This window comes from Sorex fumeus, unplaced genomic scaffold, assembly GCF_029834395.1.
Source record: "Sorex fumeus unplaced genomic scaffold, SorFum_2.1 ptg000058l, whole genome shotgun sequence".
NCBI classification, from domain to species: domain Eukaryota; kingdom Metazoa; phylum Chordata; class Mammalia; order Eulipotyphla; family Soricidae; genus Sorex; species Sorex fumeus.
This window is the reverse complement of record NW_026606115.1, coordinates 6206474-6278562: the sequence shown is the minus strand read 5'-3', so window position 1 is coordinate 6278562 and position 72089 is coordinate 6206474. Positions and strand designations below refer to the sequence as shown.

Sequence of the window (72089 nt, the reverse complement as noted above, 5' to 3'; positions counted from 1 at the left end):
GGTGTCGAAAATCAGATGGGCTGGTCACGTAATGAGATTTAAAGACAACCGCTGGACTAGAGCTGTTACCGACTGGATTCCACGGGATGTCAAAAGACCGCGTGGCCGCCCACCTTCCAGATGGTTAGACTTCTTCGTCAAGATCATGACCGATCGGTTTGAGGCCCTTCATGTTCCCGAAGCGAACAGATGCCACTGGGCTACACTAGCACGCGACAGGGACAAATGGAGACGTTACTGGTGCCTGCTCGAGCAAATCGACGACTAACGGGAAGTTAAGTGATTAAGTGATTAAGTGACTAAATAGTGACCAAATGTGATGCTGAATATCCTATGAAAAATAAGAATCCTCCCAACCAAAAAGAAGCATGTCGCCCAAAATTCCAATAGTGTTGAGTCTTAGATTATGCTTGGATGGATAATCATAAATTACCTTACATGGATTTTAGCATTGATTTATCTAGAACAATACTAGTTCTGTAACTAGGTACCTATCTTGTAAATTCCAGCAGCTTTAGTGTATTCAAATTGGCTCCTGTGAACAAAAAGGTCTGTTTCAAAGATAATTTTTCAAATGTTTATGAGATTCTCTTGCAAGTGATTAATATTTTTTCAAAGAAACAAGAACACAATAGAAAAATAAACCACCATTTGCATGAAAGATGTTCTGAAAGAAGTTGATTCATACATTAGATTTATTAACAACTTATATTTAGCAACATGCACCTTACCCTACATATGGTTGAATTCTGTCTTGGTATTGGCATAAAACTCTTATAAGTCAGCAAAAGTGTGATAAGGTGTCTGAGGATAAATTCTTGCTACCAGTATTCTAGACATTTAAGTGCATAGGTATAAATAAACTAATATGTAACATTAAAACTGGAGCTACTAGATAAGTCATTCTCTTATAGTACTTTAATACTATATACTTTATATAAGTTTGTTATGTCATTGGATTGATGGATTTAGTTTTCTAAGGTGCTATATAATCATTAATTGATTCATCTCAGAATATCCCTGAGGAAAAAATCATTCAAGGTAGAAAGTTTTATGTAAAGAGAACCCAATATACTAATATGAGATATCAAGGCAAAGTTAAACATTTATATTTTATGTTAATGCTTTTAAGATATTTCAAGATCAATGTGGAAACTGTTGAACTTTTAAATATGGGACTTGCATCATTATATTTAATTTAATGCTACAGAAATAATATTAATGCAAAAATATTTGACAACATAGTCTCATCATTATTTCAGAAAAACAAAATGATTTTTGATATCTTTTCCACTGGTCTATATTTTATACATTGTTTTCATTTGTTGAGGTAAACTTGGCTAATAAGAGTGTTTTAGAGGTATATCATGCCCTCTACTCTATCATATCCCTACACAACAATTCCTTGCACTCTTCTTTCCCCAGGTAACCTCGATTCTTTTGTCATAGTTCAGGGTTGTCTTTTACTGTATTGGACATTGTCTGGTCCATTTAATTGCTTCTTTAGATAATAACTATGAGTGAGATCATCTGGTATTTGTCTTTATCATTGTGTCGCACATCTTAGCATATTAGTTTCTAGTTTCATTCACATTGCAAAAAAACTCATACTTTATCTTTTCTTATAGATAGTGTTCACTCATGTACAATTTCTTTATCTAGCAATTTTCCATTAGGAGCATATTTTTTAAGTTTTGAATACTTATGCTTTTTGTCAACTGCCTGAATCCCATCTGCTTCTATGGTATGGCCTCTAAATTATTTACTAGCAGCCCCCATAGGAAAAATATGTTCCCCATCCTTGCTCTAAAATGTGTAACAATGAGAATAGATTGTATGTATATTTTCTAGGTTAATGATTTTTATTTTCATCTGGAAAATGCCTAATAAAAAGAGCTCCAACCAAGCATAATATATTCAGCTTGATTGTCACTCAGTTGAAATTTATATCCATTATATTAGCTCTCCAAGAAATACTGAATAATACTTAAGAAATGGTAAAGAAACCACATGTAAGTGTAAAAATGCTTAAATAACATAAGATTTGAGAGAGATGGAGAACAACAGTGGAATCACTTGGAATAGTCACTTGGAATAAATTAAAAAGTTATTGACCTTAAAGATACAAATTTCATGGTATTCCAGAGGCAAAAATATTTAGAAGAAACAAAAACAAAGGCAACTAGAAGTTGCTCATTACACAGTAGGCTGATATCAATGTACACAGGGAGAAAATACGAAAAGGTCAAAGAAACAAAGAAAAACTTCACAAATACCTAGAATTCATATAGAAAGAAAGACAACAGATTATTTCATATGAATAATTTTACTAAAAGTCACTGCTATAAACAATCAAAAGGCACAAAGTTGTTGGATAGATAAGGAAACAAATCTCAATCCTCCTTCTGCTGCTTATGGGATATACTCTTGAACTTCAATGATAAATGCAGGTTCACACTAAAAAGTAGGAATGCAATCATACAGGCAAATGTCAAGGAAGGTCTTCCATCTAACAAATTATTTCTAACTAAAAAGGGTGATAAGACATATGAATTGACATCATATATTGCTAAGGGGTTAGTACATCAAGAAGATTTAAGATTTATTAGTATACATGTACCAAATAAAGACATATCAAAATATATAAACAACTACAAACAGGCCTGCAGATAGTTACTGACAGAAATACAATGAGCCATTGGTTTTCTACTCTCAACATGAAATAGATGAAATGACATAAAATCAACAAGGATACATACAACAGCCTTAAAACAAGTTGATAGAGTTCAACCTAATAAACATTTCAGACTCTTCATCCTCCATATGTTGGATATATATTCATCTCCATTGCACATACGATATTATGTGCAGATGAGAATATAATTAATGTTATTGATCATAATAATATTTTCAGAAATTCATTTGACAGGCTTTAAAGAACTCTATTTGCATTGCCAGATAGATCTGAATTTCATCTGTGACAGTCATTTTTCTCATGCTTGGAAAAGTTTCTAAACCTCTCTATACCTGTTTCCTCAATACCACACTGACAACTGCACCTAAATGCTATGAAGATTAAATGGTATTATGAATAAAAAAGGCTGGAGCGATAGCACAGTGGGTAAGGCGTTTGCCTTGCACGCAGCCGACATGATCAACCCAGGTTCGATTCCTCCGCCTCTCTCGGAGAGCCCAGCAAGCTACCGAGAGTATCTTTCCCACCCAGCAAAGCCTGGCAAGCTCCCCGTGAAGTATTCAATATGCCAAAAACAGTAACAACAAGTGTCACAATTTGTTGTGAGACATTACTGGTGCTCGCTCTAGCAAATCGATGAACAATGGGAGGACAGTAACAGTGACAGTGACGAATAAAAACCAGGAAATGCAGTCGCTACCAAATGTTTTTACTTAAGAAATGTTTGCCACAGAGGCGGGGTTGGGGGTGGAGGATGGGGTGGGGGTGGTGGGAGGGATACTGGAAACATTGGTGGTGGAGAATGGGCACTGGTAGAGGGATGGGTATTCAATCATCCTATGACTGAAATGTAAGCATGAAATTTGTAAGTCTGTAACTGTACCTCCTGGTGATTCATTTAATTAAAAAAAAAATAAAATTCAATTCAGCTAAAAAATAAATATGTGTATTCCTCTTTTTAGCTGCATAAAAAAGAAGAAATGTTACTTTGAAATCCTGAGAGATAGTACTGGATGTAAGACTCTTGCTTTGAAAGCAGCTGACCAGGTTTGAACCCCTGCATCACATATGGCAGAGTCTCCTGCCCCAGTGCCTGGCTGTCCTCACCAGGGCCCCTTGGAGGGAGGGGGTTGAGTTTCCTCCCCCCCACCCCCGAGCAGAGCCCCAGCAGCCGAAGACCTCCAGAACTAGCCACAACCATGATGAGACCACTCTCGACACGTCCGGACAAGCCTCATGCCTGAAGGAACTGGCAGAGGAACCCAGGCATGCGGGTCCCAGGGCTAAGATGTCCAAGCCTGCTCGGATCGGTGCTGAGCATCCTCCACCCAGATCCTTCATCTTCCAGTAGGCAGGGGTCACACCCACCAACTGAACTGGTCCCCTGGCACCATGTAATCCCATCAACAACCAAGACCCAGAGACTATAAAACCCAGCTCCAGGAAGCGCGCACGACATTTTATTATCTCATTTTTCCTTTGGAGAACCGGGCAGGCTACCGAAAGTATCCTGCCCGCACGGCAGAGTCTGGCAAACTCCCCGTGTAGTACTCAATATGCCAAATACCAGTAACAATGATGGGTCTCATTCTCCTAACCCTGAAAGAGCATTGAATATGGCTCTAATAAAATCTCAGGGCTAGGAAGGAGAGGTTACTGGTGTCTGCTTGAGGCAATCGATGAACAACAGGATAATCATAATCATGATCATGATCATGATCACATATGGACCCCGAGTACAGTGAGTAGTAAGAACTGATCATCACCAGGTGTGACCCCAAAACAAACAAACCAAAAATATGTTAGTTTTCTTCTGTATAATTTCACAGATATTACTTGAAGTCAAAAAAATAATGCACACTACATTAGGGAATAGAATTTGACATATAGTGCTGGTGATCTAATCGGCTAACTGAAATCACTTGCAGCTGGTAAAAAAATATCCCATGGACACATGACCTGTAATTTTCATTATAGTCTGTTGATATTTAAGATATAAGTAGAATTTAGTGGACAGAGAGAGCACAGATGTTCTCTCACAGATGTTTGCATACACCCAACTCTGCTTCTATCCCCTGGAAATGAGTATGGTCCCATAAGCTCTGCCATGAGTGATCTCTGAGCAGAGCCCTGTGCACTGCTGGATGTTGCCACAACCCAACCCCCCTATAGATATAAATGGTGTTTACAGACGTATGTAGTTAAGAGATACCAGATCATACATCTATTACGTTGACTTTATAGTCATATAATTTTTTTACAAATATTTATAGAAATACATAAAATATTTATTATTCCAGACAGTAAGTTGCAACAAATATAAGAATGGATAAGGCCTCCCAACCCACACTTAAAATATTATGTCATATTTACAATGTATTTCAAACTGTAAAGATTCTCATGCTGTGTGAGAGAGTTCATGTGAATTGATATAATATTAGATAATACTTCAGCAATATAACTTAAGTCTTTAAACAATCATTCCTTTTTATTTCTAGATACTAGACTGTATTCTGATTAAAGAATCCATAGAAATTTATATGTAAATATGCTTATCTAAACATTTATAATGATGAAACTTAAAAATTTTGAAGCCACCAAAAATAGGACAAGTTGTCAGACCCATATGATAGGATGCTATAAAGATATTAAAAAAATTCACATTTAAAAAACTCAAAATAAAATACTATATTAAAATAGGCCTGAAACATATTAGCAGCATAAACCAAATTTTATTTAATTTCTAGGTATATATGTTGTGTGCATTTACATATTTAAAATGTATTTCTGAAAATCTGTGGTTGTATCTGGGTGGGTGGAGAGATTGTTACAGTTTTTATTTTCATTCTGCACCTTTTTAATTTTTTGACATTTTAAAATAAAGTGTATATGCTCACAGTTTTAGAGTACTTAAAGTAAGTGAAGTTTTACTTAAGATGTGGGCTTTCTAATCTTTCAGTAAAAAGGAAGGCCAAGCAAGTGACCTGTCAAACCTTGAAAGAAAAATCTAGAGCAAGAGCTTCTTAAAGGGGCTAATTAACCAGTAAATTGTGCCTCGTTAATTTATATAACAAGCCTGTGTAACTGAAAATTGGCTACTCTCTATCTAGTTTATAATATGAAATTGCAATGCTGTGTAAATATTTGTACAACTGGCTGATCATAGGTCAGTAGTAGACATGACACCAAGGTTATGGAAGAAAAGAGAGAGAAAACACTGGATCATAGGGCATAGAGTTGAGAAAAAAAAGGTCCTCCCCTGTCCATTCTGCAGCATGGGCATTACTTTGGATGACATCAGCAGAAAGTTAGCCAGCAGGGAAATGCTTGTTTGAGGTTAGTAGCCCTATTTCCTAATACTCTTAATTACTGCAACTTTGGAGGAAGTAGAGTAAACACTGTTGAATTTTCAAGATTCCATTCGTTCATTTGTTGTTTTCAATTTTATACTGCTTTTTAGAACAAGGATAATTAAAGTTGAGACTAGAAATTCCGGTGTACACACATAAATTTATCCTCTCCAGAATAGCAGAAAATGGAGAACTACCTGAGTTGAGTATTTTTGGAACTTTTTTTCTGTCACTCTTTGGCATGTGTGGTAATATTGGGGAAAGAACATAAAGATAATGAAGGAATTTTGCAGAATTGGGTGGATTTATAATACCTTAATGTTTTTAATAAATTGTATAAGTTCTTCAATTAGATAGAATATATTATTTCATTCCTTCTGTTCCCCCTCATTTTTTTCTTTTCCAGAAGGGATGAGAGGGATAAAAAATAGACTCAAAAATAAACCTATAAATATATGTTTTATCTAATAATAAAACAACATTAATGATAAATTGAAATATAAATTTTTAATCACATTACTTAGAGAAACCAGTATCATTATTCTGACATGATTTTCTCAATTTATGTACATTTTTGTACTTTCATATGTAATTAAATACTCTACAACAAAAATATTCTTGGCTGAAAAAATATTTAAGTGTTCAAAAATGATTATTCAGAATGTTGTTAGTTTTACTGAATTGTGCTAAATTTGTATTCACATCTTCAGTTCCTTAGGGTACGTACACTCCTAGATCTGAAAATTCTCAGGTCAATGGACATGAACAGTATTCAGTTTTGAATTTCATGCTGTCAAACTGCCTTACAGATATTTAAGCCAATTTACTGTCTTATCCACTATACAAATTAATATAAAAATATTAATTTCAAATTCAAGAAATACCACAAAGAAAATAAATTAATTTTGATCACAAAGAAATAAATACAAATGCCATTATAATCATTTCTCCCCCTTTTACAATGGACAGAGCTATATTTCCCCCTCAACTACTTTGATATAACCCTAGGTAGACTAAGGATATAGAATGAAAACAGTATAAAAAATAAAATTTGAAAAAATTCTTAAGGCACTCTGGAAATTCTCAAGTGATTCTGTCCTTAATGATAACTCTGTGGTGTGAAATGATAACTCATTGTTGTTTTTATCTGCATCTCCCTGATGATTAATGATGTAGAGCATTTTCTCAAGTGCCTTTTAGCCATTCCGATTTCTTTGAGAAAGTTTCTGTTCATTTCTTCGCCCCATTTTTTGATGGGGTTGGATATTTTCTTCTTGTGGAGTTCAACCAGTACTTTGTATATCCTAGATATCAACCCCTTATCGGATGTGTATTGGGTGAATATCATTTCCCATTCTGTTGACTGTCTTTGTTTTTTGGTCACTGTTTCTTTTGAGGTGCAGAAGCTTCTTAGTTTAAGATAGTCCCATTTGTCTATCTCTGTTTTCACTTGCTTGGCCAGTGGAGTGACACCTTTGAAGATACTATTAGCTTCAATGTCATGAAGGATTTTGCCAACTTTGTCTTCAATGTACCTTATGGATTCCGGTCTGATTTTTAGGTCTTTAATCTACTTTGATCTTACTTTTGTACATGGTGCTAGACAGAGATTTGAGCCCATTTTTTTTTTGCATGTAGCTGTCCAGTTTTGCCAGCACAATTTGTTAAAGAGGCTTTCCTTGCTCCAGTTCACATTTCTTGCTCCCTTATCAAAGATTAGATGATCATATGTTTGGGGGGGGGGGAGATGTAAGTATATTCAACCCTGTTCCATTGGTCTGAAGCTCTGCCTTTGTCCCAGTACCAAAAACAAACAAACACTGTCCTCCCTTTGTTCATCGATTTGCTCTAGTGGGCCCAGTAACATCTTCATTTTGAGACTTGTTGTTACTGTGTTTGGCATATTGAATACATCACGGGTAGCTTGCTGTGCTTGCTGTATGGGCGAGATACTCTCGGTAGCTTGCCGGGTTCTCTGAGAAGGATAGTGGAATCGAACCCAGCTCAGCCGGGCTGGCTCCATGTAAGGCAAACGCCCTACTGCTGTGCTATCACTCCACCGTTCCAGTACCATGCTGTTTTAATTATTACTGCTTTGTAGTAGAGATTGAAGTTAGGGAGGTTGATTCCTCCCATTTTCTTTTTCCCAAGAATTGTTTTAGCTATTCATGGGGAATTATTGTTCCATATGAATTTCAGGAGTGTTTGCTCCATTTCTTTGATGATAACTTTGAAGTCTCCCTCTTACCTACAGAATGGAATTCAGATTGAAGTTATTATTATCAGATTTGGTAAGCAACAAATATTTTTGAGCTTGTTATGCTCTGATCCTCCTTCAAGGCACTGGGGAAACAGTGGAGAAAATATAAGACTACTTCTTCATAAATACTTTAGTATGTAATCCCAGTTCAGTGCTGCAAAAAAAACTACTTCTATTCTTTTCCCCTAACACAAAATTCTATGCTCTTATTACATCTGTCTTTTGTTGTCCAGTGAGTGATATCACACCGGTAAGACATTTGCCTTGCAAGAAGCCAGCCTGGCCGAGACATGTTCGACTTTTCTGCCCCTCTCGGAGAGCCTGGCAAGCTACCAAGAGTATCTTGCCCATATGCAAAGCCTGACAAGCTACCCGTGATGTATTCAATATGCCAGACACAGTAACAACATCTCTCATAGTTTGTTGTGAGCTGTTACTGGGCCCGCTCGAGCAAATTGATGAACAACAGGAGGGCAGTATTACAGTGCTACAGTGCCAATTCTTAACCTGGTTCCAATTATCTGGTCCCACAATCCCCAAGACGTTCAGCCAAGGCTTATCCCAAGTATTCTACCAAATTATTCCCTGCTTTTCCAATAATCTGTTCACTTAAATCTGTGTTTATAATTTACCAATTAATTTGGCATTGTATTCTTCAGTCCTCAATTACACTTCTGAAAGACTGAAGACATTTTATGTACTTCACCCCACACCACCTAGTGTGGATTATGTACCAATTAGCTCTTTATTTACCAGAGCCCTACTTTACTACAGTAGAATAAGAAATTCTGGATATGCTTAATGATCTCTTCTCTATCTCAGCTGCCTTCTTCCCCAGCTCATGAGGCAAGCTTTCAACCATGGAGCAAACTTCCTGGCCCTTGTCTCTACTGTCCTTGGATCTTAGTCTCATATTATGTGGTTTTATATTCCACAAATGAGTTTGTCTGTCCCTCTCTTTCTCACTCATTTCACTTAGCATGATACTCTCCATGTCCATCCATTTATAAGCAAATTTCATGACTTTGTCTTTCCTAACAGCTGCATAGTATTCCATTGTGTAGATGGACCATACATTTTTCAACAGTCGTCTATTCTCGGCCACTCAGGGTGTTTCCAGATTCTGGCTTTTGTGAACAGTGCTGCAATGATGGTTGGGTGGATTGCTCAGGATCAGAAATATGTGCTGAAAGTAGATAAATTACCAATCATGATGGCTTCCCAGTGCCTGTATTGCAAATCATAATATCCAAAACTAGAGAGAGAGTAAAATGGAAATTGTCTGCCATAGAGGCAGGGGGTTGGGTGGAATAGGGGTTGCGGGAGGGGTACAAGGGATATTGATTGTGGAAAATGTATACCGGTGGAGGGATGGGTGTTGGATCATTTTATAAATGAAACCCATTCATGAAAGCTTTGTAACTGTATCTCATTGTGATTCAATAATAAAAATAGGAGATTCTGAATTTGGTCCTTTCTTTCTTGGATCAAACCTATTAAGCAATACTTTAATATGGTTTTCCAAAATGTTTTCATATTGGTCTAGATGCAAATATAAGTGCTTTAATGAGACTCCAGCAAAGTGAATAGGCCTACAAGTTACGAAATCAGACTTTGTTCCTGGCTCTACCACTCTTATTTGGGGACCTCTTAAGGCACAAAATCTTGATAGAATTTTATACTTCTTAAGTTTATATTTTTTGTAAAATGAAGACAATTTTTAATTTGCTTCATAGCATTGCTAAGAGGATCATACAAGAAGTTAAATGTAATAAGTTGAATGTACGAAGTGTTAAAAGTTAAATATGTAAAACATTAAATATAAGTGTAAAATGTTTGTTTCTTCTCTTCTTAAAAGAGAGGAGGAGGAGCATGCTGGGGGGAAAGTGAAGAATTGTGATCCAATATGGAGAGAATTCCAGAATAATTATTAGTTCAGGATTTCAGAGTTTGACAGATAGATGACTACATATACACATTTTATATTTGTTTTAACCTCTGCTTACCTAGTGGGCTGTATTTTCTGTCCCTTGTTACTCTATTAACTACAGGAGAAACTAATAAATATGATGATGATGTAACATATCAAAGAGATGTGATGTTAGTGTAATTGCTGAACCCCTAATATGTCATAGAAAGTACGAGTTTAAAATTGGTCAAGTGGATACAAGAAAAGGTAGCATGATCTAAATCATCTTTCTTCTATGCTGTCTATGATATATATATATATATATATATATATATATATATATATTAGTTTAATTATTCCAGAAGTTAGAGGTTCAGTAGTGTACAGAAAACAGTTTGGAAAAAGTTGCAACTGAATGTCAGAAAATAATGTGGGAGAAAGTACACATCCACAGAGCTCCAAATGACCTCTTATGCAACACTGCTTCCAACACCTGCCTTGCACAGAGCATTAATGAGCAGTCATTTGAGTCAGGGAAGCAGTGATCTTTGAATATATATTACATATCAAATACACATCACTGCACTTTGCTTCTCCAACTCTGCAGCAGAGAAAGGGGGCTAAAGGGACTCTGAAAAGAGATGGGATGAATAGAATATTCAATTGTATTTGTACACTGCCCCAAGTCTCTTGAGCTTAAGCCTAGTTATTACTTTAGTGACAGAAAAGATACAGAAAAAAATTGTAAGTGAATTAAAATTTTTAAATGTGTTGGTTTACAAACATGAACAACTTTGTAACTGTATCTCATGGTGATTCAGTAAAGCAATTAAAAATAAATTAAAAATAAAATGAGTTGGTTTAGTTTTAACTTTTGTATTCCTAAAAGCTATCTCCAAGTTATACAATTTTAAGAGTAAGAGAAAAAATGGAGCCTACAACTATGGTTAAAAACAACAGTTGGAGGCAAAGTTACATGTGTACTAACCACTCTACTACAAGCAAAATACCATCATATGTTTTATTTCCCCTATTTCATAATGGACTTAGTCATAATGGTTTATAGGATTCAAAACTGTATAGGAAACGTTGCTGTTTTTCAAACTTCACTGATTTTTTCTTGTCATGTGAAGATAAAATAAACTTTGTGCACTATATATACATGCTAATTCTCAATGATGCATATCTGAACCTTATATGCTTCTTACATAACATCACAATCCAATGTTACATCAAAAATACCCCAAGTTCTATGATAGCTTTCTTCAGATATCTAGAAAAATAGAACTAAGACACATAATACATATTTTACCTGGCATGCCTTGTTGGATGATAAATTCAAATTGAAAAATGATATAATGGAAAAGTATTGTAAAAGAATTGTATCTTAATTTTCCTGAAATTTTCCAGAATAGTTTCCACATAGTCTAATCGCATATCTCTCTTCATTTTTAGAGAAAAAAAGGCCTAAACAAATGAGTCAAGTTGTAACACACATTGAGGCATTAGCTGGTGTTAAGTAATTAAAAGACAGATGTATCACAACTCTTTAGCCTGAAAACAACAGTATCCCAATAACGAGGTCATGGGTAACCTGTAGTTCTAATTAGGAATGATTAATCTCTGCATCTCATTTAATAATCATAAATACATAGATTTGAAATCAACTTTATAATATTTATATTGATTTATTTGTGGGGGCACACCCTGCAGTGTCCTGATGTTATTCCCAGCTGAGTGCTTAGGGGAACATGCAATGCTAGACACTGGGTTTAATTCTTAATATTTTTATTGAAGCACCATGATTATTCATAGTTATTCATAGTTGAGTTTCAGGCACACATTTTTTTAACACTGATCATATCACCAATTTCAACTTTCCTCTACCAATGACACCAATTTTCCTTACAACCTTCAAGCCTGACTCCTTCACTAGCACATTTTTAAGTTTGATTGTTATTGTTGAGATATTGTACTTTCAGTATTTTTAATCCTATGGTTCACATATATAGATCAATTCTATATTTAGAGCTTCCATTCAATGGGTACTGATGGAGATCTTGGTATATTTTCATAAACTGATCTCTGACTGTAGGAAGTTTATTTCATTGAACCAGTTGACTTATATACAAAAAAAACCCCTCTACTTCAGTAGCTGAAGAGCTTAGAGACTTAATCTATATTGTCAGGTATTACAGTGCTATTTGTTCAGATAAATGCTATTTACCAATTACCTCTTGCTTGTGTTTTAACAAACGATAGATACTAATTATTCCTTGTTTTTGTTTAAAGAAGAGACCAACTGAAAGGGTAGAGAGAGAATTAGGGAAGACAGCCAATAAAGGGAAAACAAATTTTTTCAGAACTGGATTAGGCAGAATATGGTGTAAGGTGAAAGAATATAAACAACAAAAGGAAAATTGCTGAGAGGACGGTGAAAAGTTGTAGGTGAGACTGGAGTAGGAAAAAAATCCTACAGTATGATTACCATGAAAAACTCATGTTTTGTTTATAGAAGTAAATTTGAACATCAGCTTCTTCTTTGTACAGTCAGATGACCTTGGCAATATTCTTTCATTCTTCTGTTCCTGTTTGCTTATCTGTAAAAATGTCAATAATTATAGTTATTATACCTATTTTTAGAGTTGTAATAATTCAAAGTAGCATATACAAAGTGAATGTCTTATGGTAGCTACTCTAACAAGAAGAATATTATTACTGTCATAGTAGTTACTGTTATTATTAGAGACAGTAACTTTATTTTCAGTTACAGTATTGTTTGACAGTAATGAATCACAAATAAATAAAGTTTACATAATTCTCAGCAGTAAAAAGTACATAGATAAAGGAAGCCTCAGAAATGCTTACAGATGTCATTTTAGCAAAAGAATCTAGAACATTCCTGGGCATGGTAAAAGATAATAGAATTTTATTGTGTTATTTTATTATCAGATATTCTACAACATGCCACTCTTACAACAAAGAATTTCAGTCAAGAAATATATGTAAAAATGCCTTAATTTTACATATTTGCTTTTGTTTTTCCCCAAGATTTTTTAGTTTTATTTTGTCTTTTCTAGACATTCCTTGTTGTTCATAGTAATTTCTCTTCCGATTCTTTAAAATATAGAGTAATGTAAAATTTTAATTTTATGTTTACCAAGAATATTAAGACATTAAAATTTCTGCACATATTTATACATAGTATTAATAAAATTCTTTGATTTTATCCTTTTTTAGTTTCTGGTTGTTATTTTTTTAGTCACATTCAGTGGTGCTCAGCCAGAGCTAATTCCTAGTTCTGTGCTCAGGAATCACTCCTGGAAGGGCTCGGGGACCATATGGGGTGCTGGGGACTGAACCCATGTTGGCTTCAACCATGGCAAGTTTCATACTTCTTTAGTATCACTCCAGGTCTTAATTTATCTTCTTAAATGACTTCAGTAGATGCATTTACCTAGGCTTCATTATAAAATGTTTTTATGCTTGTTTGCTTTTTACTTATGTATTTATTTATTTATTTGGGTTTTGGACCGCACATGACTCTGTTTGGGTTTACTCATGGAAATGAGCTATTGGTTGTGCTCAGTGGCCCATAAGAGGTACAAAGGATCTAAGCTGGGCTGAGACTGTACAAGGCAAGTGCCTTCCCAGCTATACTATCTCTCCAGCCTTCTGCTTGCTTTAACTTAAATTTACAAAAGTAATATTTTCATAGAAACCTCTAAAGAGTTTCTGATGCTTAAGAGCTACAGCTTATAGTTCTGATAAAACTTTTTGTTGTAAGTGCAAGGTAGCAGTAAACATGCCTTATAGAGAAACACAATGTATCAAGGGTGAAGGTTAAATATTCTCCCCTTCAATTCATCATTATAATAATATTAGATAACTAGGTCAAATCAAAATGTTAATTTACTGTTGCTAACAACTTAAAGCATATTTTTAAAAACTATAAGCAGGATAGAAAGAATAAATATTTATGTAGCAAAAAGATCTTCTCTCCTTGGGAAAGAAAATTCTTGTTTTGCTTACCAAAAACCCATATTAATGCTATTGCTACATGTGATTCAGGAATGTCTTATATTAGGAATTTGTTTCATAAATATATTTCTACAATTAAAAAGCTGCCTTGCATGAAATGTTTAATAAAACATCTAACTTTCTGTAAACTCCAAATTCTGTTATTTTTTGCAGCTCAAAAAAAGTTTTTGTTTCTAAGCTGTAGCTACTGAAATCTAGCCTTGACTCTGAATACCCAGTTCTGACTGTCCTCATTATGAATCAGTTGTATCCAAATCATTAGTCTGTGAAACTTTCAAAATGACAATGTGAGACAATGTTAGATTCAGCTATAAAGAAAGCACAAATGTTGTCAAAGTTAGGACTCCTTCAAGGAATTAAAAAAAAAAACCTAATTAAATCTTAGTAAAGATGTGATTAAACAGTTTCATCTATTCTACTGAATACTTGGGATCAAATGTTGCCTAATTATTACATATAACCATTAATAAATGATGAGGTTTTTAGATCTTAAGAAGCAACATCAACATAGAAAAAAGCCTTGTTGGGGGTTAGCATGATAGTACAGTGGGCAAGGAGCTTGCCTTGCATGCGACCAACCCAGGTTCCGTCCCTGGCATCCTGTATGATGCCCTGATCAATGCCGGAAGTGATTCTTGAGTTTAGAGCCAGGAATAAATCCTGAGAATTGATGGGTGTGCCCCCAAAACCAAAATCAAAGGAAAAAGGAAAAAAGCCACTTTCTAACATCTTTTTCTAATGCACTTGAAGTAATGCAGTATGAAAGGACGGATTTCAAATATCAGCCCCCATGCATATTTGTTGTGTAACTTTAAGCAAAGTTAACTTCTCTAAGTCTCTATTTGTTTGTAAAATGAAGATGTAAAGTCTACTATGTCAAATGTATTCTGTGAAATAAGAGGTCGTAAATAGATACCACTTGATAGCATAGCAAATAGTTATTTATTTTCACGTAGGAACACCTTTCTTCATGAAATTCCTTCTTTTACTTCCACAGTCCATTCTATTTCCTGTGGTTTTTAAAAATTGAAGCACCCACATCACAGCTCCTTTCTTGCCTTCTGCTTGTTGCCTCACCACTCCAGGTGTAGCTTGGCTCTAACTGACATCACTATGTCTTCTCCTAAATGGAAAGCAAGGCCTCTCTCTTCTGACTCGCTCCCTCCAGACTCAACCTGCACTCCATTAAGAGCCCATAAAATAGCTACTTCTCGACCTTTTTGCTCTCTTCCACTCCAGCTGACATGACTGGGACTACTCTGTAACAGGAGGCAGAATCCCTCCTTTCAAGCTAGGTCCCAACAGTTTCCGCACCTGATCTGTGAAAATATGTAGAAGCCCACAGAGTTCAATGAGAGAAACAATACCAGAAAGGGCATAAATAACACCAAACATTTCAGTAAATTCTCAGACCGTGGTCTTCAATGACACCACAATGAGGATGTTCAATGAGCTCAAAGAAACAATGACACAGGTAGTCAGCAAAGCACAAGAAAATATAGGGCTGGAGCTGTACAGAGGGTAAAACATTTGCCTTGCACATAGCTCACACAGGTCCAATCATCAGCACTTCATACTGTTCCCCAAGACTTGCCAAAAGTGACCCTTAAACACAGAGTCAGGCATAAAGTTTGTGGTACCACTGATTATAGCCACTCCACAAAATAAGAGTCAAATGGAAAAAGTACTTCAATTAGAAATGAAAAAAACAAAGAACATGGTAGGTGATATTAAATAACTCAATAGAAACTCTGAATAACAGAATCACAGCAGCTGAGAAAAAGTTCAAGGAGCTCCAAGACAAGAAGGATGAAACCACCAAGAGACAGCAAAACTTGGAAAATAGTTTTACAAGATTTGAACAGCATGCCAGAGAACTGATACGAGTTTAAGAGGAACAATATAACAATCATCAGAGTTACTGAAAACAGGAGAGAAAGTGTGATACATAAAAATGATCAATTATCAATAAGAATTTCCCAGTTGAGGAATAGACACTGAGAGCCAAGGCTCCTGAAAGGCCCCAGTGAAAATAGACTCAAAGAGGAAAACTCCAACATGTATTAAACTCAAAATGGTAAGATTCAAAGGAGGAGACATAAATAATGGATGCAGCAAGATTCATAAAGAATTTACACATAAATAAAAGCCCATAAGATGTAATTTGTATTTTTTCTTACTAATATGGGAGTGTATGCACTAGAAGAATGTGGAAAGATATAGTACAAAACCTCCACAAATTGAACACCTCACAAAGAATAGTATATCCAGCTAATTATCATTCATAGTTGAACGAATAATGCAGAGCTTCATGGGCAGGAATTTATTAATGGAATTTATAGCCTTGAAACCAGTTTTGCAAGAAGCATTAAAAGAGCTCCTTTAAAGGACAGAAGAAACTTCTCCACATGTGGCATTAAATATGGCACTCAATAATGGTGCATATGGTTGCCCTCTACTGGATTGAGGTTAAAAAATAGCAATTAATCATCACAAACTGACTTTTATTTATTAATTTCCTGATAATTTTATTTTCCCTTCCTTCAAACAAATGTGTTGTATGTCTTCCAAGGGTGCAGGCTGGGGAGGGGGTGGGGTAGAAGGGAACCTAGGGTTATTGGTGGAGGGAAAGGGACATTGGTGGTGATAAAACAAAAAAAAACCTTCCACAATTATTTAAACTGTTATCAATGCTTTATGTTGGTTTTACATTATATATATTTGTTTATTTATAGACACAGAGACAACATATGATTACATAATTGTATGCATCTTAGTGGTACAATTACATATCTATCAAGCGTTATGTTTCCACATTACTCCTGTACCATTGAAGTATTGATATCTCTGGACCACAATCCTTTAAACACTGCCCCTACTTCACTTCCCCTCTGGTAATCTCAGTCAATGCATTTTGACAGTTAAGTAGAGAGACCAGAGTGATACCACAGCATATAGGGCACTTGGCTTTCACATAGCTGACCCACGTTTGAACCCCAAGATCCCACAGGTCCCTACCAGGATGCCTGAGTACAGAGCCAGGAGTAAGCCCTGAACACTCTTAGATGTGGCCACCAAACAAGCAAAAAAACTAAAATATAAAAATAAACGCTATTTATTTATTTGAGAACGCTATTCAGGTCTCCCAAATAAGAATTGAAAGAGCTATGCTTGGAATATCATGTTTCACTCAAATGAGAGAAAGAATCCGGAGTTCCGACATCCGTCGGCGATCAAGAATCAGGGACGCTGTCTTGTTTGCCAAGGTGTCAAAAATCAGATGGGCTGGTCACGTAATGAGATTTAAAGACGACCGCTGGACTAGAGCTGTTACCGACTGGATTCCACGGGATGTCAAAAGACCGCGTGGCCGCCCACCTACCAGATGGTCAGACTTCTTCGTCAAGATCATGAACGGTTGGGTTGAAGCTCTTCATGTTCCCAGAGCGAACAGATGCCATTGGGCTACACTAGCACGCGACAGGGACAAATGGAGATGTTACTGGCACTTGCTCGAGCAAATCGACGACTAACGGGAAGTTAAGTTAAGTTATAAAAATAAAATTTAGATAGATAAATAGCTTTGATATTTGTGTGTTCTGGAAGAGATGCACCAAGTACAGCATAGAACAACTTATAGCATAAATGCTACTAATTATAATTTTGTGATGTCTTTAGACAACCAATGTAGTGAACTAACATGTTATTCTGAATTAAACAGTTACTTTACTTTTGCCAGTAATACTATGAGGTACATGAATGATCACACTTCCTCCAACGTTTTCTTCTTACCCTTATAATTGAGTCTTCATATGTTCTTTTACACTTTGATCATTCATACCCTTGTGCCTGAGTTTCTTTCTATGGATAACCTCTCAGAGTCCGTATTGCAAACTATAATGGCCAAAAGTAGAGAGTATGGGGACTATTGTCTGCCATGGAGGCAGGGGAAGGGTGGGAAAGGGGGGTATACCGGGGATATTGGTGGTGGGAAATGTGCACTGGTGGAGGAATGGGTGTTTGATCATTGTGTGATTGTAACCCAAACATGAAAGCTTGTAACTATCTCATGGTGATTCAATAAAATAAAAAAGGAAACAATTCACAAACACTCTTCATCAATTAATAAATCAGGCCTTAAAGAAGAGAAAATACAATGGTAATTTTTTTATAAGTTAATCATTGTTTCTAGACAAGTTGTCCTTTCCCTTTTTGGACAACATGATTATTAAATGGACTGAGTCAAATATTCTAATAAACATTTTCTGAATGTTTGCTTGGTGACAAGTTTTGTTCTGGGTGCTGAGAATGCAGGAATGATTAAGAGAATGATTAATATAGTATACTTGCCTTCAAAGAACTTTCAGGAAACTCTCAGCACATATTTCCATAAAATAAATATCATGTTCTGGGTAACATAGTAATAAAGAGAAATGTAAACCCAATCTGCTATAATAGAACAACCATTGTGGAAAGACTGGAGGAGGTTATACCTAAGCAGAGTATTAAATGATGAGAATGAATAATACTTAGGTAAATAAAGAGGGCCTGAATTTCCTGGAAGATAAATAGCATGAATTAAAACAGACATGAGAAAAAACACATATGTTGTTTATATACAGGGATAGACACAAGCTTAGGATTTTGGGATAGAGACTGTCAGGCAATGACACTAAAAAGGTAAGCAGGAGTCAGTTACAAAATGATAGTCATGTCCATGGAAATATATTTTCCAAACAAAGAAGCAATCAAGACAAAATATTTCTTTAAAAAATGAAGCCATATGACTCCCATCACATCCCAAGGGGGAAACAGTTAAAAATTGTTTCACTCAGGGCCTACAGCATGCGATAAAGGGGGTCAACCAGGAGGGCAGAGGTTTACAGGGAGGAAGCAAGGTTGGAAGGGGGCCACAGTCAGAAAAAGGTTCAGAACAATGTTCAGTCAGAACAATGCTCTAAAATAATTTCTATATTGTACTTTATGCTTCTGAAGTTCTAAATTCTTCAGCGTGTGAGCCACTTCACTCCATGTAATAGGCAGGCACAATACGTGGTGTTTCTTCGTTATACCACCTACCCTACCTTATAAGACCATTTATCTATCCTTAAGATTCCTGTTCTCTTGCCATCACTCCCCTCCAGTTACCATTTTATTGCAGTGCCTCCTGGTAAGTTCCTTCAATTTCTAGAAGGCTTGATCCTTTGTTAAATGCCATTAGATTTGCTTCTCAGCTCATTCCTTATGAATTAGTTTTTAATTACACACTTGTTCTTCCCTTCTGTGTCTAACAAAGACAAATAATTTTTTAATTTTATCCTCTAGACTAACTTTTGGGTTATACCAGATGTATTAATACTTAAAGAAACAGGCATTATTCTCTCTCTCTCTCTCTCTCTCTCTCTCACACACACACACACACACACACAAAACACATACACATACACCAGTCTAAGTTACATTCAAGAAAAATGTATCTGTTATAAATAAAACTTTTCTCTTAGTTAATGGAGAACATAGGAACTGCACATAATGTACAGGATCTGACTCTTTGCTAGTCCTCTTTATACGCTGACTTATTCTGTGTTTCTTGGAATTTTCACCTGCCATTATCTTTTGCAAAGGCAGTTTTGGCTAAAATCCTTTGAGCTTTCTTGTGATAAGGTGCTACATTGGTAAATAACATTATACTATATTTTTTCTCTCCTGACCAAACAAGGATGCTACCTCATAGTTTAATTTTGCGGCCTCACTCCTCTTGAGTAGCAAAATCCTTTGCTAGGTTTAGAATTTCTCATAAACCTGCTCAATAATTTGTTTTGTTTGGCTTCTTTGAAATACTACACAAAGCAATCCCTGTAAAGGGCTATGTTGTCCTGAAGGCTGAAAAAGGTGCCTGAGACATAGGCTCAAAGTTGCTCTTTTCAGGCAGAGCCAGCTGAGTAATCTTATCTGAGCTGGCTGCTTTTCAAGGTGCCCAATTCAGCATTCCCTGTGGAAATAAATTTGCTGCAGGGGATCAAGTGCTTTCTAGTGAGGGGCAGAAGCTTTGGGAAATCGGAGGGCTCAGGAAGGTAGAATCTTGGTGAGCAAAATAAGATCTCCTCTAGCACCAATAGAAATCAGCACTTGGACTCGGGACAGAGGAGACTTAGACAAGGGGTGAGGAGGAAGCAGGGACCTGGGAAAGAAGGCGTGATTGCGAAGGCACCACTGCAGGAGTCTGAGTCAAAAGCTGTCAGTCATCTCAGCTCAGGCTTCTCTTCTCTCTCACAGCCCAGCCCTTTCCTGGGGCTGGGTCAGTGGATTGCTACACGTTGGCTTACCCGGGGAAAAACCAGAGTCTCACTTTGGCCCTTTCCGGTAATTGACACGATAGAGCTGCTGGGAGGGGGAGGAGAGAGCTTCCCTCCATAAATGGTCCCACCCCTAGGCAAGGTGGCTCACTCTGGGAGGTAGGATCGGGGAGTGTGCACCTGCTACCAGTCAAGTTCTGCCAGACTGCGAGACAAGGCGGAGCGAACAAGCAGAGAAAACAAGCAGAGGGAGTGAGTGAGTGAACCATGGACAAGTTGAAGTGTCCCAGCTTCTTCAAGTGCAGAGGGAAGGAGGTATGGGTTTGGGAACTGCGGGATGTGTGGAGGGCCTGGAAAGGGAAAACTCAAGCGTGGGGGGCGAGTCTTCATTTTTACTTTCCAGAATAGTTATTCAGATTTCTGCTCAAATGCCTTCAAGTGTGCCTGAACTGTCACCATACAGTAATAGTAAAATAGGACAAGAAAACCTAGGATCTTAGGGACATGAGGGTCGCATCATCCTTTACCTTAGTGCTCTTAGCAAATCCTGTTATTTGTCCCTCTCTATGTGCTGTTTGTGTCCATATGCTGGAAGGCAATGCACAAATGCACACACTGTCCTTATCTGATCAGAAGAACCTTCCAGACTCAAGAGCAGTTAACAGGTTAAGAGAGACACTCTGTCCTCTTAAGTGAAGAGAGAGCTGCTCCACCTGGTGGGACAGGAGAATTTGTCTCCAGAATTGATTATTTTGCAGCTTTCATAAAATTACTGATTTTACATTGAGATAAGATATCAGAATTTATATACTTGTAGGGAATGGGGTCTTTTTCAAAAGAGGAGCTACTTTAGATTCTTCTCCAAAATTTCCCACAATTTAAAGACTGCTGATTTTCTCTAATTCATCTTTAAGACATATGAGCTTGAGATGTTATTTATCCAATTTATCGGTAAACTTTATCATTTCCTTCATGCTTCTTGCCCCAGATGTAACTTTTCACTAAATTTTAGATAAACCTTCCTGTAATAAGTATATCCTCCTATAGAGCTTTATTAAAGGGGCAAATATGAAGTAAAAGCAGCCATGGCAGAAATATTCCTAACTTTGGAAAGTCTTGTTATTAAAATTTGAAGGGCCCTCTCTCTCTGTCTCTGTATCTCTCTCTCACACACACATATCTCTGTCTCTGTGTGTGATTTTATTTTTAATAGTAGAAATATGAGCTTTTCATTTTTCTATTCTGCAGAAGGTGACAGCTTCATCGGAGAATTTCCATGTTGGTGAAAATGATGAGAATCAGGACCGTGGTAACTGGTCCAAAAAGTCAGATTATCTTCTCTCCATGGTTGGATATGCAGTGGGACTGGGAAATGTCTGGAGATTCCCATATTTGACCTACAACAATGGTGGAGGTATTTTCCCCCAGGCCTTTGAAATTCTTTTCCTCCAGTTTTAAATGGGCCTCTGAGAATATTTTGAATGTTAAGGAAATGATACTTTGATACTTTGGGTTAGTAGGAAGATGGTGAAACCAACTCTCTACATTTATTATTAGACAGTGGGTTCCAACTCCCAATTAAGACACTGGCTTTACAAAAGCCTCAACTATAAACTCATAAAAGTTTTAGTATTTATCATTTCTGAGTTTATGATTTATGATCACGTTACCTCTAACTCTGACTACTTACTCTTCTTAATTTATTTGCGTGACTATAATAATCTGTTTAGATTAAGGTTTAGTTTTCCTTAGTTTATAGCTGAATCTAAGTAAATGAAATAGGAATTTCTAGTGCTATTAAAGAATCTCTAATAAATTGTCATTTACACAGAAAAAGGCATTCTGTTTGGGAAATACAAGTGGAAAAAGAGTTAATTAAAAAGTAATTAAAGGTTTAGTATTTTAAACTGAAATATTTAGTTACATGTGTTCCAAATTGGATCAACCATGTAGAAATCCTCTGAAATGCAGAGATTAGTTCAAGGCCAGGTGTTTAATTTCTACAAAATAATACTGTTCATACCTTATAGATCATTAAGGAAGACTCAATTAAAACAAAGAAAAAGGAGCTCTCAGGTGACACACAAAGAGAAACAAAATGAATTACCTAATGCTCTAATAATGTTGAAACAACTTTTCACTTACACCATATTTTATTTACTTATAATTACAGGTTCTATTAGAAGTGTAGAGATGACTTGTCCTATTTCATAACTGGGTACCAGTAAAACTGTGCCACTAAAATTATTTTTCTTGGTATATTAAAATGTTCTATGGTTATATTTCTTCACGTTTCTTATTTATTGATTGCATTAAAATAATCATATTGCTTTCAAAGATTAATGAAAAAACTCTGCTCATCAGACACTTTGAGTTCATGCTATCTTAAATTCCCCTACTTAGACACTCCATTGTTGTCATAGGTTTGGTATATATTTTAGCTAGAAGAGGCATTAGGAATTATAATATTTCTCTAGCTTGTGACCTAAAACCCATAGTTGGGAAGAAAAGCATTCAGGCTAGACTTGGGCTCAGGTTCAAAGCAAGAAATTACCTGTGACTTAATACAATAGATATACCTATGCATATGGCTCTAAATAGGGTTCCTGTTCATGGAAACCTAGTAGTTTCCATTAATTTCCAGAAGCAACATTAATCTGTTTAAATAGTTTCAAAATATTACAGAAACAGACTTAGCTTTATTTATTATAACTTTTATCTTTCATATTTCTTCTAAAAGTTAAGGTCATGCTAGTCCTCATTTTTGTAGGTCATATTTTTGTACAAGAGATGATCTAGGCTCTCTCTCTTACTTTTATATATTTCCCTAGGGTTGAAAATGAACAAGAAATTCAAAATTTTCAGATCTTTTAACAAATCTTCTTTAACATATGATTATTTTGGAAAAACTATTGCTAAAGTCTGAAACAATTTTTGTTAGAATCTTTTTAGTGGTTTATTAAAAAAGTATCCCACTATTTTAACTTCTAAATAAGCAGTATTAAGTTGTGATTGTTTTATTGTATGAACATTTTATGGGTCTTATTAATTATGATGATATAATTAATGAGCACTAAAAAATCCCTTTTTGATAAAAACTATTTAAAGTGAGCTGATAAAGCTTGGTATACTTTTGTATTTGAACAGGATACTTGTACTACTTTTTCTTATTGTTGATGAGATTTTTACTTCTCTTACTCACTGTAATGATGTTATGCAAATTGCAACATCAATAAAAACATGTTCATCCCTATGTTCTAGTGACCAGAGATCTGAATAGGACAATGCTTTATTGTTTTATTGCTTTTTAGGAGAGTATGTTTAAGGGTTGGGAAATATAATTCCTAGGTATGTTGTTAATATATTACAATATGAAAAATACATGAGGAAAAATGTACCATAGGCAAGTGAAACTTCCAAAATCCAAAATTGCCCTTTTAATCTGCTGATTCCCAGAGTTTTGTATTAAATTTCATTAAAAATTATAGAATACTTGATCAATAAGTTTTATATTCTGTTCCTGCTTCTACCTGTAATCTGGCAAAAGTTCTAAAGAGCAGCACAATGCCACAAAAGAAGGTAGAAAAATTGGAAATATTAAATTGTTCTTAAAGGGTATTGGATATTTTAACTGTAAAAGAACATAGCTAAAAAGTTCAAGTTGCTCTAATAAAATAATTAAGTTTCTATTAACATTGAATGAAGACCCTTATGACAATTTGGAGAATACTGACTTTAACTGTAACTACTTGCACCTAAGCCACATTAAGCATTTTCTCTCTCCTCAAAAAATATATTACTCATTTTTAAAGAAAGAAGAGTAGGGAGACTGGTTTTGAATATATACCACTGTGTGTTATTTCACCAAGTCTTTCCACATAGACTGTAATTGAACCTTTTAACCACAAACTGATGTGTTGATATTGTTCTACCATTTATGAGGAACCAAGGTTCAGGTGTTAAGTAAATTGCCCCAGGTCACATAACTAGTAAGTGGTGAAGCCAGAAATATAAATTTAGGTCTATCACCTCCAAAGTCTGAGATCATTCAATTCCTCTGGATTACATTTTACAGGCTGTTTATTTCTCTGTAATCATCACAATAACCTTGTTAGGTAACGTTAGCAGTCCCAGATGAGGAATTCAGATTTAGAGAATCTACTGCTTTTCTCAGAAAGCAGTGTATTTGGACCACTAATCCACTGACACCACTGAATCAGTATGTTTTCAAAATGTTATTATGGTTATCAAGTGCCGTCAAGACTTTGGAATGTAATTGTGATTGGTTATTTTTGCTTTTTTTAGGTGCTTTCTTGATTCCATATGCTATTATGCTGGCACTGGCTGGTTTACCTTTGTTCTTCCTGGAATGTTCACTGGGACAATTTGCTAGTTTAGGTCCAGTTTCAGTTTGGAAGATTCTTCCACTGTTTCAAGGTCTGTAATTCCCATTAGTTTATTGTATTTTGGATTATTTTCTCATAGAACTTGTTATTTTTTAATGTGGGCATCCTAAAGTCAAAAAAGCATAACTTATTTTTCTGAACACCTGCCACTGTATTTATTAAAATCAAATGTTCATTTTAATTTCTGTCCACTTTATGCAACAAAATTGGAGGGATTAGGCAGTATGTTAGAGATGTTTGTAAAGGTATTAATATGCTTCTATTTCCGTATATAAATTTTCTTGGCACATAGTCAGGTTGTGCATAAAGTTCATGGTTCTGACTCTTTTCTACTTAATGTGCAGTTTTTGTCTTTTGGTTCCTGCAGATCTTTCACAATGCTTCATTCAGAAAAGTTGAAGGGCAGGTCACCATTTTTTTCTTGGATGTTTCTAATAGAATAACTGGATACTTGTACAGTTTTTTTTAATGCCCTGATTGTTATTAAACATCAAACAACCTTTCAGTCTGAAGATTAGATGTCATTTGGCATGTGCTAGCTTGGGAAACATTGTTTAATTTTTGTTTCGGGGCCACACCAGGGTGTGTTCAAGGCTTACTCCTGGTTCTGTATCCAGTTGTCACTCCTGGAAGGTTTGGTGGACCATATGGATTGTGGGGGATTGAACCTGGATAGGCTGTACACAAGACTTTAGTGCCATACCCTCTACACTATCACTCTGGCCCTTGGAAACTATTTGTAAAAGACTCAATTCAGCATAAAATTTATGGAGTTGGACATCCATGAAAAGTGGTCATTATCTCTTTTCCAATATTTACCTACAGTAAAAAAAGTTATAATTCCAGGATAATTCAATGCAATATCATGTATAATTTTTCTAATTTATTTTTTGCACCACATCTATCAGAGCTCAGGGTTCATTCCTGATAGTGCTTGATGGACCATATACTATGCTCCAGATGAAAATGGAGTTGACCACAGCAAGGCAAGAGCCAAAACCCCTCTATTATCTCTCTGGTTTAATTTCATTTCAATATAATAGCCATCTCTGCTATACTATGAATAGCAAAATTAAAGGTTTCTCAAATATATTGAGTTAGAAAAGATAATTTCTTGAATTTTAAATTTCTTCACCATTTCTCTAAATTCCCATGTATGAATCACCAATCAGTGATAGAGTCATAAAAAAGCATAAGTGATTCAGTAATTCATTTTTGGCTTTAGAACACAAGCACAAAGAATTGGTTAAGTCTTTACTGTGTGTTTTGTCTCTTAAAATTGATATAAACTGCTATGCATTATATATTTTATAGTCATTATGAAAACAATTTGTGTTATTGTCATAATTTTTCAATAATACAAAAAATCTGAGGTAATAGGCTTTAATACTGATATATTAAGGTTACAAACTCTAAAGCAGATCTTAAGTATAAGAGTAATATTTAGTATGCTAATTTCATTTTGAAATCACTGAATTAGAGTCCACTGATACTTAGACTTTTACTAAGTTATTGAATTCCCTTTAGGTGTGCTTGCAAAAATATTATTGCTGTTCTTTCAGGGATTAAATTCAGATATTTTTATCTCCTATTTATCAAAACCCTGTTTCATGAATGAAGATGTAAATATTTCAGCGAGTAAATAGAATATATAGAATTTAAAATTATAAGTCTTTATCATGTTAAGTTAAATAAGTCAACGGGAGGACAAATACCAGGTGCTCTTACTCATTGGTAGAATATAGAGACAAGCAAGAGAATAGACAGTACTGAACAATGGCTAACTCTTGGCCTTGGAATATAAAACCAATCACCGAATAGTGGGAACAAAATAAGGGGGCAAGACCACCAGACTTGACGTGATATAGTGACTGGAAGAGTTGTGGATATTTTGGTGGTGGTTAGTTGTAGTAATTTTGTATATTAATACCATAAAGTTTTATGCTATTGTGACTAGCAAAACTATAATAAATAAAAATAAATTTAAAAATAAAATTAGAAGGTATAAATAAAGAAATAGTACTCTAATATGAAAGACTAGCCGGCATGGGTTTTCCTTATGTGGAATTTATGGCTTACTATAGATATCCCTTTAACAAAGAGTAGCATTTTCAAGTAAACTCTTCAAGTATGCCAGAAAGCCAATCATCAAAAAGTGTTATTTGTTGTGACACCAGGAATAAACATCAAAATGATTTAAATTTCTAGAAAAAAAAAACTACTTAGAGAGTAGTATTACCCTCCCTCCATGGGTGTAGTAATATGTTTGAAAATGTATGAAATTGTATCTCTAAACATATACAGTCTTGAAAACCAATGTTACTTCAATAAGGGTTAGTTTTGTTTTATTCAGGAAGTGAGGGATGGGCACAGTCTGTGGTACACAGTCTGAGTTTACTCCTGGCTCTATAGTCAGGAGATCATTCCTAATGTGCTCGATGACTATATGTAGTGTCAGAGATAGAACCTAGAGATAGAACCTGGGTTTGCCGCATGCAAGGCAAGTGCCATATCCACTGTACTATTACTCGTGCCCAATAAAGGCCCTCCCGTTGATCATCGATTTGCTCGAGGGGGCCCAGTAACGTCTCCATTGGAGACTTTGTTGTTACTGTGTTTGGCATATCGAATACGTCATGGGCAGCTTGCCAGATTCTGCCGTGCGGGCGAAATACTCTCGGTAGCTTGCTGGGTTCTCCGAGAGGGGCGGAGGAATCGAACTCGGGTCGGCCATGTTGGCTGAGTGCAAGGCAAACGCCCTACCGCTGTGCTATTGATCCAGCGAATTGGCCTCGCCCAATAAAAGTATTTTTATTTAATAAGATCTTATCATTTAAAAGATTTTGTAGAAATTGGAATGTGTATTTTTATGGAATGTCAAAATAAATTTCACTTGCTTTCTTCTAATCCTAACTGTTCTGTTTTTCAGGTGTGGGAATTACAATGGTCCTGATATCCATTTTTGTCACAATCTATTATAATGTCATAATTGCCTATAGTCTTTACTACATGTTTGCTTCTTTTCGAAGTGAATTACCATGGAAAAATTGTTCTGATTGGGCAGATAGTAACTGTAGCAGATCCCCTATAGGTAAAATTGATTTACTTATTATTACATAGCATTGTTTCTAAAACATCACTAACCACGCTATTCTTTCACATTTTCTGACTCAGCTTTGAGGGTAAAGTCATTTTCTAATCAATTTGGTGCAATTTAAATGAACTATGCTGATTTATGCAATATGCTTATTTCAAACAGACACCAAGAAAACTAAAGAGTTTCTAGGAATACTTCTTGAATGCCTAAGTTGTGGACAGAAAAGAAGTTAGAAAATGAGCTACCGATAGAGAAAAGTGCTATTCATGATATGTATTAGTGTGTTGACAAATACAATGAGTGCTGTTCATGACATATATTGCTAATCTTTGAGATAATTTAGCACCACTGTTATATACTGATTACAACTGGAACTGCTTTTGTATGCCGAAGGATAAAGATGGAATGCTTGTTAGATATTTAAAGGTATCATTTATCTATATAGGCTGAAGAGTTTACATACTGAGCATTCCTTAGAACACTGAAACACAACTGAAATGATAGTTACTCTTCAGTTGCTATATGTTTTGAAATGATAGATATTTGCATGCTCACCATAATTTAGGAGTAGATATTTAATATGATGAATGGTTTAACATGCTTTATTCCACTTTGATAATTTCTACTTGATTTTTTACCAAGTAGCATTTTAAGAAGTCTATTCATTTACACTGAATTTTTCAAAGAAAGTACTTCTACGAAACTAAGAATCTCTGTATTTATTCTTTTTAAAAATTATTTTAGTGGCATACTGCAATGTGAATACACAGTCAGGAATAATTTATGTGAATAAAAGCTGGGTTGATGACAACAATTTTAGCTGCATCAATGGAAGTGAAGTTTATCAGCCAGGGCAACTTCCCAGCGAACAATATTGGAAGTAAGTACACTAAATTATTATTTTTTTCCACAGATTTTGAAAGTTTTAATATAAAGATAATCATAACTTTCTTAACTGATATGTAAAAATGGTAATGTAGTAAATTATAATTCATTTGACTCAGATGTTTAAGTATTCTGTGTGAATAGTAGTAACATGCAAAATTTGCTATTAAAATAGTTTATTGCATATCAATTAGTAAATAGATATAACACTGTCATAATGACTTATTTGGTACATACTAGCTATAATGTAGGGGACTATGATAAAAATATTCACAAATATTAGTCTACAATGAGAATATTCTAATGATATACAATTGGATGATGAGTTTTGTTGAAAAACTGCCATTTAAGATAGAAAATTCTCATTATACATGTTTTTAAAATTATCATTAGATGGTAGGAATACAATGGGTTATATTTACCTTTATTAATTTCAAGTAATCTCTTTTTACTCTTATTGTATAGTCCTTTGCCCTTACCTAGTTTACTTTCTGCTGCTGTAATATGCATTTTCTTATGTACATGTTGATAATCTGTGAACCTTTTAAATTTTGGATTTTTAAAGGCTATGAACATCAAGTTTAGAGTTAAAATAGTAGACCTATGGATTTCCCTCTTGGAAATTGTTAGAACTGTATAGAAAGTAGTAGAAATGGGTTTAAATAATTGGGCCATTTTGTTTTACTAGAAACAAGTGTGCTAAATAAGAAAATATTTAACACAATTTAAAATGTTTATTTTTTTAGCCTCAGAAAAATACTGTTAATGACCAAAAGCAAACAAACTGATGGCAAGGTTATTTTTACATATACAAGTTCTGAATGATTAGGGGAAATCATAGCTAAGGAATCAGTAGATCCGTTTTTCTAATGTCTAGAACTTTGGACTGGCTGCAATTAATTCTACATTTCCGGATGTAGTGTTTTCCAATGAACTTTATTTGCCTCTCTACGTAATAGTATTAATAAAAAGCTAACAGGACTTTATGTATTAATAAAAGACCCACAAACTTCCCCATGCCAGATGACATATATTGCTAAACTCACTGTAATAAGATAAGTAATTCTGTGTTCATTAAAGGACTTATGTGTTTTCAGTAAAATGGCGCTCCAACGGTCAAGTGGAATAGATGAGACTGGAGTCATTGTGTGGTATTTAGCACTTTGTCTTCTTCTGGCTTGGCTCATAGTTGGAGCAGCATTATTTAAAGGAATCAAGTCTTCTGGCAAGGTAATTTGGAAAACACAGAAGTATTGTAACTGTTTTGCAATGTAATTGTAGCTCAGTGTAAAGCATTATCAAATACATGTTTTATTTTGTAATGAGAAGACTCAAGTCTGTAAAATCTTTTAAAGTATTTCTCTCACACTAAGAAAATATATAACTGCTATTGTTTTAAAAAGAAGACGCAAAAACTAATGCTAGAGAAGTGCAGGCATTTACTCCAAAATTGGACCTTTCTTGATAATACTGAAGCTTGAGAGGATGTTTCTAATTTTCTTTCCTACTATATAAGTGAGCATTTAAAAATGAATTATACATTGCTTGATTTATACGTGTTGAATTATACATGTTTGATTTAGAAAAGCTACACATATTTTTTACATACATTATAGTCAACCAGAACAGATAAGCATTTTATATAGGGTAATAGTGTCAAGATTCCCCTACTGGAAAGTGATAGTATAAAAAGTACAATTGGTCTCTTAAAGCTTCCCAAAATTGACTATAAAAATCCTTCTCGACAGAGCCATCTCTTGGAAAAATGTCATATTTTACCATATTATTGTTTATTTAATTTTTTAGAGTATCATGGAAATTTCAGAGAGCCACATGATGTATTACCAGTGAACAGTTGCACAGTTCCCAAAAAAGTGAATGTTTGGTAGATTTGCACTACTAGATTATAATTTTCTTAAAGATGGAGGACAAGAATAACTTTGGCAACTATCCTTGAATTACTTGAACAGTATCTAGAACATTTAGGTTTATTATAACAGTATCTAGAATATTTAGCTAATGTTGTTGTAATATGGTATCCTATTACTAAGATAACAAAAATAGTGTGAAAAGTTAGGTTTTGTATTTTATATTAAAAATTCAATTTAAGGCAATTTACTCAGGCAAATAATTTTATTGGTCTCTGGATGAATTATATAAAATTATCTCTTGGGCATATTATCAAATATAAGTGATTTATTGATCAAAGAATAGAATTATCCACATTAATAAAAAGCTTAGCCTCTTAAAGGCAATCTTCTTATCTTGACCATGTGTTACCTGGGATATAACAGTGTACGAGTGTATATATACAGTATATATGTACACACACGCTTATATATAGTTATATATAGTTAATATATATAATATATAATATATATAACTATATATAGCTTATATATAGTTATATATTATATATAGCTTATATATATAGTTATATATATAGTTAAATTTTCCTGGTAACTTTTAAGATATGACAAATGTACAGTACTCTCTTTAATCAGTTTTCATGGTAATTGGACATCTATACTAGAAGACTATTTTCCTTCTCCTTGGTAACTAAGCATATGTATGTGTGTGTGCGTGTGCGTGTGTGTGTGTTTCATATATAATGTTAAATGATTTACTTTCTACCTCAATTAAGTAAATACCGAGATTAAATACTCAGTCTGCTTAGACATTTATAAGGATATATTTTGGAAAAAATATATTCTTGTATTACTCAGTCTGCTTAGACATTTATAAGTATATATTTCAGAAATATATTCCTGTATTCAACTTTATCAATGCTGATGTATTCACAATATCTATATGGAAAATATTGCTTCAAATGTTTTGAAAATAAATTATTTAGTGGTCTTCAGTGTGGAAAGGGCAAATTTAAAGTTTAATTTAATAATTTAAAGTTATACTAACTTTAAATTATAACAATATTAGCACTGTCCTCCTGTTGTTCATTGATTTGCTTGAGCAGGCACCTGTAATGTCTCCATTGTGAGACTTGTTATTGTTTTTGGCATATCGAATATGCCATGGGGAGCTTGCCAGGCTCTGCTGTGTGGGCTGGATACTCTTGTTAGCTTCCCTGGCCCTCCGAGAGGGGCGGAGGAATCAAACCCGGGTCAGCCACATGCAAGGTAAATGCCCTACCCACTGTACTATTGTTCCAACCCGGTAAAAATATTAATAAGGATAAAATATGTAATACATTTTGCTCTTATCAACTTATAATTTTGTATAGAATTATGAGTTATGATGAAAATGTTAACTTGTAGTTGGTTTCCTTTGTAGGTGGTATATTTTACAGCTATTTTCCCCTATATTGTCCTACTCATCCTGTTAATTCGAGGTGCAACTCTGGAAGGAGCATCAAAAGGCATTTCATACTATATTGGATCACAGTCAAATTTTACAAAACTTATGGAAGCTGAGGTAAGATTTAATTTGACTTACAATTTTTAAAACTTTGTTATGAATCACTGTGAGATAGACCCTTACAAAACTTTTCATGACTGGATTTCAGTCCTACAGCATCCCAACACCCATGACTCCATCCTTCCAATTTCTGAGGAAAAATTTTAAAGCAAATACTGAAAATCGTTGTCTTCAGACATGTGATTAAATTTATTAGTATTTCTGTTCTTCAGGATGTATGATTTATCATTCTTTAAAAAGTTATTTTTTATTTTGGTTTTGGAGTCACACCAAATAGTGTTAAACAAGATAAAATATGCAGTGAACTTTTAAATTTATAAACTTATTTAACAATGCGATTTTAAAGATTTATTAATTACCTCTGTTGTATGATGTTACTATAGTTGTGACATTTTCTGAGTAGACGCTTCAATTTTCCTTAAACTTTATAGCTTTGAGTTTATTTAAAAAATGTTTTTAGGGGCTGGAGTGATAGCACAACGGGTAGGGCATTTGCCTTGCACACAGCCGACCCAGGTTCAATTCCCAGCATCCCATATGGTCCCCTGTGCACCACCAGGAGTAACTCCTGAGAGCATGAGCCAGAAGTAACCCCTGTGCATCACCGGGTGTGACCCAAAAATGATAAAAAGGAAATAAAAGGGAAAAAAGAATAAAAGCATTTTTATATTCTTTAAGTTGCTTCTCCAAGTCTTATCTTTAATCAAATCTCACAAATTTGTGTTCTTTCTGTGTTTGACATAAAAATGGGAATGCAGTAATAAGCATTAAGTTTACATTCAACACCCAAAGGAGAGAGAGAACAAAAGGGAATGCCCTACCACAGAGGCAGGGTGGGATGGGGGGGATGGGGGGTGGGAGGGATACTGGGATCCGTGGTGGTGGGAAATGGGCACTGGTGGAGGGATGGGTATTTGATCATTGTATAATTGAAACCCAAGCACAAAATTTGTAAGTCTATAACTGTACCTCATGGTGTCTCACTAATAAAAATTTTTTAAAAAGATAGGTTTTCTAAAAATTTCAAAAGATTCATAGCTAGATACATTCTAAAGTTTATTTAGTTATGTAGTGAAAAACTAAATGATTTCAAAGAAACAATAAATGCAAAAATCAGGAAAGCAGTTTCCACTGGATGGTTGAAGGGAAACTACAGGCTTAAACAACTGGTAATGTTTTATTTCTTAAGCTAATTGGTGTACTTGTGTGTTCATTTTGTTGTTATTTATATTAAAGTTTACACATATGAAATATTTTATACAGATTTTAAAAACCTATGTGCGGATATTTAAAATGTCTTCTCTTCACAGGTTTGGAAAGACGCTGCTACTCAAATATTTTACTCCCTCTCAGTGGCTTGGGGTGGCTTAGTTGCTCTGTCATCTTACAATAAGTTCAATAACAACTGCTTCTCAGATGCCATAGTAGTTTGCTTGACAAACTGCCTCACTAGTGTGTTTGCTGGATTTGCTATCTTTTCTATTTTGGGACACATGGCTCATATATCTGGAAAGGAAGTCTCTCAGGTTGTAAAATCAGGTATGTAATGACATATGATACTAAGTTTGATTAACTTATTGTAACTGATTAAAAAGTAATTTCTTTCATAGAATTTACTTAAAGAACTCAGAATTTAGGGTATTGCATTTTCTTCCTCATTTACTTCGACATACCTGTTTTAATGATGTAATAATTCTTAGGTGATCTTAAAAAATAAGACTATATTGATTGAAACTTGTTTAAGAAAGTATTTTACCTAAATTGCATTTAGTCCTAAATATAAACTACTTGTTATATATGTTCAAATATCAGGAATTTTGCTGAAAACTTTATATGAATTATTTTTATTTAATTCATATGTGTTTATTAGTGTATAGTCACAATACAAAGAAAGAGTGAATATGCATATATATGATATATATGCATACACATATATAAAAATTCCTTTGGTATAATTACTGTATGGAATATGTATTTATATCTGTTTATTAATATCATAGGCAAAGAGGTAACTTTATTTGAATATGTGGTTCTGTCCAGCTTTAAAGGAATCTGTCTTATGAGCTTCCTATAGTATCAAAAACATTATATCAGACTAAACAGTTTTAGGAAATAATTCTAGAGATCTTTTTATAGGAATTTCTTATTAATTTCAATCTTTGTCTAGGAATTAATGGTGAAACTAATGAATAAAAACAGATATTAAGGTAAAGGTAAAGGCCCTCCCGTTGATCGTCGATTTGCTCGAGCGGGCCCAGTAACGTCTCCATTGGAGACTTTGTTGTTACTGTGTCTGGCATATCGAATACTCTCGGTAGCTTGCCGGGCTCTCCGAGAGGGGCGGAGGAATCGAACTCGGGTTGGCCATGTTGGCCGCGTGTAAGGCGAACGCCCTACCCGCTGTGCTATCGCTCCAAAAAACAGATATTAAGAATAGAAAAAGGTCTTGGATATTTTCTACGGACCAGTCATCATTTGCATTTGAAGGATTAATACATAGACATGTTATATAATACCAAAGATCAAATAATTAGGAAGCCATAGAGTCTAGGTTATAAGTCAATTTTATTTAGCTCTACTTAATTAAGTCCTCTAGGAGTTTGAAGAAACTTAAACAACTTAAAAATTTTAAATGTAAAAACATTTAATGGTGTAATCAAGTTTAAAATATTGAATGCCAAGTTCATTACATACAGAATATTGCAAGTATTCATAAACCAATTAAAATCGAGCTGCACACAATGATTATGGTCGTACATGGAAGGACAGTCAAGAAAAAAATTACATAATTTAATTTTCTTTATAGTGTAATTATTATTTTTTTTAAATAATTTATTTATTTATTGAATCACCGTGGGAAAAGTTACAGAGCTTTCGGGTTTAGGTCTCAGTCATGTAGATATCAAACACATTTCCCTTTACCAATACTTATTTTTAACCCTGAACCCTAATAGACCCCCACCTCCCACCCCTCCCAATTCTTTTGAGGCAGATGAGTTCTAGTTAATACTCTATCTACTTTGACTAGACAGATTATTTCGATAGAAGATGCACAATTATTGTTTAGAGTTTGCGACCCACCCCCCACAATCAGACATGCTGAAACAGCATTGTGAAATGATTTGCTTTCTACAACTTGGTTTAAGAATAAAATGATGTCGTGGCCACGTGGTTTTGAATTTCTGCTATTTTACTTATTGACCCTGGAAGAATTTCTATTAAAAGTTAGCTAGTTAAGAGATTGGTTTCTGTGCCCTGGAGTCGTGGCCGTGCCGGAGAGCCGCTCGTGGGGGGCAGCTGGAGACCTCGGTGGGGCGTGGGGGACGGCCCACAAAGCCCCCCTTCCCATGAGGTCCCTGCCGCTCCCGCCAGCCCCGGCTCAAACCTGCTGTCCACAAGGCTCCCGTGCGGCCGCCATCTTTCTTTCCAGAGAGCTGTAATTATTTTTTAATGTCTCAGCTAATATAAAGGTAACCTAACTTACTGAAGTTTAAGATAATAGTTTTTCATTAATCTTTAAAAAATGAAAACAATTTTTAAAAAATCATTTAAATAGTTGATTTCTTGTAAGAACAGTCTTCGATTTAAAAAATGTATCTCATTTTTAAATGAAATAGTTTAATTTATCTTGTTACATGATTTAATTAGTAACATACATTATTGCATCATAAAACAACCAAGTCAAATATTTTGAAAAAGCAAAATGATGCTAAAATGCTAAGGAATATATGGGATAGATTGGGTCCCAAATTTAAAATGATTTTTCTAGTATCCTATTTTTTAAATACACACATAAATTTTGGTTTTTTTTCTTTTTCATATTTTATTTTTAATAAATCACCCTGAGATACAGTTACAAACTTACAAACTTTCATGATTACTTTCCAGTCATACAATGATCGAGCACCCATCCCACCACAAGTGCCCATTTTCTACCATCAATGTTCCCAGTATACCTCCTGCCACCACCTATACTTTCCTGCCTCTGTGCAGGCACAATCTCTTTTACTCTCTCTGTCCTTTTGGATGTTAATGGTTTGCAATACAGATACTAAGTTGTCATCATGTTCAGTCCATAGTCTACTTTCAGCAAAATTCTCCCTTCCTGAGTGAGCCCTTCAAGCATCATTTACTTGGTGGTACTTCTCTATCTCAGCTGTCTTTCTCACCAGCATTTAGGCCAGCTTCCAACCCATGGAGCCATTCTCCTGGCCCTCATCTCTACTATCCTTAGGTGTTAGTCTCCTATTCTGTTACTGTATATTTCACAAATGAGAGCAGTCATTCTATGTCTTTTCCTCTTTCTTCGACTCATTTCACTTTGCATGATACTCTCCATGACCATCCAATTATATGCAAATTTCATGTCTTTATCTTTTCTAACAGCTGCATAGTATTCCATCGTAGAGATCTACCAAAATTTCTTTAACCACTTGTCTGTTCTCAGGCATTTGGGTTTTTTCCAGATTCTGGCTATTATAAATATTGCTGCAATAAACATACAAGTGCAGATATCATTTCTACTGTACTTTTTTGCATCTCTAGGTTATATTCCCATAAGTGGTACTGCTGGGTCAAATGGGAGCTTAATTTATAATTTTTTGAGAAACATCCGTGTTGTTTTCCAAAAAAGCGGAACTAGTCAGAGTTCCCACCAGCAGTGAAGGAAGGTCTCTTTCTCGCCACATCTACGCCAATACCGGTTGCTTTTGTTCTTCTGGTGTGTGCCAGTCTCTGTGCTGTGAGATGATACCTCACTCTTGTTTAGATCTATATCTCCTTGATGATTAGTGATGAAGATCATTTTTATGTACCTTTTGGCCATTGGATTTCTACTTGAGAAAGTTTCTTTTCATTTCATCTCTCCGTTTTCAGATGGGATTGGATGCTTTCTTCTTGTAGAGTTCAACCAGTGACTTGTATAGCCTTTATATTAAACCCCTTAGGATATGGGTACTGGGTAAATATCCTTTCCCATTCTGTAGACTGTCTTTGTATTCTGGCCAGTGTTTATTTTCAGGTACAGAAGCTTCTTAGTTTAAGATAATTCCATATGTTTATATCTGTTTCCACTTGCTTGGTCAGTGGTGTTTCATCTTTTAAGACATTTAGCTTTAATGTCAATGGAGAATTTTGCCAACCTTTTATTCAATACACCTTATGGATTATTGATGTTGATTTCTTTAATCCATTTTTATCTGACTTTTGTGCATGGTGTTAGGTAGGGGTCTGAGCCCATTATTTTTGCATATAGCTGTCCAGTTCTGTGAGCACAATTTGTTAAAGAGGCTTTCCTTGTTCCAGTTCACATTTCTTGCTCCATTATCAAAGATCAGATGATCATATATTTGAGAGAGTGTGTAAGGATATTCAACCTGTTACATTGGTCTTCAGCTCTGCCTTTGTCCTAATAGCATGCTGTTTTAATTATTACCACTTAGTAGTAGAGTTTGAGGTTGAGGAAGGTGATGCTTTCCATTTTATTTTTCCCAAGAATTGCTTTAGCTATTCGTGGTCACTTGTTCTTCCATATAAATTTCAGGAGTGTTTGATCAAGTTCTTTGAAGAATGTCGTGAGTATCCTTATAGGGATCACATTAAATCTGTATAATGCTTTGGGGAGTATTGCCATTTTGACAATGTTAATTCTCCCAACCCATAAGCAGGGAATATGTTTCCATTTCCTCATGTCCTGTTCATTTCTTTTTTATCACCTATTTATTTATTCATTTATTTATTTTTATTAATTTTATTAGTGAAACACCATGAGGCACAGTTGTAGACTTACAAATTTTTGTGCTTGGGTTTCGATTATACAATGATCAAATACCCATCCCTCCACCAGTGCCCATTTTCCACCACCATTAATCCCAGTATCCCTCCCACCCCTATCCCCCCCCATCACACCTTACCTCCGTGGAAGGGTATTCCCTTTTGTTCTCTCTCTCCTTTTGGGTGTTGTGGTCTGCAAAAGAGGCATTGAGTGGCAATCATGTTCACTCCATAGTCTACTTTCAACATGCATGTCCTGTTCATTTCTTAAAGTAGCATTTTGTAGTTTTCTTTGTACATGTTTTACTTCCTTAAGTCAAACTTATTCTGAGGTATTTGATTTTCTAAGTCATAATTGTAAACGTGATTGCTTTTTTCATATCGCTTTCTTCTCTCTCATTATTTGTGTATAGGAAAGCCATGGAATTTTAAATGTTGATTTTATAGACTGAGACTTTACTATACAAGTATATTGTTTCTAGGAGCTTCTTGATAGAGGCTTTAAGGTTCTCTAAGTATAGTATCATATCATCTGCAAATAGTGAACGTCTGATATCTTCCTTTCCTGTATGAAAGCACTTAATATTTTTTTATTGCCTAACCGTTGTTGCAAGTACTTCCAGTATTATATTGAACAGAAGTGGTGAGAGTAGGCATCCTTATCTTGTCCCTGATCTTAGAGGGAAGGCTCTTAGTTTTTCCCCATTGAGGATAATGCTTGGTTGACTTGCAAATGTTAAATCATCCTTGCATCCAGGGATAAATCCCACTTGGTCGTGGTGTATGATCTTTTTGATGAGTTGTTGTATTCTATTTGCTAACATTTTGTTGAGGATATTCACATCCATATTCATCAGGGATATCAGCCTGTAATTTTCTATTATTGTGGTGTCTTTGTTTGCTTTTTGTATTAGGGTGATATGTTCTTTATATGAAATGTTTGGGAGTGTTTCTGTTTCTTCAATTTACTGGAAAAGCTTGAAAAGGACTGGCAGTAGGTCATCTTTTTAATGTTTGGAAGATTTCGCTAGTGAATGGACCTGGGCTTTTGCTTTGGGGAGGATTTTTTGATTACAGTTTCAATTTCCTTGATAGTAATAGGTCTATTCAGGTATTCCACATCTTCTTGGTTCAGCCTTGAGAGATTATAGGAATCTAGGAATTTATCCATTTCTTCTAGGTTCTCTTGTTTCATTGCATACAGACTTTCAAAGTAATCTCTAATGATCTTTCCAATTTATTTGTTTTCTCTTGTGATGTACCCCTTTTCATTTCACATTCAGTTAATTAGGGTTCTCTTACTCTCTTTGTGAGTCATACTAGTGGTTTATCAATCTTGGTTATTTGCTCAAAGAACAAGCTCTTGGCTTCATTGATCTTTTGGATTGTTTTTGGGTTTCTCTGTCATTAATTTCTGCTCTAAGTTTCATTATGTCTTTCCTTCTGCCTGGTTTTGGTCCTTTTTGTTGCTCCTTTTCCAAGGTCTTGAGCTTGGAAGTCAAGTTGTTTACGTGGGCCCTTTAATCCTTCCTGAGAAATGCTTGCAAGGCTATAAATATTCCCCTTAACACTGCTTTAGCTGTGTCCCACAGTTCTGTATTTCGTGTCTTCATTCTCATTTGTTTCTAAGTTTATTTTGAGTTCTTCCTTGAGTTCCTTCCCGACCCACTCATTGTTCAATGTCGAGTTATTTAGTTTCCAGGTGTTTGATTTTATTCTCCCTGTCTGTGTGTGATTAATTTCTATCTGCAGTGCATCATGGTCTGAACAGATGATTGATACAATTTCTATCTTTCTGATTCTATTAAGGTATGTTTTGTAACCCAGCACGTTATCTATCTTAGAAAATATTTTGTGTCCACTGGGAAAAGAATGTGTATTTGGGGAGGGGGGCTGGAAGACTCTGTATACATCAGCCCTATCTCTTCTATTTCTTCCTTCAAAGCCAGTACTTCCTTGCTGAGTTTTAATCTTACTGATCTATTCATAGGTGATAAGGCAGTGTTGAAGTCTCCAACTACTATTGTGTTGCTACCAGTGTCCTCCTTGAAGTCTATTAGCAGTTGTTTTAAGTATTTAGCTGGTCCCTCATTGGGTCCATATAGGAGTGTGATTTCTTCCTGCTGTACATATCTCTTGATTATTAAAATAGCCTTCGCTGTCCCTTCTAATCTTTTTCAACCTAAAATCTATGTTGTTGGATATTACCATGGCCAGCCCGGCTTTTGAGTGAGTTGTTTGCTTGCAAGATTGTTTTCCGTCTTTTGACTTTAAGTCTGTGTTTGCTCTGACTGTTCAGATGTGTTTATTCTAGGCATCAGAATGTTGGGTTCAGCTTTTGGATTCCTTTTGCAACTCGGTCTCTCTTAATTGGTACATTTAGACAATTGACATTGAGAGAGATTATTGTCATGGGTTTTTGTGCCATCTTTCTTTAGAGGTTTGTTGTTTGTAGTTTTTTTTTCTTGTTTTACAGTAGCCCCTTTCGTCTTTCTTTTAAGGTTTGTTTTGAGTCTATGAAATTCCTGAGCTGTTGTTTATCCATGAAATAGTGTATCATTACTTCAAGTTTGAGTGAGAGTTTAGCTGGATAAATTATTCTTGGTGAGGCATTTATTTAATTGAAATTTTTCACTATATCCCACCATTGTATTCTGGCTTGGAAAGTTTCCTCTGATAAGTCAGCTGTAAATCTAAGGGGTGTTCCTTTTATCTGATTTCCTTCTTTGACCTTGCTACTTGCGGTATTGTGTGTCTATCCTTGGTATCCATCATTCTGATTATGATATGTCTTAGAGTCTTTTTATTTGGCTCTCTTTTTGTTGGCACCCTTCAGGTTACTTTGATCTGAATGCCTTCATTCTCCAGATCTGAGAACTTCTCAGCAATGATATCTTTAACTGTTAATTTACTGGGTGTCTGTTCCACCATTTCTTTGAGTTATTTGATTATCCTCAGCATTTCATCTCTGAATTATTTATAAGAGAGATCATATTTGTGGGTCATCCCTATTGAGGCTTCTGGACTCTTTTTTTAATCCTCTTCTCATGGTGGGGATTTACACTGTTTCTTCATATTGTTATGGTAATATAGAGGTGGGACTCTCCAGTTCACTATCAGTGTACCCCTCTCACTGTGAGAATGGATTCTGGATGAGCTTGGTCAATTTTGATCATCTTTTTTTTCCCCTTCCTATTTGGTCTCCTCTGTGATTTACATGACTCCTCTAGTGAAGCTTCAAGGGTGTATTCTTTTATATTAGGCTTGTTCAGTTTCTTGTTGTCACTATTATTTTGGAGAGATTGGAATAGTCTAGTAGACTATTGGCCTAATGTGATTGGGATCACCAGGATGTTCTCCTCAGAATAATATGATGAAGACTGAGGTGCGGGTCCAGAGCCCTGGGAAGGGGGAAAAGTAACTGCAGCCATGTGAGGTGCCACTGTCCCAGATACCACGTGGCCCCCCTCCCCCCGCTGATGCATGTTAACTGTGAGGAAGTTGGCCACTTTAGTATTAAAGTCCCACTTCTAATGCAGTCCTAATTCTTGTCGGGGAAGTCATCTGGCCAGAGTTCTGGGGGGCATCTTGGCCGAGGGGCCATATATTTTCTTGGTAGCCAATTTAAATTAAAATAGTACTCTTTTTCCATAGGTTTTGATCTGGCATTCATTGCTTATCCAGAAGCTCTAGCTCAACTCCCAGGTGGGCCATTCTGGTCCATATTATTTTTCTTCATGCTTTTGACTTTGGGACTTGACTCTCAATTTGCCTCAATTGGTAAGTAATAATTGCAGTGTTATCATATCTCCCTTATATTTTACTTGTGTCTTACTTAGAAATATTCATTTATTGTGGCCAAGGAAATGGTTGAGCATATGCTTAAAATATCCAAAACCCTGAGTTTGATTCTCCCTGCCCTCTGAGGAAAACACAACTGGTTGTGTCCCCTACAAAGCACTGTAGCAATGTCGTCCCGTTATTCAATTTGCTCGAGTGGGCACCAGTAACATTTCCATTCTTCCCTTTTGCATGCTACTGTAGCCAATGGCATCTGCTCACTCCAGAAACACTAAGTGAGACTTTTTGTTACATTTTTTGGCATATAGAATAAACCACAGGGAGCTTGTCAGGCTCTGCTGTGCCACATTAACTCTCGGTTAACTTGCGGGCTCTTTGAGAGGGATGGAGGAATCGAACCTGGGTCAGCCACGTGCAAGGAAAACGTCCCACCTGCTGTGCGCTATCACTCTAGCCCACCCTCTATAAAATGATTTAAAATTTTAAATCATTTCTTACCGCATTTCCCTTCTAGCTTGTACTCAGTGTTATTTCTAGAAATCCAATACTTTTAACTATTGAGGTCAGACAGATAGTACAGCATATAAGGTGCTTGCCTTGCTTGTGGTTGACCCCAGTTCGATCCCTGGCACTCCATATGATTCCCCAATCTCTGCCAGATCTGATCCCTGAGCACAGCACCAAGAATTGGTTTGCGGCCCCCAAACTAACACTCATCTAAATATAGAAAATTACATGGTACTCATGATCCCTTTCCTCCCCTCCGCTCCCCTGCTCTTCTCTCCCCTCTCATCCGCTTTCCTTCTCCCTTTATCTATACCTTCCCCTCCCCCATCTCTTTCATTCTCCTTTTCTCTTCACTTTGCCAAACCTGACTGTGTTCAGGGCTTACCATGGCTCTGTACTCAGGGATCACTCCTGGTGGGGCTTGGAACATATATAGAGTGCCTAGATTAAACCCGTGTTAGCCACATTCAAGGTAAGCACCTTATCAGTTTTCGCTCTGTCCTCTTATTCACATTATTTCATTTGGGGGGTGAGGCAAGTCACACCAATCAGTTTTCAAGAGCTATTCCTGACTTTGTGTAGCAGAGTCACCCCTGCTTGTATTTGGGTGACCACATGTGGTGCCAGTGATCAAAAGAAAGAAGGCCGAATGCAACTTAATTCTGTGTTATCTCTCGAGTCCAAATATTAACCTTATTTAATAGCTCTACTAGAATTATTCCTTCCATATAACCTCCTTTCAACTACTTTAGCACCCAGGGATCTATACTACATTACAATTGCTAGTTAAAAAGAAACCTTATTTAGAAAAACAAATAAATGGAATAATTTTATGATTTGAACAAGGACTACTTTCAGCAATGACTCTGAAATAAAACTTTCCCATCCCCCTATCCCAACACTGAAATACTGAAAACAAGAGATAAACTGCCTTTCCTTTTCATTCAAAGCAACAAGTTCCAAGCAAAATGTCCAGAGTTTAATAGAAATAAATTTATATGACTGAATTTCCTCGTAAATGAGTTGCTGTGTAAAATACTATTTTTCCCTTTCTGAAGAAACGATTACAACAACAATTCAAGATTTATTCCCCAAAGTTATGAAGAAAATGAGGATTCCTATTACCTTGGGTTGCTGCTTGGTCTTGTTTCTTCTTGGTCTCGTCTGTGTGACTCAGGTATACTATACTAATTTTTTTGGTAAAACATATAGTTGTTATACCCTCCATAATTTAAATGGCGAAACCAAGGTTTAAGAGAATTTTTAGAAACAAATTTAAATGTGATTTAGTTCAAGTTTGAGTTTTATCTGTGATTTTCTTCTCTATTTTAGCAGATTTTTAATCACGACAATCACGACCATCCTGTTGTTCATCGATTGCCTCGAGCAGGCCCCAGTAAAGTTTCCTTCTTCCTAGCCCTGAGATTTTTTAAAAAGTGCCATATTCAAGGCACTTTCAGGGTAGGGAGAATGAGACCCATCATTGTTACTGGTATTTGGCATATTGGATATGCCACGGGGAGTTTGCCAGACTCTGCTGTGTGGGCAGGTTACATTCAGTAGCCTGTTCGTTTGTCCAAAGTAAGAATGAGATAAGATGTCAATTTCCGGGAGCTGGGTTTTATAGTCTCTGGGTCTTGGCCGTTGATGAGATTACATGGTGCCAGGGGGTCAGTTGGTGGGTGTGACCCCTGCCTACTGGAATATGGAGGATCTAGGTGGAGGATGCTTAGCCCTGATCCGAGCAGGATTGGAGATCTCAGCCCCGGGACCCGCATGCCTTTGTTCCTTTGATGGTACCTTCATGCGTGTGGAGAGTGGTCTCAGCATGGTGGTGGCTTGTTCTGAAGGTCTTTGGCTGCCGGAGCCCTGGTCATGGCGGGGAAGGAAACTCAACCACCTCCCCTCCAAGGGGCCCCGGCGAGGACAGCCAGGCGCAGGGTCAGGAGACTCTGCGCTGTTCTCTTCTAGGAGCTGGGTTTTATAGTCTCTGGGTCTTGGCATGGTGGTAGCTGAGTCTCCTGTCCCCACGACCCCACTCATCTGAGGAATATAAAGTAGTCTTTCTATGTCTGTCCCTCTCTTTATGGCTCATTTCAGTTAGCATGATGCTTTCTATGTGGAACTACTTGTATGTAAATTTCATAACTTCATCTTTTCTAACAGCTGCATAGTATTCCATTGTGTAGATGTACCAAAGTTTCTTTAACCAGTCATCTTTTCTTGGGCACTCGGGGTTTTTTTTCAAAGAAAATATTTGACATATGGGCAGAGATGATTGCAAAGAGTACATATTAAGATCATTTTAACATGTTAGATTTGTGCATCCATTTTGACATCTCATCAATTATAAAAATAATTAAAATATGCTTACAAGCAATTGATATATTTTCCATAGGCTGGAATTTACTGGGTTCATCTGATCGATCACTTCTGTGCTGGATGGGGAATTTTAATTGCAGCTATACTGGAAATAATAGGAATCATCTGGATTTATGGTAAATAATGACTAGAATTATTTATATTTGTGCTAAAATAAATTAGTTTAATTCTTTTTTATTATGCTTACTATAATAGTAAAATCTACTGGCTAAAACATTATGAACAAATTGTAATTATGTATATATATCATTTCTATGATACATGAAAATGTCTAGACAGAGAAAGGTAATTTGGGGTTATAATGATTAGTGGAGGAAAATATGAGCAATGTTTCTCATATTTTATTCTCATAGTATTCTCTATTTTACTTAGGAGGGAACAGATTCATTGAAGATATAGAAATGATGATTGGAGCAAAACGGTGGATATTCTGGCTATGGTGGAGAGCTTGTTGGTTTGCCATTACACCTATTCTTTTGATTGTAAGTTTTAAAATGCAATGAACTTGATATCAATAAGTAATATGTAAATTAAAATATTTAAATATTTCTAAGATGAACTTTAATAATTAACACTGGTGGTAATAAAGCAAACTGATATCATAAGTAAATGATTTTTAGCTTTTGTCTCATGCCTATATCAAAATTACTACAGTGTTTTTAACACTAAAAGTTTAAACATTTAAAAATTTGAGAAAATGAATAGGCTCCCATAGACTTAAAATCACATAGACTTAGTTGTCAATAAGATAAATCTTTCTTTCTATTATTCCCAAAAAGATTATTCCAAATCATCTATAACATTTCTAACCAGTAAAGATTCTGTCTTTATAAAATTCAGTGAAAATTGCTAGTAAAACTCTCAACAAATTTTAGTTCTATATTTTATTATAAAAAGTTGCATCTAAAATATCTAAAACAAATTCACCCATGTCATATAGGACACGGTTAATAAAATCAATAATTGGTTTTATTTAAAAAGTTAGAGAAAGTAAAAGGGATCCTACAAAAGAGACATGCTATATTTAAATGTACAAGACAGAAAGTGCCAAAATAAACACTTACCAGAATAGGGATCTACTATGGGTTGGAAAAAATGGTATAAGGGGGAGTAGTAAAGCTTCATAGAAATATTATGGTTGTGATTGCATTCATGCTTCAAAAGCAATCTTGGAAAATGTCATGAAATAATTTAGCCTAAAATGTTTATATATTTATGTGTTTATAGACATGTGTACATATATAGAGTTATTTTTATTTTGTCATTTATACAAAATTTTCTAAATATTGTTAATGTTTCAAAAGGTATAGTATGTTTTCTAAAAACACAGAAAAATTTGGCCTTATATTTTTATCTCTAAGATTTCATGGTATTATGCAAACATACAAAGACTGTTTTTAAAGGAAGAGACTGAAAGTAAAGCACATCTTAGTGAATAATCACAGTAGTGTGTGTGTTAGTGAGAGATTTAGAAGTATAGAGGAAGGAGTGCTCTTTGCAGTGGGAAATAATAGAAATAATTGCTAAATGAGGATGAAAGCATGTCCACTAAAATGTGCTTTACATTATCATTAATTTATATGTAGGCTATCTTATGCCATTGAATAAAACCATGCTAAAATTTAAATGTGCAATCACAGGATTTTTTATGTTTTACTTTTAATCTAAATAAAGTATATTATTATCTTGTTGTATATTTTGTAAAAATAAGCAGGTGCTAATTAGGGAAGAAAGTATTCAAAGCTGAATTATAAGCTTTATAAGTCGGTTCATTTATGTTGTTAGCTTCTGGCTAGTTACATTATTATATTAATCATTAAACATAATTTTATTTTAATTTCTTCTGATAGATTATTTCTAAACAATGGAATCAAAATGCCATTAGTTCAATAAAATCAAGACTAATTTTTGGCATTGTCTTTTTATATTTTACTTTCACAGGCAATTTTTATCTGGTCACTGGTGAAATTTCATCGGCCTGTATATGCTGAAATACCATACCCTAATTGGGCAGTGGCTCTAGGCTGGTGTATGATTATTTTCTGCATTATTTGGATTCCAATTATAGCCACTGTAAAAATAATTCAAGCTAAAGGAAACATCTTTCAAGTAAGCACATTAAATTAACATTATATTTTACAAAATGTCCTTAAGATAAAAATGATAATTTACACTCTAGTGGGGATATGACATAAAATCAATCAGTCTTTCACTTAAAATATTTCAACACTTGGGACTGGAATGATAGCACAGTGAGTAGGGCATTTCCTTGCACGTGGCCGACCCAGGTTCAATTCCCAGCATCCCATATGGCCCACTGAGCACCACCAGGAGTAATTCCTGAATCCAGAACCAGGAGTAACCCCTGTGCATCGCTGGGTATGACCAAAAAATAAAACAAAACAAAAACAAAAAAAATTCAACACTTGATGTAACCATCCATTTCTATAAGCACAACGTTGTATTATACTCCATTTAACACTTAAACTCCCTCTACTAGACTGTGTGCTCCTTTACTGAGGAGTCTTGTTAGTTGCTTTATTTTCAGGTGAGCCGGTGAGAAGTATGTTCTCTATGTTTACATTGATTTTTCCCTGAATATGGAAGAAAAAATGATCATTTTACCTTCTATATATAATATTCACTTTTGAAACCTCATCTGTAACATAACTTAATACTGAGTTTAGGGTGGAGAAAAGAAAACTGGTAAATTATCTTGAAGCAATGTCATTTCTTTCCTATCAAGGCCTAAGGAGAATGGATTTGCAACCTCACAAGGACAATGGCAAGACAGGTTTTGGAGTCAGTAGATTTTAAATAAATTCCAAAATTCATTCAAGAATAGATACGGATCAATGGTGTTATCTTGGGACTTTATTTCTTTGGTTGTTTAAATGTCTCCTTTGATATTCGGTGGTTGATGTCTTCAATGCAGCCCTCCTGCTAAGACCAATACAGAAAGATCTGAGAATTCAGTGAAAGTGCTTACAATAATGCTGTTTTGTAAATGGGTTCACCCTTTCTTTTGAAATCAATTGCATACTCAAAAGTTTAAGTTTTTGTAGTTAAGTTAATGTAGTTAATAGTTAAATGTGAGTAAACTTTTGTTGTAGACTGTGAATTAAGTATTTGGATGTTACTTTACCAATTATTATTTAATTTTGATTAGCAAAGTCACCGTCACTGTCCTCCTGTTGTTCATCTATTTGCTCGAGCGGGCCCAGTAACGTCTCCATTGGAGACTTTGTTGTTACTGTGTTTGACATATCGAATACATCATGGGTAGCTTGCCAGGCTCTGCCGTGCGGGCGAGATACTCTCGGTAGCTTGCTGGGCTCTCCGAGAGGGGCGGAGGAATCGAACTCGGGTCAGCCATGTTGGCTGCGTGCAAGGCAAACGCCCTACCACTGTGCTATCGCTCCAGCCAGATTAGCAAAGTAACTGTTTAAAATAAAAATGGAGATTGTTCTAGTTTAACAGTTATGGCACTTACATTCTTAACACAAGGTTTTTTTCTTTTCTAGCGCATTGTAAGCTGTTGCAGACCAGCTTCTAACTGGGGCCCATACTTGGAAAGACATCGTGGGGAGAGATATAAAGACATGGTAGATCCTAATAAAGAAACTGACCATGAAATACCTACAGTTAGTGGAAATAGAAAACCAGAATGAGTTGCAATTTTTAAACATTTATTTGGTTGTGTAATGTGATTCTTTTAAAATAGAGGAAGGTTTTATTTATTTGTGTTTTAATTTAGTTAAGATGTATATACTATGTTCATAATAGTATCACCTTTTCCACCATTTTAACAGGAATGTAATATAAAATGTGAATCTACTAGCATTTAACAATGTTCTTATTATATTTCTACTTAGATTCTGTATGCAACACATGTAAACATAGCAGTCTCTTATTTCACAATAAAATTTTTTAAACAATACAATGTAGTGTTTAACACATTAAAGGTTTTATTTTGAGCTGTGTTTTAGAAAATAGTTTTATTTTCTATTATAAAATTTTTAAATATTATTTGCTTATATTTCTTAGTATGAAATATTTATTTTACATAAATATAGGTAAAATAAATAATATTAAAATGAAGGTGTCATAAATAGGATGCCTCAATTATAAATGTAAAGATGTATAATTAAAAATTCATTGTACATATGAAATCATCAATAATGTTTATCCAAATATATCTGGAGACTTCAAATAATTTTGACTGAATTTTTCTATGTGAAGTTACTGGTTTTGTTCTTTATTTGCAAATATCAAAATTCTAAATTAGATCCTAAACCCAGAAAGTAATAGTTCTAGAAAATTAATAAACATACTTGGTTATGTAATTATTCAAAAACTAAATAATTCCACAGTTATCATCTCTCTAGAAGAAAATGTGATTCAAGTGATTTCTATGGTGTTTTTCAAGATGCATTATATTCTCAAATACATAGTTTTCAGATAGCACATGGAACAAAATGCTAATGAGGAAATGGCTTCAACCAAATCTAATGTCTTATATTTAATTTTATTATTTAGTTAATAAACCAAGCAGAACAATTTTGTCTTTTTTAATGTCACTGCGATGCATAAGGACCTACCTACATATTTATGGAAGATAGGACAAATTTTCAAGAGTGAGAGTAATAAAATTAGAAACTTCTATGTACAATTTCCTTACAGAAGTCAGTACAAATGTATTATTAATAGGTTGACTGAGTATATAACATTGACAATTGTTTTAACATCACAATGTCGGAAGATGAACATTGCTAAATATGAAAGAAACGAGCTATGCTTAAAGTTTTTAACTTGGGTTTCAGAGAACATAGTGAATTAAAATTATCATTTTCTATGTGTATGAGTATATGAATTTTTCTAGGGATTCAGTACTTAGGGTTATTTTATTAATGAAGGTACCAGTGACTCAAAATAGTTTTAGAACCACAATTATGACTGCTGGCTTCTTGTACTTAACAAGTGAGAATAAAATGAGTAACAGTAATCCTTGATTACTTATGCATTTTAGTTCAATTTGCCCTTATTTCCATTGTAGATTTAAGGAGCAATGAATTATACTATCACTAATTTATATTGGCAATGTTTTAGGAGAGGTCATGAAAATCGGTTGTGAATGTCTAGACCTTTAATTGAAGGATCTCTGGAGTTATGCCCATATAGAGAATATTTTTGAGTACCTTCTTTGAGAGAAAAACTGAATGAATTTAAACAGATTACTAATTTTCAGCAATGGTAAATTTTGTAAAATATTGCTCCATATAGATGGTTCACCAGAGCTTATAATTCCTTTTAAATTTAACCCATAAAACATTACATATATTCTACATAGTTATTCGGTGTTATTGAGGTCTACCTTTATTCATGAAGAAGGAATGGAAGCAATTTTCTATCATAACATTTGAATGTGGAGAACATTTAGGCTCCTTTCTAAATATTGATGTAGATGGGTATTCAAGATATGGGAAAATCCCCTTAGGGAAATATTCAGGCAACTGGGGTCCATATGGAGGTTAATAATGTGTAAGCTCCCAGGCTATAAAGAATTTACAGGTGAACACCATGTAAATGAGAGGCCCTAGTCTGAGGACACAGAGGGAAGTTAGAAATTAAATCAGAGAAGAGACCAAGAAAAGAATACAGTGAAAAGCAGATTAGAAACACTGGCCTAGGGTGCTAATTTAATTACTATACAATTCAATGATGGTAAAAACAATGTGCAACATAATAGAAAGTATGGAATCAAATTTCATGTCAACATAAAGTTTAGGAGTTTTACATTATTGTAGACCATTATAGAAAACTTCATGCTTTGGCAAGATTAAAATACTCTATGAAACTACTTTTGTTATTTAAAAAATGCTTAATTAATATGTTCTCTACCACATTTATTCATTTATCAGAACATATGTATTAGCAACATGTGGTCAATTACATACATGAAATAAAGTTGACAAATATTTTAATTCTTAACTTTTAAAGCAACAACTCATTCGGAATGAACACATGATAAGGTGAACCCACTGATAGTTCCTTTAATTACTATCAGCATTGCTAGTACATTCTGAAAAAATTTCACTGGAATCGAATTCGCTCTGGATAACTGATGCAACATTCAAAGTCTTGCCAGCTAGTAAATGTTCCAGTTCAGCCAGTTTGAATTCCAGAATCCTGAGGTTCACCAGTGTTTTCGTCAGTGTAGCTAGAGACTGTGGATTTTTTTTAATTCTATCCTGAGAATGCCTCTCAACTGAAAGATTATTATTGTCACTTCTCTGATTTGACGCAGCAGGAGAGGATAATCTTACTGGTACAAGAGATGTAGGCAATGACAATGATGACCTTCTTCTAGGGATGTTTCTCTGTCAGGGAATAGAAATATATTACACACAGTTTATTAAGCTTGGTAATCTCAAATACTAATAAATAACAATAAACTTTTGATTACCATACTTATGATTATCAAAATTAAGAATTCTACCTTAAAAAATTAGGGATCAGGTTAAGAGAGCTCTTCCTCTGTAGCCTGATCAACTCCTGGAGCTATAGGGTCTCCAGTAAACTTTGAGAGCAGGTCCTGAGCCAGGAGTGAGCACAGAAACTTAAGGACGCAATAGAGGGAAGCTGAATACAGAGCCAGGGCACAGCTCAGCAGAGTCAGGAATAGCAAAGTTAGCTCCCCCATAGCTCCCTCTGTACCCCAGAAAACATGAGAGCTAAAGACTGGGTTGAATGCCTAGGAATGCTTACAAAGATTTAGAAATATGGTTGTCTCAAAGACAGACTGAAAAAATAGGAAAGTAGCCTTGTGCCAAAATGACATATCCTGGGTTGACATTTCTTAATATCTCCTGTAGAGTCAATATTTGGATGCTAGGGGCTGAAGCAATAGCACAGCAGATAGGGCATTTATTTGCCTTGCACACAGCAGACCCGGATTTGATTCCCAGAATCCCATATGGTTCCCTGAAGACTGCCAGGAGTAATTCCTGAGTGCTTGAGATGATCCAGGAGTAACCTCTGTGTGCAATGCCGGGTGTGACACTCCCCCCAAAATATTTGGACGTCATTTGAGCATTATCAGTCTTCATTTGTGGCTTTGCATAGTATCAAGATACATACATTTTTTGTTTTGGCTCTGGAGTCCAACTAAACAGTTCTTTGGACTTATTTCTGGCTCTGCGGTTAGGGCTTACTCCCAGCTGCGTTCAGAAGTCCATATGAAGTGCCAGGGATTGAAGCACGATTGCCACATGCAAGAAAAGCGCTCTACCCTGTGTACTCTCTCCCTAGCTCCCCAAGACACTCAGATTTTCATTTGTATTGGTTGTGAAATTGAATTTTCTAGAAATTGCCCATAAAATGTACCATAATGAAAAAGCAGAAGAGGCAAAAAGGCAATTGGGAAAATATAGACTCAGGTAACAAAAAATGCAGATTCTTAAACTAGGCGGTGGTCGTCGTGGTCGTGATGGATGGTGGGCACATTCACTTGAACTGATCTTATCACTTATGATTTCGAAGATCTTTCCAACAGGCCACACAGCTGCCAAATATGAGCGAAATGTGGAGGAGAAAAGTAAAACTTAATGAAGCTCTTTCAAGGAAAAAGAGAGATGATATCGCCTCCCATTCACTTATTTTTACTGTCTTCTACTTCTGCGATACAAACATTGGCTGATTGTGTTACATACATCAATCTAACTATCTTTTCATACACTTACCTGAAAGGTTTTTTTGAACCATATCACAACCATTGCGCCCATAAAGGTGCCCATTAGCAGCAAGAGAAAATTCATGACTCCCCTTGGCTTACTCTCTTCTCCAGCAGTTGGCAGCGGCTGAATAGAGGCCAGCTGGCCACTCCGACTTGAAAAACCGCCCGTCTTGATGCTCAGAGCATCTCAGTGCCTTGATACTACTGGAAAGATATTACTCTTCCAGTTGCTTCAAGTACCTGACCAATGACCTCACAACGGATTACACACTGGGGGCCCTTGCGACACAGTCTGATGACTTAATCAGACCAGCAGGAAACACAGCTACACTTGCTAACAGCTCATGAAGGTTAAAGTATCTGGTTGTTTAGACTGGGAAAAATCCAGGTAGTTGAGGATGTTCACAAAGCACAAACATGGCAGAAAACACACTTTGAAACGGAGTGTTTGTGGGGGCGGGGAGACGGAGAGAGGTTTTAAACGCCCTTGCGTTTATAGGTATATATAGGTCGCATGTGTCCTTTCTGCAGCACCTCTATTTATCGCATATGTATGTTCATAAACATGATAATTGTAAATTGTAAAACATAATCGCCCACAAAGGGTTAGTATCTGACAGATGATTCCCTTCCCTATTCCACGGGTATTTTAGAATTCACTCTGACACTATGTACAGTGAGATAATATTGTATAGTATATCACTATAGAGTTTAAAACGTTATTCCAGAAACATTCTCTCACAAAACCATCTTAGGTTGTAGGTATTGTTAATACTGTGTCTACTTTTGGAAATGCAGCAACAGATTCAGATGTTAAATAATTACTTATTTGAAACTAATGGCAAAAGCATAACTTGGGTCCACAGACTTTGAGATTAAGAAAAAGTTCTGTATTTTCATTAGCATCCATAAATCCTTTACCCTCTCTCTCTGACTTTTCAGCACAGCACATTTGCCATTCTCTGCAATCAAAGTAATTGTAAAGATTTATTGTTTTGTACAAAATATTTCTGCTCAAGAAATTCAGGCAAATATACCAGATGATACTGAACTATAAATTCTGAACTAAATGTGAAGAACAGGGTCCTCTCAAAATGGATCCAAACTGTAATCTACTAAAAGTGCTGGGGAACATCTGATCATCCTACAGGATAGGAAGGATAGGAATGTTAATTATAAATTTTCAGAGCAAACAAACCCCAATCATGAGTTTCAAACTTAAAGATTTATTCATTTGACCAAGTGTCTAATAAAATCGTAATGATAACTCTAGCATTTGCATATACAAGGAATTGATCCTTAGCAAAACCAAAGCCTGTGCTCGTTGGAAATTTGTACTACCAATGTAGTAGAGAAACATTAATGAAGTGCACACAGAAATTAATGTAAAATTCCTAAGTAACATGAAAATATGATAATTTTTTAGGACTGAGAGAATGTGAAGGAGAGTCACCTGCCTGGTTATTATGATGCACTCAAAAGCATAGATGTATCACAGAAGAGTCAGATAATCAAGACATTTGCATTTCACTTGGTTGGTCAAACAAACCCTCATCTGCACAGGAAGACACAGTTTTATTTATTCTAAAACACTAATTTACATATGAAATCTGTTTGGTCAACTTTACAAGCCATCATTTACATAGGGATCAACCAACCTGAAGTGGCATATGTTAATTAATTGGTGCATAGCCGCCAAATGGGCTGAAACAACTAAGGGGCAGGGATACATAGTCTATACAAGCCCAAATAACTTTATGGAGAGATGGAGGCTAGAGGAGAGAAGTTGAAGTGGAGGAGGTTAGAGTGGAAGAGCTTGGAGATTGTCAGTTGGAGAGCAGCAGTTAAAGTAAGTAGGGTTTGTCAAGTTTTAGGTGACTTAAAACATGAGAAGGATCTCAAGAAAATTAAATATCTTTTCACAATAAGAAAAAATTAAAATTTAATAGATTTTTGTAACCAGAAGACCTTCTTCACAAGAAATTCTGAAAGGAATTCATCTAAATATGAATAAGAAATAGTAATAATCTAAATAACATAATAAAAACAGAAAATTGAGCAAGGTGGTAATTAGAAATACAGTAACAAAAACAATAGGTAAAAGACAAAAATAACCATAAAAGGGGATAAATAAAAAAATTAGTATATGCAAATTATGATGAATCAATACAAGCACACACCAAAAACACTACTTTATTTTAATTGTTTTACTTTAATTTTTATTTCTTTGGGAGGGTATAATTGAATCACAGTGAGATGCACAGTTGCAAGGTTTGTTCATTATTGTGTTTCAGTCATACAACGTTCTAATAATTTTCCTTCACCACGGTGTATTTCTCTTACCAATATCCCCAGATTCCCTCCTGTCACCCTCCCTACTGGCCCCACCCCCCTCCATCATGCCTCTATGGCAGTCACTTTTCTTTCTTTCTTTCTTTCTTTCTTTCTTTCTTTCTTTCTCTCTCTCTCTTTTTGTTTTTGGGCTTTATGGTTTGAATATAGGTACTGAGAGGTTATGATGTATATGTACCTTTGCCTAGTTTCAGCACTCAGTTCTTGTCCAGAGTAATCAGGGCTTACTAGTTCCTTCTCTATCCTAAATGCCCTTTCTCTATCTACAAAAATATTTTTATATCTAGAAATATTGAAAAAATCCTGACATAACCACAAAACACAAACAGAAATGATAGTATAGATGTTAGATGAGAAAACTAGAAATAGTCTAGAAACAAATTTATTAAAAAAGAAATAAACATAAAACAACCAAAAAACCCAAACAAAATAAAACAACCAGGAAACAAAATACGTAAGAGCTCTAAGTCCCATATGTCAATGATTGCCAAAATGTGAGTGATCTAAATGTGATCTAAATTACCAATTAAAAAACAGAATGGCAAGATGGAAGAAATAAAGCCTAATGCATATAAACTAGGAATGCAAAACTTTTACACCAAATGTAAAGAAAAAATTAGTCTCAGACTTTAAAGACATGAGCAAGGTATTTCCTTTTCATTTAAATTTAATTTAATTTAATTTTTGTTTTTAAACCACACCCATCAGTGTTCAGGGGTTACTCCTTGCTCTGTATTCAGGAATTACCCCTCGTGGTGCAACCCAAACCATATGGGATGACTGGGATCAAACTTAGATTGGCCTGTGTGCTAGGCAAGTGACTGACCTGCTGTACTATCATTATGTAGCCAGAAATTTTTTCTTATACAGTGATTAAAAGAAATGTGAAGGAGCTATCGCTTTCATATTTGATAAAATATAATTTCACGCACAGTTATGAGGTCTCATTGATGTTGGTGGGCCCCACAGGTGACTTAGGTGAAGCGGGGAGAAGAAAGACGGTCACTTTCTCCCCACCCGCCTCTGCCACATGAGACCCAGGGTTACTGGGTTCTTGTCTGGCCTCGCAGAAAGGAATTTCAGGAGTAGACAAACAGTGAAGTAAATAGATTTTATTTGGAGTAATTTTAGGTGTGGAGGGAGAGAGAGAGAGAGTGAGAGAGTAATGTACTCAAGAGAGAACACAGGCTTCTCTGAGGGCGGAGAGAGACCCTACACACATTTTAGCATTAGACACAAAAGCATGAAAGTACACATCTCAAGAGGGGAGATGCGGACAACACATGTGCTTTGGCACCACATGTGCTCAGTCACGTGGGCTAGAGCCGCACATGAGCTCAGGCAGCATATGTGCACCCTTCCTTTGTTCAAGGTGGCCTTTATAGGGTTTCTCCAGCCTGCCACCAAGTGAAGCTTCTTCCCAGGTAAAAGTCCGTTGCTACGGAGGTTACCAGGGAGGTTGGGAGTGGTGATGGTCTTCTTTGGGCTGGATCACATTTTAATCAGATAAAGGGAGAGGTCAGAGGGTTTGAGGAACTTCATGGGGAGGAGTCCTATATCCTAAGGGTCTGTGGATGGTTGGATGGTCTTGGATGGTCTTATCAGGTCTTTGTTTTCTGTATCCACAAAAGTGGGTCATTCCTAGAATTCTTCCATGAAACTTTGTTTCATTGCAAAGGGCCTTTCCCTATCTACCTGCCTACATCATCATGATTGTTTTGATTTGTTTCCCTTATAATGAGTGGTAGAAAGCACTTTTTTCCAAATAGCTATTAGCAAGCTGGAGCGATAGCACAGCAGGTAGGGTGTTTCCCTTGCACACGGCCAACATGGCCAACCCTGGTTTGATTCCTCCTCCCCTCGCAGAGAGCCCGGCAAGCTACCGAGAGTATCTTGCCCACACAGCAAAGCCTGGCAAGCTCCCCATGGCGTATTTGATATGCCAAACACAGTAACAACAAGTCTCACAATGGGGTCATTACTAGGCCCACTAGATAAAATCAATGAACAACGGGAGGACAGTGCTACAAGGTGTTCTTTGAGCAAGAATTTATTCCTCTTACTACCATATTTTAACAGAGTTTTTGTTTTGTTGATGATTTTTAAAAATTATTTACATTACTTAGAGGTATTTTCCCATTCTCAGCTGAGCTTTAAACTATTTTGTGAATGTCATTATTCTAGTCATCTTTTATTCTTTTATTTTATTCTAAGTTTTGGTTTGAGGATCACAACTTGTTGTGCTCAAGGATCACTCCTATTCTCTATGTTTAGGAATGATCCCCAAAAGAGATGTAGGAAGCACGTGGAGTGCCAGAAATTGAACTCAGGTCAGTCATGTGCAAGGTAACCCCACCTTACTCTGTATAATATCTCATTAGCACTTTCTAGTTATTCTTTGTGTGTGTGTGTGTGTGAAAGAGAGAGAGAGAGAGAGAGAGAGAGAGAGAGAGAGAGAGAGAGAGAGAGAGAGAGAGATATTCAGGAGCTTCTTAATTTAATGTAATTCCATGTGTTTACTTTTTCTTACATCTACCTTGCCAGTAGCATTGAACACTCGAAAATGCCTGTAGATTCAATGTTACAAAGGGTTCTGCCTGCTTTCGCAATATAGTTTAAGGGTTCAGCTTTTGGATTATACTCAGCTGTACTCATGGCTTACTACTGTCTCTGCACTCAGAGTCCACTTTTGGAAGAACTTGGGGGAATGTATGAAGTGTCTGGGACTGAACCCGGGTGTGACCCCTTGACATAAATCACTTAACTTCCCGTTAAACGTCGATTTGTTCGAGTGGGCGCCAGTAACGTCTCCATCTGTCCCTGTCGCGTGCTAGTGTAGCCCAATGGCATCTGTTCGCTCTGGGAACATGAAGAGCCTCAAACCGATCGTTCTTGATCTTCACGAAGAAGTCTGACCATCTGGTAGGTGGGCGGCCACGCGGTGTTTTGACATCCCATGGAATCCAGTCAGTAACAGCTCTACTCCAGCGGTCATCTTTAAATCTCATTATGTGACCAGCCCATCTGATTTTTGACACCTTGGCAAATGAGACAGTGTCCCTGATTCTTGATCGTCGACGGATGTCGAAACTCCGGATTTTTTCTCTCATTTGAGTGAAACGTGATATTCCAGGCATAGCTCTTTCTATTCTTCTTTGGGAGACCTGAATAGCGTTCTCATCCTGTTTGCGTAGGGCCCAGGTCTCTGAGGCATATGTTAATGCAGGAAGAACAGTGGAATCAAAGAGATGTGCCCGGAGCCGGAGGTTCTTCGTCCTCTTAGCTATTTCTTCGACGTTCTTGAAGGCGTTCCAAGCCACTCTCTTCCTCTTGTGCATCTCGGGTGCCAGGTCATTTGTCATGTTGACTTCTCGACCTAGGTACATATAGCTGTTGCATTCAGAGATGGTCGTTCCATTGAGAGCTAATGGGGCATCAGGAACGAGGCTGTTTCTCATAAACATTGTCTTCGTAAGATTCAGCTGTAGTCCTACCTTTCCACACTCACGGTCAAAGTCGGCCAGCATTTGTGCCGCTTGGCTGATGTTTGGTGTTATTAAAACAATGTCGTCAGCAAAGCGGAGGTGGTGTAATTGCCGACCATCTATCTTCACTCCTATTCCTTCCCATTCCAGTCATCGCATGATGTTCTCGAGGGTGGAACTGAAGAGTTTCGGTGAAATGGTATCACCCTGCCGAACCCCTCTCTTGACATCAACGATCACTTCTTTGTAGAATGGTGAGATCCTGGTAGTGAATCCGCAATAGAGCTCATGGAGGATCTTGATTTATTGGGCTTGCATGCCCTGATTGGCTAGGACTTCAATGACCGCTTCCATCTCAACAGAATCAAAGGCCTTCTTTAAATCAATGAACGTTAAACAGGGCGGCATCTTGAACTCCCAAGAAACCCCAGTGAGTTTGGTTATTGTGTGGATATGGTCGATGGTGCCTACGTGTGACCCCTGCCTACTGGAAATGGAGGATCTGGGTGGAGGATGCTTATCCCCAATCCGAGCAGGCACCTGAGTTGCACAGGAGAAAGAGAGCGGCTTGGAACGCCTTTAAAAACATCGAAGAAATACCTAAGAGGACAAAGAACTTCCAGCTCCAGTCACATCTCTTCGACTCCACTATTCTACCTGCATTAACATATGCCTCAGAGACCTGGACTCTATGCAAACATGAAGAGAACACTATTTGGGTCTCCCAAAGAGTAATCTAAAGAGCTATGCTTGGAGTATCACACTTCACTCAAATGAGAGAAAGAATCCGGAGTTCTGTCGACAATCAAGAATCAGGGATGCTCTCTCGTTTGTCAGTCAGTCAGTAAGTAAGTAAGTAAGTAAGTAAAGGCCCTCCCATTGACCATCGATTTGCTCGAGCGGGCCCAGTAACGTCTCCATTGGAGACTTTGTTGTTACTGTGTTTGGCATATGGAATACGTCACGGGGAGCTTGCCAGGCCCTGCCGTGCGGGCGAGATACTCTCGGTAGCTTGCCGGGTTTTGGGCTGAACACTTAATGAGATTTGCAGATGACCACTGGACTAGAGCCATTACCGACTGAATCCACAGGACATAAAAAATCGTGTGACCACCAACCTATGAGAGGATCAGACTTCTTCCTCAAAACCATGAGCGATTTGTTTGAGTCTCTTCGTGTTCCCTGAACGAGCAGATGCCGAAGAACTCCAGAACCAGCCACCACCATGCTGAGACCACTCTCCACATGCATGAAGGTACCGGCAGAGGAACAAAGGCATGCGGGTCCCTGGGCTGAGATCTCCAAGCCTACTTGGAAGGGGGCTGAGCATCCTCCACCCAGATCCTCCAAATTCCAGTAGGCAGGGGTCACACCCACCAACTGGCCCCCTGGCACCATGTAATCCCATCAATGACCAAGACCCAGAGACTATAAAACCCAGCTCCCAGAAACTGACATCTTATTATCTCATTCTTACTTTGGACAAACTGACACGCTACTGAATGTAACCTGCCACATGGCAGAGTCTGGCAAACTCCCTGTGGTGTATTCAATATGCCAAATACCAGTAAAAATAATGGGTCTCATTCTCCTAACCCTGAAAGTGCCTTGAATATGGCACTTTTTAAAAAAAATCTCAGGATGAAGGAGACGTTACTGGGGCTTGCTCGAGGCAATCAACGAACAACAGGTTGGTCGTGAGCATGATCGTGACCTAGTTACACATAACTGTTGTATTTGGAGATGTTCGTCCCATTTAGAGTGAATGGAATGTCAGGAACAAGACCATTTTTCATAAACATTGTCTTTGTTAGATTCAGCTGTAGTCCGACCCTTCCACACTCATGGTCGTAGTCAGTTAGCATTTGTACTGCTTGGCTGATGTTTGGTGTTATAAGAATGATGTCATCAGCAAAGCGGAGGTGGTGTAGTTGCCGACCATCTATCTTCACTCCCATTCCTTCCCATTCCAGTCGTCGCATGATGTTCTCTGGGGTGGCACTGATGAGTTTCGGTGAAATAGTATCACCTTGCCGAACCCCTCTCTTGACATCAATGATTGCCTCCATGTAGAATGGTGAGATACTGGTAGTGAATCTGCAATACAGCTCACGGAGGATCCGAATGTATTGACTTTGAACTCCCTGTTTGACCAGGGCCTCAATGGCCGCTTCAGTCTCAACAGAATCAAAGGCCTTCTTTAAATCAATGAACGTTAGACAGAGAGGCATCTTGAACTCCCGAGAAACCTCAATGAACTTGGTTATCATGCGGATATGGTGGATTGTGCTAAATCCTTTTCAGAAACTGGCTTGCTCGCATGATTGTTCTTCATTTAGTGTTCTACTAATCTTATTCATGATGACTCGAGTGAACAGCTTATAGACGACAGACAACAGGCAAATTGGGCAATAGTTGCCAATGTCGTGGATGTATCCCTTCTTGTACAGTAGTACAGTCCTGCTGGTTTTCCATTGGGACAGAACCTTGCATTCAGACAGGTAGTGTGTGAAGAGCCAAGCCAGTGTATTGATGAGTACTGACGGCAGTTTCTTCAGGTGTTCGGGTCTGACCTTGTCTGGGCCAGATGCTGTTCTATTCTTTTCCAACGAAATGGCGCGTCGGATTTCGGAAGGAAGAACTTTGGGAAGACACATCCATCCTGCGGAATTTGGTATGTTGGCAGGTGACGTGGCTATCAAAGAGATCAGAGTAGAGGTCATGGCTATCTTCTCCATTGCCCTTCTGGAAGATGTGATAGACCCATCAGGACATCGGAGGGCAGTCCTCTTGGTCTTGTAGTTGGCAAAGGACAGGCGGGCATTGGGAATGCTTTTCCCAGCTTCTGCCCTATCGGCCAGCACTGCTGCTCTTCTCACTTTGAGGTCTTCCTTTATTGCTTCTCTGCACTGCTTTGCGAGTTCAGACATTTGCTTGTGCTTGCCTGAGGCTTGTGCCAAGCCACATTGGCGAATGAGCTCGAGAGTTTCCGAGGACATTGTCTTTTTGTGGCTATCTTTCTCTCGGGATTCCTCACACAATCATGGAGGTGCTTAACCAGTTGATCGTATTCCTCTTCAATGTTGTCAACAACGGCATCTTCCCATGTTTCTGCAATAGTGCCAAAGAGCTCCCAGTTGATGGTCGTTCTGGGAGTTCTCTTCTTAAACTTTGCAGCCCTTTCTCCCTGCTCAGTGAAGTAGAATTTTGCATGAAGTAGACGGTGGTCTGATCCCGTTTTGGAATTTTGGGACAACAGCGACATCATTCAGGCAAGTCCATCGATTGAATACGATGTGGCCAATTTTGTTGTGGAAGCGTCCACCAGGAGGCTCCCATGTCCAACATTTAGATTCGGCCTTCTGGAATTGTGAGTTACCATGGATGGTCTTGGTAGACATGATGAATTCAGACATTCTCTCACCCTGTTCATTCGATTCCAGGCCATGGATCCTGATGTGGAGTTCTTCAGCTGATCTTCTCCGGCCTATCTTGGAATTAAAATCACCAACTATGATCTTGTAGAAGGTGTCTTCTTTATATAACTTCTCCAGCTCCATGTAGAACTTCTCAATTTCTCCTTTATCATAATTGGATGTTGGTGAGTAGACAACGAAGATAGAAACTGCTGGCAGTGAGCCACATCTATTCAAGTGTAATCGTCCGATTCGGGTTGTTAGGCATTCAAGTGAATCAATGTTTATGGCCACGTTCATGTTGACAAGGACACCGACACCACCGACACCTCTTTTGTTGCATGTTCCGAGGAACAGTTCTTCCCTAGTGTCAAAAACGGCATGATGTGATTGACGCCTTCTCATCTCAGTCAGACCAATGATGTCATACTTGATCTTTCATGCTTGCACCATCAAGTCCTCAATGGATTCATCCGATGCCAGCGTACGTTCATTTAAAGTGCAGACAGCAATTTTTGTCCTTCTTCATTTTGGCAGCCTAGGTCAGCCATGAGATTTTATGAGCCTCTCATTCCTCATCTTTCTTAACGGTGCCATATTGGTGGCTCTTCCAGTGTCAGGAGAATGGGACCCATTGTATTTACTGGTTTTGGTATATCAAATATACCATGGGTAGCTTGCCAGGCTCTGCCGTGTGGGTGGAACACCACTTAAAGAAATAAAAGAGAACATGATAACATAAAAAAACATTCCCTGCTAATGGATTATGAAGAAAAATTGTGATAATAACAATACTACACAAGGCATTATACAGATTCAACGTGGTCCCTATAATAATTCCAATGACATTTTCGAAGAAATGAATCAAATATTCCAAATATTCATATGAAAAAAACAAACCCCCATTAATAGCTAAAGCAATGCTTGGGAAAGGGATGATGGATGGAAGGCAAAATTTTCCCAAACTTCAAAGCATTTTACAAAACGGTAATAATTTTTAAAACTCTGTATTGGAATAAAGACATACCCGCAGATCAACAGAAATGAGTCGAATATCCTAACAACGACCCACACATATGTGATTAATCTAAATCTAGATTTATAAATTGAATCACGGTAAGATGAGTTACAAAACTTTCAAGTTTGAGTTTGTCATAAAATGATCGAACACTCATCCCTCCCCCGAGTGCATTTTCCACCACCAATGTCCCCACTGTCCCCACCCATCAAACCCCTCCTCCTGCCTCTATGGCAGATAATTTCCCCCATACTCTCTACTTTTGGGCATTATAATCTGCAATACAGGTTCTGAGAGGCTATCACGTTTTGTTCTTTATCTACTTTCAGCACACATCTCCCATTCCAAACGATCCCTCCAACCATCATTGGCTTAATGATCCCTTCTCTATTCCAGCTGCATCCTCCCACAACTTATGAGGCAGGCTTCCAACCATGGAGCAGTATTCCTGGTCCTGTCTCTATTGTCCTTGGGTGTCAGTCTCATATTACGTTATTTTATATTCCACAAATGAGTGCAGTCATTGTATGCCTGTCCCTCTCTTTCTGACTCATATCATTTAGCGTGATACTCTCCATGTCCATTCATTTATAAGCAAATTTCACGACTTTGTCTTTCTTAACAGCTTCATAATATTCCATTGTGTAGACATACCAAAGTTTCTTTAATCAGTCATCTGTTCTCAGGCACTCAGATTGTTTCCAGATTCTGGCTATTGTGAACAATGGTGCAAGGAACATACAGGTGCATATGTCATTTATACTGTGCTTTTTTTGCACTCTCAGGATATATTCCCAGAAGTGGTATTTCAGGGTCAGATGGAAGCTCAATTTATAGTTTTTGAAGGAGTGTCCAATATCGTTTCCCAAAAAGACTGCTGATCCAGTCAGAATTCCCACATACAATGAAAGTGAGTCCCTTTCTCCCCACATCCGCACCAGCGCTGGTTGTTCATTATTTTCAATGTGTGCCAGTCTCGATGGTGTGAGATGATATATCATTGTTGTTTTGATTTGTATCTCCCCGATGATTAGTGCTGTCAAGCATTTTTCCTGTGTCTTTTGTCCATTCGAATTTCTTCCTGGGGGAATTTTCTGTTCATCTCTTCTCCCCATTTATTGATGGAGTTGGAGGTTTTTTTCTTGTACAATTATACTAGTGTCTTGCATATCCTTGATATTTTTTAATCCCTTATCAGATGGATATTGGGTAAATATTCTTTCCCACTCCATGGGCTCTCTTTGTATTTTAGTCACTGTTTCCTTTGAAGTGCAGCAGTTACTTAGTTTAATGAAGTCCCATTTGTTTATGTTTGTTTCCACTTGCTTGGTCAGTGGTATTTCATCCTTAAAGATCATTTTAGCTTCAATGTCATGGAGGGTTCATGGATTCAGGGCTTTTTTCCTCTTTGATCTGACTTTTGTGCCTGGCGTTAGACAGAGGTCAGAGTTCATTTTTATGCAGGTAGCTGTCCAGTTTTCCCAGCACCTTTTGAAGAGGCTTTCCTTGTTCTACTCCACATTTATTGCTCCTTTACCAAAGATTAAGTGATCATATATTCGAGAGTCTGTGACAGAATATTCAACTCTGTTCCATTGGTCTGCGGGACTGTTTCTAGTCCAATACAATGCTGTTTTAATTACTACTGCTTTGTAGTATAGTTTGAAGTTGGGGAAGGTGATGACACCCATCTTCTTTCCCCCAAGAATTGCTTTATCTATTCTTGGAAGTTCATTATTACATATGAATTTCAGGAGTGTTTTTTCTATTTCTTTGAAAAATGTCATGGGTATTCTGATAGGGACCACATTAAATTTGTATAGTACTTTGGGGAATATTGTCATTTTGATAATGTTAATTCTTCATATACATGAGCAGGGGATGTGCCTCCATTTCCTAGTTTTGTCTCTTATTTCTTGAAGTGGTGTTTTGTAATTTTCTTTGATTAGGTCCTTCACCTCTTTAGGTAGTTGATTCGGAGGTATTTGATTTTCTGGGGCACTATTGTTAACAGGATTTAAAAAAAAATATTTCTTTCTTCTCTTTCATTATTTGTATATAGGAATTCCATAGACTTTTGGGTGTTAATTTTGTAGCGTGTCACTTTACTATAGAAACCTATTGTTTCCAGGAGCTTTTTTGTAGAGACTTTAGGATTTTCTAAGTATAGTATCATATCATCCACAAATAGTGATAGGTTGATCTCTTCCTTTCCTGTATGTATGCCCTTGATATCTTTTTCTTGCCTAATTTCTATGGCAAGAACTTCCAGTACTATATTGAATAGGAGTGTCCAGAGAGGGCAATCTTGTCTTGTCCCCGATCTTAGAGGGAAGGCTTTTAGTTTCTTCCCAATGAGAAGGATGCTTTATGTGGGCTTGTGGTAGGAGGCTTAGACTATATTGAGGAAAGTTCCTTCAATGCCCATTTTGCTGACAGTTTTTATCATAAACGGGTGTTGCATCTTGTCAAATGCTTTCTCTGATTGAGTCTATTGATATGAATATGATTATCTTTGATAAAGAAGCAAGAAATATGAAATGAAGCAAGGAAAGCCTCTTCAACATGTGGTGCTAGGAAGACTGGGAAGCAAACATGTTTTAAAAACAATCTCAGATCTCTTTCTAATACCAGTCACCAAAGTCAGATCAAAATGGAAAAAAAGATGTCAATATCAGACCTGAATTCGTAAGGCATATAGAGGAAAATGTGAGTAGAACCTTCAATGACATTGCAGCTAAGGCATCTTCAAAGACCACTGACCAAGCAAGTTGAACCAAAGATAAATAATTGGGACTATATTAAACTAAGAAGCTTCTGCTCCTCAAAAGAAACAGTGACCAAACTACAAATAGATCCCATGGAATCAGAAAAAAATATTCATCATTCTTATCAGATAAGTATTAATATCCAAGATATATAAGGCACTAGTAGAAATTTACAAGAAAAAAACATCCAATCCCATAAAAAATCAGGGATGAAATGAAGAGAAAATTCCTCAAATAGAAAAAAATGTCCAAAGACACATGAAAAAATGCTCTAAATTGTTAATCATCAGGGAGATGCAAAAAGCAACAATGAGATATCTTATATCACAAAGACTGGCAAACACTGAAAGGAACAAAGCAACAAGTGCTGGCATGGATGCAGGGAGAAAGGGATTCTCCTTCATTATTGGTGGGAATGCTAACTAGTCCAGTCTTTTTTGGAGAACAATATGGGTCACGATCACAATCACGACCATCCTGTTGTTCGTCAATTGCCTCGAGCAGGCCCCAGTAACGTCTCCTTCATCCTAGCCCTGAGATTTTTTTAAAAAGTGCCACATTCAAGGCTATTTCAGGGTTAGGAGAATGAGACCCATCATTGTTACTGGTGTTTGGCATATTGGGTACACCACGGGGAGTTTGCCAGACTCTGCCGTGTGTGCAGGTTACATTTGGTAGCCTGCCAGTTTATCCAAAGTAGGAATGAGATAATAATATTTATATAATAATAATTATTATCTCATTCCTAACAATATGGGTATTCCTCAAAAAACTAAAAATTAAGTTTCCATAAGACCTAGCAATACCATTTCTGAGAATATACCCTGGGGGCTCAAAAACACACAGATAAATGCCATCTGCATGTCTGTGTTCATTCCAGCACTATTTGCAATAGCCAGAATCTGGAAAAACCCGAGTACCGGAGAACAGACGGCTGGTTATAAAAACAATAGTACATCAACATAATAGAATACGATACAGCTGTTAGGAAAATGATGTCATAAATTTCGCTTATAAATGAATGAACATAGAGAGTGAAATAAGTCAGAAAAAGTGGAATGGACATAGAATGATTACACATATTTATGGAATTGTTTTAAAAACATAATATGAAGCAATATTTCACACATCCAAATGAACAAGAAAAACCAGTGCTGACATGGATGTGGAGATAAAAGGACCCTCATTCATTGCTGGTAGGAATGCTAACTTGTCCAGCCTTTTTGGAAAACAATGTGGTCATTCCTCAAAAAACTAAAAACTGAACTTCCATTTGGCCCAGCAATGTGACTTCTGGAAATATAGCCCTGGGGACAAAAAACACAGCAGAAACATTATTTGCACTTCACTGAAGCACTATTTACAACATCCAGAATCTAAAAACACCTTAAATGCCTGAGAACAGACAAATAGATAAAGAAACTACGGTACATCTCCACAATAGAATACTCCACAGCAGTTAGGAAAAATTAGGTCATAAAATTTGCCTATAAATGGATAACCAGGCTGTATCATGCTGAGTTAAATGAGTCAGAAGGGGAGGGACAGATATAGGATAATTGCATTTATTTGTGGGGGTAAAAAACAGCATGAAACTAATATCCACGGCCAGGGAAAACTGGTCAATGGTTGGAAATTACCACAGAGGTGCGGGTCGTGGAGGGTATTCAAAATAGAGGAGGGTACTTTATGACATTAGTTGGAAATGATACTGAGTATTGAAAGTAGGTAAAGGGATATACATGATAAACTTTCAGCATCTGTATTGCAAACCATAATGTCTAAAGTAAGAGAGAAAGAGAGAGAGAGATAATAGAGGTACCTGACATAGAGGTAGGAAGGAGTGGGGCGACTTGAATAGATGGAAGGGAAACTGGAGACACTGGTACTGTAAAATTACACTGGTGGAGGGATAGGTGTTGGAACATTGTATGATTGAAACCCAATAATGTATAGCTTTGTAATGCTCTATCTAATGGTGACTTAATTAAAAAACCCGTAATATGAAACTAATAAACAAGGACAGTAGAATCAAGGACCAGGAGGATTGGTCCATGGTTAGAACCCACCTTCAAGTTCTTGGGAAAAAGCAGTTGTGATAGTGAAGGGACCACTATTACAAAGACAGCTGGAAATGTTTTACTCTGGATAAAATTTGTGTGCGGAAAGTAGAGGAACAAACATGATTACCTCTCATCTGTATTTCAAACCATAGAGAAGGAAGGTGCCTACCATAGGGATAGGCTGGGTTGGGGGGGTGAATGACAGGATAGTTTGAAATGAGAGACATTAGTGGTAGAAGATGTACACTAGTGGAGGGATGGTGTTAGAACATTGTCTGACTGAAACCCGATTATAAACAGCCTTGTAACTGTCAATTGAATAAATCAACTAAATATGTCGATTCAATAAAAAATGAGAGAGCGATTAGCCCTAACCTATAAACTAATAGAACAGGGCTTGTTGAACATATCCAGGAATTTCCATGCTGAAAACTAAGAATACACAGTTTTATCTAGTGTTCTTGGAACATTTTCCAAGAAAGATCACATGCTAGACATTATTCAAACACCCATAAGTTCACAAATACAGAAATCATACAAAGGACATTATCAACTCACACTGCCTTGAAAGAAGAAATTAAACATAGAAAGAATATGGGGAAAACTTCCAGAACTTTAAAGCTGAGCAAAACACTGATAAATAATAACTATCAAAGAGGAAACAGGAGAAATAAACAGATTCATTGAAACTGATGAAAATGAAGCTACAATATATCAGAATCTTTGGTATACAGCAAAAGGGGGAAATTTATATCAATTCAGGTCTATATTAAGAAAAAAAGCCCAAAACAACAACCTAACCACACATTTCAAAAATCAGGAGAAGGAACAGAAAATTAACACAAAAAAGGTAGTAGTAGGAGGTAAATAGTAAAAATTAAAGTGGAAATCAACAATATGATCCAGAAAACAACTCAAAGAATCAATGAAACCAGGAGCTGTTTCTTTGAAATAGAATGCAAGAAAGATAAACCTTTAACTTGACTCATGAAGAAAATGAGAGAAAATGTTTAAATATATCAGAGATGGAAAGAGATAAATTATAAGAAATACTTAAGAAATTTAAAATGCAAGTTTTCTAAGAACAACTTTATGGTCTGCACCTGGAGAACTTAGAAGCAATAAATATAATATTGGAGTCATGTAATTTTTTAAAGCTAAACAAGAAAGAGAAAGCCTAAACAGGCCAATCACAAGTAGGGAAATTGACACTATAATTAATAATCTTCCCAAGAACAAAACTTCCATTCCAGATAGTTCAAGGATGAGTCCTATCAAACCTCCAGAGAAGATCTACTTTCTTTACTCCTTAAGCTCTTCCAAAATATTGAATGTACATAATTTCTTCACTATGAAGATACAACTGTGCTAATACCCAAAATACAGAGACTCATCTCTTCCCCCAAAACAAAAAGTTCATACCAATTAAAAATATTTTTAATATTAGCTAGCATAAACTAGTAACATATACCATCAAGTGGGATTCATCCCATAGATACAAGTATATTTAAAGATTTACAAATCAATTGACATAATATGTCACATTGATAAAAGGAAAGATAAAAATCATATCAGTCAAAGCAAAGAAAGATATTCATGATAAAAAGTAAACTCTGAGCAAAATAGGAATAGAAGGAACCTTCCCAAAGATAATAATGGCCATCTATAATAAGTTCACAGCCAGTATCATTCTTGATGTGGAAAAACTGAAAACATTCCCTCTGAGATCATGTAGAAAGCAAGGATGTTCACTTCTCCACTTTTATCCAGTATGTTATTAGAAGTCCTGTCTACACAAGTCAGGCAAGAAAAACAAATCAAAGGATGCAAATTAAAAATGAAGAAGTCTAACTGTCATTATTATCAGATGACATATTACACATAGAAGACCCCAAGGGATACTCAAGGAAGATCCTAGAAACAATAAGCCAATACAGCAAAGTAGGTGGCTACAAAGGCAATACAAAAAATAGTCACATTCTTACATACAAAGAATAAATAAATAAGGGGAGAAAATGATCAAGGAATCTATCCCATTTAAAACAGTGTCCCGAAATATCAAGTATCTAAGAACCAACTTAACAAGACTTGAGATATATATATATATATATATATATATATATATATATATATATATATACCATGAAAATTTTTAAATAACTTAATAAATATATAGATGACCTTAGAAATTGAAAACAATGTTCCATGCTCCTGGATTAGAAGAAACAAACTTATTAATATGTCTATTCTACCTAAAATATTACATAGATTCAAGGCAATCCCATTCAAATTCAGCTGACATTCTTCAAAGACTGAGAAAAGTCAGTACGAAAGGTTTTAGGAAATAAGAAGAGACTCCAAGTAGTGAAAGCTATACTGAAAAATAAGAAATTGGGACATATTGCCTATTTTAGAACTATTGTAGACTATTATATATATTATATTATTATATTCTATGTATTGCTGGGATTCAAACAAGGTTCAGCCGTGTGCAAGGCAAAAGCCCTACCTACTGTACGCCAGTATTGGGCTGGAGCGATAGCACAGAGGGTAGGGCGTTTACCTTGGAAACTGCTGACCCAAGTTCGATTTCTCTGCCCTTCTTGGAGCACCATTGCAAGCTACCGAAAGTATTGCACCAGCATAGCAGAGCCTGACAAGCTGCCCGTGGCGTATTCGATATGCCAAAAACAGTAACAAGTCTCACAATGGAGACGTTACTGGTAGCCGCTCGAGCAAATTGATGAACTACAAGAGAACAGTCCTACAGGATAGTACTACAGTGCTATTCCATGTATTCTAATATGTATTATAACTTGACAGACACATGACAAAGTTTCAGTGGTTGCAGCTTAGATCTCTTGTTTTCAGTTGTGTTAAGTTTGTATTTTGGGTATACGGCTATATCACTCAGACATATCACCAGTATAACTGAAGCCCTGATTCCTGTTTATTGGATATTAAGCCTAAGTGATCTAGATCTCATCAGTGAATTGTCCCTTCCCCCCTACCCCCCAAGAAGCTTATAGTGCTCTTATGAGCACTGTAGTACCTCAAGTTTATGTTTTTTTCTTTTTATATTTATTTATTGAATCACTGTGGGAAAAGTTCCTAAGCTTTCAGGTTTAAGTCTCGGTCATACAATGATCAAACGTCTTTCCCTTCATCAGTACTCATTTTTTACCACCAAGAACCCCAGTATACCACCCCCACCCCTCCAAATGCCTGTGAGGTAAATGATTTCTACTTAACTCTTCTCTACAATGATTACATTCATTATTTCGACAAAAGATGTACCATTATTGTTTAGAATTCCCCCCCAAACAATCAGAATTGCTGAAAAGGCATTGTGAAATATTTTGTTTTCTGTAGCTCATTATGTAAAGTAAAAGTAAAGTAAAGGCCCTCCCGTTGATCATCGATTTGCTCGAGTGGGCCCAGTAACATCTCCATTGGAGACTTTGTTGTTACTGTGTTTGACATATCAAATACGTCACGGGGAGCTTGCCAGGCTCTGCCGTGCAGGCGAGATACTCTCGGTAGCTTGCCAGGCTCTCAGAGAGGGGCGGAGGAATCGAACTCGGATCGGCCATGTTGGCTGCGTGCAAGGCAAACACCCTACCGCTGTGCTATCGCTCCAGCCCAGCTCGTTATGAGAATCATATAATGTCACGCGGCCACAATTTTGGATTTCTGCAAAGATCCAGATAATTACGAGATTGGTTTCTGTGTGTCTGGTGTTATGGCCGTAACTTGTGATCTCGGTAGGGCGTGAAGGACAAGCCGGTACCATCCCCTTCCCATGAGACTGCAGTTGCCCTGTCACCGCCGGCTCATACTTGGCTTTCCAATAAGTTCTGAGGTGGCGGCCACCTTGCTGCCAGGGGGTAAAAAGGCTGAAGGGAGCAACACCCTTTCCCTCCTGCGGAGGCATGGTGCCGTAGTTTAACACATGGTCCATTCACTTTTCTGCCACAAGCTGCTGGGTCCTGGATTAAGTCCTTTTGCCTCTGGAGCCATGACGATGCCAGAGAGCTGCTTGTGGGGGGCAACTCGTGACCTCGGAAGGACGTGAAGGACAAGCCAGTACCACCCTCCTTCCCATGAGACTGCGGTTGCCCCGTCACTGCTGGCTCATACCTGGTTTTCCAATAAGCTCTGAGGTGGTGGCCACCTTGCTGCCAGGGGGGGAAAGGCATCAAGTTTATGTTTTAACTTTCCTTTCTGTTAGTCATATTTCCCCAGGTCAAGTCTGGTTGCTTATAAGTCAAACTTTCTGGAAATTGGACATTGTATTTGTAGTGAATTACTTGCTTTTCTATTTACCCCATAGACCTTTCATATTTTACATAGACGATGTTCTTTACTTAAACCCCAAAATACCACTAATGTCATGCTCCTAATATTTAGGAGATG

General features: G+C 36.6%; 1 protein-coding gene across 1 annotated transcript; it reads left to right on the top strand.

Moving 5' to 3' along the window:
• Nucleotides 1–20799: 20799 nt before the first annotated feature.
• On the top strand, nucleotides 20800–48718 carry SLC6A14 (solute carrier family 6 member 14). Its single transcript, XM_056125811.1, has 14 exons — nucleotides 20800–20866; nucleotides 21800–21965; nucleotides 24857–24988; nucleotides 27887–28048; nucleotides 28799–28934; nucleotides 30037–30169; nucleotides 32231–32371; nucleotides 33685–33913; nucleotides 41801–41926; nucleotides 43513–43631; nucleotides 44853–44952; nucleotides 45209–45318; nucleotides 46778–46945; nucleotides 48361–48718. Exons 1-14 carry the CDS (start codon nucleotides 20819–20821, stop codon nucleotides 48505–48507), a joined length of 1917 nt encoding a protein of 638 aa, XP_055981786.1. The 5' UTR covers nucleotides 20800–20818; the 3' UTR covers nucleotides 48508–48718.
• Nucleotides 48719–72089: the final 23371 nt, after the last annotated feature.

Coding starts and splice junctions, on each gene's coding strand:
- SLC6A14 (XM_056125811.1), top strand. CDS start 20,819: ATGGACAAGTTGAAGTGTCCCAGCTTCTTCAAGTGCAGAGGGAAGGAG. Junction 28,935..30,036: donor CCCAGCGAACAATATTGGAA/GTAAGTACACTA, acceptor ATGTGTTTTCAG/TAAAATGGCGCTCCAACGGT. Junction 44,953..45,208: donor AGGAATCATCTGGATTTATG/GTAAATAATGAC, acceptor TATTTTACTTAG/GAGGGAACAGATTCATTGAA.